We start from the raw sequence: 72,089 nt of genomic DNA, 5'->3' as shown, positions 1-72,089 counted from the left end.
GCATCTCTACGATCGTCTCCATGGGAGAATAGCAGCCTGCATTGCTGCGAAAGGTGGATATACACTGTACTAGTGCCGACATTGTGCATGCTCTGTTGCCTGTGTCTATGTGCCTGTGGTTCTGTCAGTGTGATCATGTGATGTATCTGACCCCAGGAATGTGTCAATAAAGTTTCCCCTTCCTGGGACAATGAATTCACGGTGTTCTTATTTCAATTTCCAGGAGTGTATGTTGCCAGGTCGGACGAGTCTTGTTTCTAATTGTATCGAGGGGATGGACGTAGACATATATGCAGACAACCACATGAATCCATGGAACCTGCATGTCAGCAACCGACTGTTTAAACTGGTGGAAGCTCTGTGATGGTGTGGGGCGTGGGCAGTTGGAGTGATATGGGACGATACGTCTAGATACGACTCTGACAGGTGACAAGGACGTACGTATCCTGTCTGGTTAGCTGCAATGATTCATGCCCATGTGCACTCCGACGCACGTGTTCAATTCCAGCAAGACAATGCGACACCCCACACGTCCAGAATTGAAACAGGGCGGCTCTAGAAACACTCTTCTGAGTTTAAATACTTACGCTGGCTACCAGACAGCCCGGACAAGAACATTATCGAAAATATCTGGGATGCTTGGCCCTATTGAGAAAAGATCTCCATCTCCTTGTAGTCTTACGGATTTATGGTCAGCTATGCTGGATGCAAGATGTCCGTTCCCTCCAGCAGTATTTCAGACGTTATTCGAGTTCATGCCACATCGTGTTGCGGCACTTCAGCCAGCTCGCGGGGGCCCTACACGGTATTAGATGTACCAGTTTCTTTGGCTCTTCTGTGTATATATGCCCTAAGATGCCAGGACATAATAATCACTTTCAATCATACAATGTGGCAGTCAGAGTCACAGTACAATTAACTTCAAGCTCTGGTACGCAGTTCTCACTAATGACACAAGCTCACTGCTGGATTTGAGCTGTGATGATTATAGTGATACTGTTATACTACTGAGTGGAAGGAGCCACTCTGTCGTGTAAACACAGTTCCAGCTGGTCAGCAACTGGAAGCAGTTAATACCATAAATTATCTGGGAGTACGCATTAGGAGTGATTTAAAATGGAATGATCATATAATGTTGATTGTCGGTAAAGCAGATGCCAGACTGAGATTCATTGGAAGAATCCTAAGGAAATGCAATCCGAAAACAAAGGAAGTAGGTTACAGTACGCTTGTTCGCCCACTGCTTGAATACTGCTCAGCATTGTGGGATCCGTACCAGATGGGGTTGATGGAGGATATAGAGAAGGTCCAACGGAGAGCAGCGCGCTTCGTTACAGGATCATTTAGTAATAGCGAAAGCGTTACGGAGATGATAGATAAACTCCAGTGGAAGACTCTGCAGGAGAGACGCTCATTAGCTCGGTACGGGCTTTTGTCAAAGTTTCGAGAACATACCTTCACCGAAGAGTCAAGCAGTACATTGCTCCCTTCTACGTATATCTCGCGAAGAGACCACGAGGATAAAATCAGAGAGATTAGAGCCCACACAGAGGCATACCGACAATCCTTCTTTCCACGAACAATACGAGACTGGAATAGAAGGGAGAACCGATAGAGATACTCAAGGTACCCTCCGCCACACACCGTCAGGTGGCTTGCGGAGTATGGATGTAGATGTAGATGTAGATGTAGATGTACCGAACCTCATGAGGTCGTGACCTCGTCGACGTTGCTGCGTCTGGAAGCGACTGTTCTTAGCTTATGGTTCCTTACGGTGGTATCAACTTGGGAACTCACTCTTCGGACTCTCGCCTGTTGCAAGATGTAATGGTCATGTTAATACGGTCGTATGATTTTTCAGTTTCTGGCATCAGTAAGCTTTTATGCAAATAAAAATCGTTCTGTGGGTAGAGCTGCCAGGCGTGGAAAAGCGGTTTTAAGCGCACGCCGGGCCAATCTTTGGGAACTTGTGGCCTGGGCGACAGAGGGTGGAGTTCGCCGTGTAGCGAGAGCCGGACGCATGGTAGCTGTGCTCAGCAAGCGCGGCAAGTGCTACGGAGCCGTCTGACCGCTGGGTCAGAGGCCCAGAGGTTGCTGCGTAGTCTGCGGGTGGCGAGGAGAACATTACACGGTGATTAGCACCTCGCGCTCCTTCCGAATTTGGTGAGCGTCGGCATTCAGTCTGGAATTTGAATCGAGTCATTTGCCTTGGTTGAAAGAGTATTCATCCGTGATCGGCTACGGTCGCGTGCAGGTTATAAAGTCTCGGGAGGATTTTTCCTATTTCTTCTGGGACACATCACATTGGATGTAACACCGAAGAACGGGTTGGGCGTGTCACTATGGTTCAAATGGCTCTGAGCACTATGGGACTTAACTGCTGTGGTTATAAGTCCCCTAGAACTTAGAACTACTTAAACCAAACTAACCTAAGGACAGCACACAACACCCAGCCATCACGAGGCAGAGAAAATCCCTGACCCCGCCGGGAATCGAACCCGGGAACCCGGGCGTGGGAAGCGAGAACGCTACCGCACGACCACGAGATGCGGGCGTATCACTATGGTTTCACTAAATTCTACCCTGGTAGTGTTCAGCAAATTTGCATGTTATGGGTGGCTGATCGTGTGTCTTTCTGTTGTAGACTTTCCAGGCTGTTCAAATCATGTTGGTCTATATGAAGAGTATTCTAGAGATGTGATGTCATTTTCACGGCGCTTCGTAAACGTTCTGAGGTTCCAGTAGCAGAAATTTGCGTGTAAGGAGGGGTTAATTAATTTCTGTGATTACCAACCTACATTTAACTGTATTGTTCCAAATCGACTCATGTTCAAGAGGCAGTTGGTTAAGACTGGTAGCAGTAATTTGTCGTTTGCAGTGTTTTATTCTTAGCTTGGGACTGTAGTAAAGTGAGCCATGTGCCAATGTATCTGATCGTGATGAAAGGTTGAGTTGTGTGCGGCTGCATTAGCGCTTGTTATGCTTCTGCAAATAGTAATTAAATTTTGTTATAGGTTTTTCAGATAAGTATCCTAATAATGGGTTTCTGACAACCATTGATTCTGAACTTAAGCTTAATTGTTTTAGAAAGAATACGTTGGATTACTTTAATTGATATTGTTACTGGATTTAATGTTTAAGAAAGAAGGAAATTTTGCAAATATAGAATTTCAGTAATTACAGTTAAATATTTTGAATGACCTTTAATTCTTTTTCTAAATGTTACTCTTTCTCAAGTTTGGAAAAGGGGAATAATGGTTCAAATGGCTCTGAGCGCTATGCGACTTAACTTCTGAGGTCATCAGTCGCCTAGAACTTACAACTAATTAAACCTAACTAACCTAAGAACATCACACACATCCATGCCGGAGGCAGGATTCGAACCTGCGACCGTAGGGGTCGCTCGACTCCAGACTGCAGCGCCTAGAACCGCACGGCCACAACGGCCGGTTGAGAACTCCAGTCAACATTCTAAAATATTTGCCTTATTACATTGTTTTAAGGATTATTTGTTTTAATGTTTCAGAAAAGGGAAGTACGGATTTTCTGTACAACTGTGTATTTATGTGTAAGCTAAGAAAACCCATAAATGTTATGCCATTGTGTTCAGCAACTTATTTCACCAGAACCGTTGTGTTCTAGCTTTACCAGCCCCAAAGGCTGCCTTACCCTTTCGAATCCTTAAGAGAAGGTCAGAAGTTCCCACATGTGTAGTTGTAGTGGGCCGTGGTCATCCTCCTGATTTTCGGGTGGCAGTGTCCGTGGTTCGACGTAAAACAATGCTGTGACTTCTTAATTGCACAAGTCACATTTCGATTATCTTCCAGTTAACAGATGATTCTTCACCTCGTGAAATCATCCATATGCTCCCACTATTCCGTGTTTTAACTAAGAACACTACCAAAGGGCATTGTCACTGCTCGCTGATTGACATACATTGTCTCTTCAGTTCACATTAAACAATGCCTAATCCAAGTAATTAATAAGCAAAGTCTTTTATTAAGATTTGAGAAGAGCTAAGATTACAATAAATCTTAAAGTTTACTTAGCTTGTTATTTTGAGGTGACTCTAGTTCTTCTTGTCTAGGGGTCTGATTCTTGAAGCTGAAAGTCTAACATCAGGTCCTCACGGTTGCTTTGAACTAAATAAATTGGAAAATTGTTGTTGCAAAATTTTTTTCGTTAGTATATTTTCCAATGATTTTCTCAAATTTTAGTATACATACAGTATTGTGATTTTTCCCATTAACGACACCGAAATTACACTGTTCGCACCTATTACACAAAAATACGTCCGATCACATCAGATGCGAGGTTACGACTCTCACAATCTGCGGAAATAACATTTTTTTTAACAAATGAATTCCTACTAGTTTTCGTTATATTACTAATTTTGACTATTATTCCATAAATGAATCCAGAAATAAACATAGTAAACAGTACAGGACTGCGTAATTAACAATATAAATTTTAAGTGTGCAAATAATTCGTAAATTCAAATGTTATTATAAAATAATTTTAACTGTACATTAAGAATAGTGCTTATCGATTATAGCATCGAAACTACAATATTTTATACAGTGATTCCTTTTCATAAATTTTAGCTTGTAATATAATATACTGTGTATAAAATTATATGAAAGTTTTCAGGAAAGTAACTTAGATAAATATATAACTGTCGAAAATAAAATAATAGTGTATCGACAAGTACTGTTGAGAAAAAGTAATGCTAGCGGAGGCTGCCTCTTTTGCAGTGGTAACCACTGGTTTTCCTTAGTACCGTTATTCTGCGCTAGAAAACTATTGATAACGACTCTACATTCTTGAAATTCACCTCTTCCTGTATTTATGTCCCTCCCAGCATCGGCTTGTGTTCCGCCACATCAGTTATGCCAGTGGCTTTAAACATTTACTCACAGCTTAAATTATGACGTTCTTCCACCATTAAATCTACCCTTAACTGTTATTAAATCAAACAATGGAAAATCCAGGATGAAATGTAGGAATACCAGAGAAGGAAATTTGTTACAATATAGCGGAGATGCTGAGTCGCGATAGGCACAATAAAAAGATTATCACAATTATAGCTTTCGCCCACTAAGGCTTTTGTCAGCAGTAGACACACACAAACACGCACTCACACACTCACGCAAATGCAACTTGCACACACGTGTGCCGTCTCAGAGAACTGAAACCACGCTGTTGTTAAACATTTATAACGATTAGGCATAGGTCCATTCTTAAAAACGCAGTTTCGTAAATCTTTCCAATGTAACAGTACAAAACCGTAACATTGACTACTATGGTAACATAGTAGAATTACATGTAACTAGTACTTTACTACTCACTTAAAACAAGTTTAGTAGCTTGCTCATTTTTTCCTAAACTTTTCTAATTATCTGGTTGTTCCTTTAACAGTTTTCATATGTTTATACAATAGCACTAAATGTCCACCTCCGCACAGTAGCTATGTGGTCATGCTGCTGGCTGCCATGCAAGATATCCGGGTTTCGTTCCCGGTACTGTAAGGGATTTTTTTCTTGGTGAGGGTGCTGGTACAGAGTGCATGCAGCCTCACGAGGACAACTGGGGAGGAACTAGAACGGTTAATAGCGGTTTCAAGGTCAAGAAATCCGGCAAAGGTCGTGAGAGCGGTGTACTGACAACGTGCCACTCCATATCGCAGCCGATGACGACACTGACAGAGGGTGATAGGACGGTCGTTCGGGGCCGTTTACCCCGTCTAGGGCTATGAGGCGGAACTTTGTACTTTTACTTTTACGATAATATATGATAATAATACTAATCCATACGTATTCTAAAAATGGACGGATGTGTGTGTTGATATATTCCGCATTTCCTCCGAAACCACTCGACTGATTTCAACCAAACTTCCTATACGCTAAAATCATTCAACAGCTTACATCGCATAAAATATTTGTTTTTGTTTAAGACAACCGGTTTCAACAGACTTTGCTGTCATCTTCAGGTCTTAAATACCGTTTCGTCGTGAAACGTGATCATTTTAAGTTGAACTTCACGCCAAGTTTGGATATCCAATTTGGTGTTAGGTCCAGCGTAAAACGAACACGTTTGACAACAAACAGGTGTTAAAGACCTGAAGATGGCAGCAAAGTCTGTTGAAACCGGCCTTTATGCGATCTAGGCTGGTTAAAATGGCTGTGAGCACTATGGGACTTAACATCTATGATCATCAGTCCCATAGAACTTAGAACTACTTAAACCTAACTAACCTAAGGACATCACACAACACCCAGTCATCACGAGGCAGAGAAAATCCCTGACCCCGCCGGGAATCGAACCCGGGAACCCGGGCGAGGGAAGCGAGAACGCTGCCGCACGACCACGAGCTGCGGAGTGGGATCTAGGCTGTTGAATGTTTTCAGCAAGTAAAACAGACCGCTCCCTCAGTATTTTCAAAATTAGAGTGCAATCAGTCTTCACATTCATTTATTTTACTGTTCGGCGATTATCGCTATGCCGTAGGGTGATTAGAACTAACTACCCATCAAAGTGATGGGGCGGGGGTTTGTAGGAAGCATAGAATTTGAGAACGCCGTCACTTAGCGACTTACAATGATCTTTGTACGTAATTTCAAACGCTTACGAAATTTTATCTCACCGACAGCCAACAGAGCATGATGAAAGGTAGAAATTTAGCCGTTTCCAATTTTCAACTGTTCATGCAGTTATAGTTCCGTTTGAGACATGACACATTTTACTGATAGACTGCACATATATCGCTAAATGTAAATGTGAAACTACGTACTTTCACGACACATAGTTCAGAAGATATCACATCGTAAACAATGAGATGAGTCGAAAACTGCCGTATCAGGCATGGCGTTTAAATTCATTACTCCTTTGCTACTAACTCTGCTCACAATAAATTTCACAAAATGTACCCACATATGCTACTGAGTGTACCTACAATATTATATCACTGAACGACCCACAGTTCAGTATGTATGATGTCATAACACGTGGGAGGCGTGGAAAGCTGCCGCACCTTGCCTCACGTTTGAATTTATTACTTCCTTGCTACTAACTAGCTGTAATACCGGTTCCCGTCAGATCACCGGTGTTAAGCGCTGTCGGGCTGTACTACCACGTGGATGGGTGACCATCCGGTCCGCGGAGCGCTGTTGTCAAGCAAGGTGCACTCAGCTCTTGTGAAGTAAATAGAAGAGCTACTTGACGGAGAAGTAGCGGCTCCGGACTCATAAACAGACATGTGGCAGGGAGAGTGGCGTGCTGACCACACGCCCCTCCATACGCGCATCCTGTGGAACCTGTGTGCTGAGGATGACACGGCGGCCGGTCAGTACCTCTGGGTCTTCATGGCCTGTTTGCGCGGAGTTTAGTTTAGTTTTTGCTACCAACAAAATATGCAACACGTTTCGCAGACAGTATTCACATATGCCGCTGAATATACCTACTAAATTACATCATTGTATGACACATTGTTCTGGTGATATGACGTCATTAGCATTAAGGGGCTCCGGAACGCCCTATACTTGCAATGTTAAAATAACGCTTATAAATTACATATTTCCTCACAAAGTATTTGAGGTAGGAAGTTGAACTTTTTACAGATTATTTATTGGAATATGGGCTACAACTTAACACAGGGATTTTACAAAATTTTAGTTCAGTTATTAAAGATGATTTTTTTTTCAATTGTAATGAAAATTCACAACATTTTTTTTGCAATTTTTTATTTATATATTCAAAAATATACATTTTTTTTTGGAAAAAGGCTGTGTTAAATTATGCAGAAGGTACTGTGTAACATTTACTGAAAGTTTGAAACAAATATGTTTGAAAGATCCTTAGAAAACATGTAATTAGTATGAGAAAATAAAAGTTTTGGAAATCGAGCGACAAAGATTGGATTAACTTTTTAGTGCATTCCAGGTCCATAGGATGGATTATCTTCATCCTCTGCAAACTCCTCCTCCAGTTTCCTCTTGTTCCTCCTCCTGTTTACTCTTGCTTGTATTTCTAGACTCTTTACAGCCCTGTCTGCAGCCCGAAGGCGTTCCTTGTCTAAAGCAAGCATCGCTCGTACCATGTTAGAACCTATCTTCATTCCCATATTTCTAAATACCTTGCACCTTACAATGTTGCCATCATTGAAAGTCGCAACAGCATCATACACACCAAAGTGAAGTGTTTCTATTCCAACAAATACAGTCTTGGGGATTCTGGACTATATAACACCGTTTACACTTTCATTGGGGTTTTGAGTTTTTCCGTGAATACACTTTTTCAACAGTTCAGGTGCTGCTAAGTCTCTGAAAATAGGTTAGCCACAACACATACTTTATCTCACATCACTAAAATTTACCTGATGAACACGGACGTTAATAATAGCACCATTTGACAGCAGTTTAACAGCGCCACAGTGGGTCACGCCCATGTAGAACACATTTCAAAAAAAAAATTTAAAAATAGTTGTAGTCTTTGGAATTGAATAAATTATATATCTATTAAAAGGTAATAGTCTGCAGATTCAGAAAACGCAAAAAATTAAAAATTGAACTTTTCATGATTTTGAGCCTTTCCGGAGCCCCTTAAGTTTACGGAGGTTGACACACAGCTATAAATAAATACCTTTGCAATCTGGGTTTCTCCGCTAGTAGTAAATAATTACAGACGAAGAAGAGGTTTAAAGTGATTGAGAGGATGGAAAAGTGGGTCATGACATTCAGATGTAGACCACAGGTATCCTCGTAAGTGGTGAAAAAAAATATAGTTTTAAAGCCCGCCCTTTGTTTTTCCTCTCTAACGATGTGAACGTAAAATTAAACGGTAATTTTCTGTGGGCGAGAATCCCTTACAGCGCAAAACGCAGCAGTAACGCGCATGCCAGTTGTTATTGAATGTTCTGCAATCGTCCAATAAGCACTTACCGCGAACATGGCTGCCGAGTGAATTAACGCACGTGTAGATACTTTCGCGTCGTTGGGCGGAAAGCAAATGGGATCCCCTATACACCACGGTCCGGCGGTGCCGAATTTGCAAACAGTTTATAGCGGGAAACCTGTTTGGCGTATAAACGCGGACGTTTTACAATTACTGTAATGCATATTAAAGCGTGTGTTATTCAGTGCTCTAGTAGAACACACAGACCTTTACATTATTTCCTACACGTAAAACACATTCCGTAAATGGAAGGACTATTTTGTGATCGACCGAACCATACTTCTGCTGCTCGGGCGCTCATGGAAACGCCTGGAATTACATCCAAGAAGTAGTTTTGAATGTGAGGCAGTAGTAACATTTGCGAAGTCAGCGAAGTGCAAGAATTAAGTTACCTGGTTATGAAACTATAAAATTTCTTATTTCCAATGTTATTTCCAATCTTCTGTACGCCCAAACGTTTCTCACTTTCTGCTTTGCCTCCAAGTGCCTATGCGTTTAGTTTATCATTGATTAAGTACTCTCTTATGTACGGTATTGAATATCGTGAGGTTATAGCTTCATAAGAGGCAGAGACCTTTCTCGTAAAAAGCAATAAGTAATTAGTCCACACATACTGTGTGCAATTTACTTTGTTTTCTACACTGCTGTTGGTAGTCAGTATAATAACTGAGTCGTGAAATAAATAAATAATTCAGCTCGATGTGTATTAACTAGGAGGTCATTTATGTATGTGACAATCTTACTGGGAAGGATTGAACCTTGCGGATATCTAAAACTATGGCACCCCAAGCAGATAAATAACCCGGTGGAGTTATAACCCACAACTTTATGCGTTCTTTTTATTGAGTACAATTCGGGGCTTAGTTTCCACTGTTCCTTTAATTCTACAAATCGGTATAGTTTGACCGCCGTAGTAACTCTGACCACACAGACACTAAAAATTTTACAGGTCACTTCTGGCTCTCAGTTGAGTGTTTAGTATATACTGTTTGGTGGTAAAGCTCCATCATTATATGGTAAATGGCGCCATGTAGTGCCGAGTTTCTTGCACTACTTTTGGTGAACCAGCTGTGATATATGGTTGTACACGAAGAAGTGTGTTAAAATCTTGTTGTGCAAGTCCCACCGATATTATTTAACTCCAAAGCGATCGGTGTTTTCGCTCTATCGCGCATGATAATCCATTAATTCTCAAAACAGATTAATTATTCGTTTTTTGTTCCACATGTACAGGGTGTTTCAAAAACGACCGGTATATTTGAAACGGCAATAAAAACTAAACGAGCAGCGATAGAAATACACCGTTTGTTGCAATATACTTGGGACAACAGTACATTTTCAGGCGGACAAACTTTCGAAATTACAGTAGTTACAATTTTCAACAACAGATGGCGCTACAAGTGATGTGAAAGACATAGAAGACAACGCAGTCTGTGGGTGCGCCATTCTGTACGTCGTCTTTCTGCTGTAAGCGTGTGCTGTTCACAACGTGCAAGTGTGCTGTAGACAACATGGTTTATTCCTTAGAACAGAGGATTTTTCTGGTGTTGGAATTCCACCGCCTAGAACACAGTGTTGTTGCAACAAGACGAAGTTTTCAACGGAGGTTTAATGTAACCAAAGGACCGAAAAGCGATACAATAAAGGATCTGTTATGTTTGAAAAATTTCAACGGACTGGGAACGTGACGGATGAACGTGCTGGAAAGGTAGGGCGACCGCGTACGGCAACCACAGAGGGCAACGCGCAGCTAGTGCAGCAGGTGATCCAACAGCGGCCTCGGGTTTCCGTTCGCCGTGTTGCAGCTGCGGTCCAAATGACGCCAACGTCCACGTATCGTCTCAAGCGCCAGAGTTTACACCTCTATCCATACAAAATTCAAACGCGGCAACCCCTCGGCGCCGCTACCATTGCTGCACGAGAGACATTCGCTAACGATATAGTGCACAGGATTGATGACGGCGATATGCATGTGGGCAGCATTTGGTTCACTGACGAAGCTTATTTTTACCTGGACGGCTTCGTCAATAAACAGAACTGGCGCATATGGGGAATCGAAAAGCCCCATGTTGCAGTCCCATTGTCCCTGCATCCTCAAAAAGTACTGGTCTGGGCCGCCATTTCTTCCAAAGGAATCATTGGCCCATTTTTCAGATCCGAAACGATTACTGCATCACGCTATCTGGACATTCTTCGTGAATTTGTGGCGGTACAAACTGCCTTAGACGACACTGCGAACACCTCGTGGTTTATGCAAGATGGTGCCCGGCCACATCGCACGGCCGACGTCTTTAATTTCCTGAATGAATATTTCGATGATCGTGTGATTGCTTTGGGCTATCCGAAACATACAGGAGGCGGCGTGGATTGGCCTCCCTATTCGCCAGACATGAACCCCTGTGACTTCTTTCTGTGGGGACACTTGAAAGACCAGGTGTACCGCCAGAATCCAGAAACAATTGAACAGCTGAAGCAGTATATCTCATCTGCATGTGAAGCCATTCCGCCAGACACGTTGTCAAAGGTTTCGGGTAATTTCATTCAGAGACTACGCCATATTATTGCTACGCATGGTGGATATGTGGAAAATATCTTACTATAGAGTTTCCCAGACCGCAGCGCCATCTGTTGTTGAAAATTGTAACTACTGTAATTTCGAAAGTTTGTCTGCCTGAAAATGTACTGTTGTCCCAAGCATATTGCAACAAACGGTGTATTTCTATCGCTGCTCGTTTAGTTTTTATTGCCGTTTGAAATATACCGGTCATTTTTGAAACTCACTGTATATACTACGGTTTCTGAGGCCATGTGCATGTGTTTCGGGGGACGTGTATGTGTTTTGAGGCTACCCCGACCACTAGTGGTTGTCACCCTGGGATTATCGATATAAAATTTGTTAAACAGTGTTGATCCTAATGACAGCGTGGAACTAAGGAACACACACATTAACCATCGACATGTAGACAGAGGCTCATCTGTGATTGTTAATGTGACTACAAACCATAAAAACTGATGCCAGTCCTATACTGCTCAAATTTCGCGCTGTCATGGTTCAGACAGTGATTAAAGTACAACATAAAACGCCAAATATCTCCGGAAACAAGGAATGAAATTTCTGGCCACAATTGCCAAATACAAAGGAAGAACAGATAAACTTAATCCTCACTGCAGTGGATGCTTTGAAACGAGGATTTAGGCCTAAGACAGATGAAGTCGAAGGTATACGCCCAGCTACAATTGGAGCTATGTGTGTGGTACTCCATCCTAGTATCTTGGAGCAATGTATGCGGTGATATATCCTGCTACTTCCCTTTATGTTCATAATTTTGATGATGGCTCACACTGCTGGCTTTATGTATTGCACTACACTTTTTTTCTTTGATAGGACTTAATGAAACACATACGAAAACTTTAGATCAGTTAATTAATTACTGTGTCGTCAAAGTTTTTTTGGAGTGTTGGCACAGATGGAATAGTAGCTAACTTTGACCACCGACATTTTGTCCATTACTTATGTACTTCAGAAGATGTATTGTATTAATTAGTATGTAATCCTTTCATAAAAGTTCCTATGTTCACAAACATAAACATCACAGAGCCGCGCGGAGTAGCCGCGTGGTTTGAGGTGCCATGCAACGGACTGCGCGACCCCTCCCGCCGGAGGTCCGAGTCCTCCCTCGGGCATGGGTGTGTGTGTTATTCTCTTTAAGTTAGTTTAAGTAAGTCCAGGGACAGATGACCTAAGCAGTTTGGCCCCTTAGGAATTCACACACATTTGAACATTTCAAAATAAAAATCACAGATTTAATACAAAACAGTCATGATAATCACATTTAAATCTGAAAATCTGTCTAACTCCATCCTGTTTACGGAATTTCTAACAAAATGTTTTAGAAAGTCAGATGCTTTCAATAGGCCACAAAAAAATAGCACCTACTGATGTTTTCTGTTATTGACATCTTATTCCAAGCTGTGTCAGACTAGCTATTATTTTCGCATTCACTCAGCTCGTGAAAAGACCATCACTGCAATATAAGCGAAATTAGAAATCATTCGCTGGATTCACGGTTATTTGGGGGCAGCGTCTACGACTATTAATCAAAACGCCATGGATCCCAGGTTGTAACACTGCCACTGCATACATTATAATTAAAAATCATGTTGTCAAAATATTCTGGCATAAGGAGTAAGACTTCTTCTGCCTACTGCCATGGCAAAGAAGGCTGAGGAATGGTAGGAGGTCTGTGGCACTCTCTTGTCCGTGAGATGGGAAAATGTCCGTAAAATGCGGAATAACCAGCAATGTGTTAGATTACGATCAGTTTGGCATTAGGTTCAAATGGTTCAAAATGGCTCTGAGCACTATGGGACTCAACATCTTAGGTCATAAGTCCCCTAACCTAAGGACATCACACACACCCATGCCCGAGGCAGGATTCGAACCTGCGACCGTAGCAGTCCCGCGGTTCCGAACCGCAGCGCCAGAACCGCACGGACACCGCGGCCGGCTTGGCATTAGGGAAGGTAGAGAAGGAACCAGGAAGGCAATTCTGACGGTTCGGTTGATAATGGAAGGATAACTACAGAAAAATCAAGAAACTTTTAGAGAATTGGTCGACCTGGAAAAAACGTTCGATATTGTAAAATAGTGCAAGGTATTAGAAATTCTGATAAAGTAGGGGTAAGCTTTAGGGAGTCTCGGGTAGTATGCAATATGTACAAGAGCCTAGAGAGAAATAAGGAGAGTGCTCGGATTACAAAGGGTGTGAGACAGGGATGTAGTCTATTGCCCTACTCTTCAGTCCGTACATCGAAGGACCAATTATGTAAATAAAAGGAAGACACAGGAGTGGGATTAACAGTCAGGGTGGAAGGATATCAACGATATGATTCGCTAATTACGTTGCTATCCCGAGTGAAAGTGAAGAACAGATATACTGAGTGGAATGGACAGTCTGAAACGTCCCCTTAGAAAAATTTACACACGACTGTGCTTAACCTGACACACAATATTATTTAGCGCAACGCAATCTGACTATCGAAGATCCCTGCTAAAGAATGGCCCTGAGTAACATTAAACTATACCTTTCACAAATCACTTACCTCACAAGAATCTTCGTTACTGGAACTACTGCAATACAGCGAGCGCCACTACTGCCAGCTAAATAAAAGATTCAAACTACTGAAGGCACTAACTACTGATAGGGATAGTTAGCAAATGAAAGATATTAATAGAGAACAAACAATGTATTTACCTTAATAGTCATAATATATATAGCAGTTCATGACAAATTACAAAACTCCGCCATCTCTCTCCTCACATCCACCACTGCTGGCGGCTCACCTCCAACTGCGCAACGCTACGCGCTGTTCACATCCAGCTGCCGCTGCCCAACACTACAATGGCAGACAACAATGCAAACTAGGCACAGACTGCACACAGCACAGCTAGTGATTTTCATATAGAGCGCTACGTGACGTTGCCAATAAGAAAACATAAACAGCCTACTTACAAGTCTAATGAGTAAAGTATACGTATTGAGAGTAATCTGAAGAAAGACGAAAGTAATGAGAAGTAACAGAAATGAGAACAGGAGAAACTTTACATCGGGGTTGATGGTCACGAAGTAGATGAAGTTAAGGAATTCTGCTATCTAGGCAGCAAAACAACCAATGTTGGACGGAGCAAGGAGGACATCGAAAGCAGACTAGCACTGCCAGAAAGGACATTCCTGGCCAAGACACTGGTGGACTGATAACGTGAGAAATGAGGACAAAAGGAATATGTGTAAAACACGCACAAGAAGAAGGGACAGGAGGACAGGACATCTGTTAAGACATCAGGGAATGACTTCCATGGTAATAGAGGTAGCTGTATAGGGGGAAGACAGAGATTGGAATACATCCAACAAATAACGTAGATTCCAAGGGCTACTCTGCCATGAAGAGGTTGGCACGGGAGTGGAATTGGCGGAGGGTCGCTTCAAACCAGTCCGAGAGAGAAGCTATAAAATCTGAAAATGAAAATGCTAAGGTACAATCTAGATACAGGAAATCAGTGAAGTGTAATGGATAAAATATACTGATTTCTGCTGTGAGGATACGTCGTATGACTCTATAGCTGAGTTATCCACGTGCTCATTTTCATGGGGGGGTGGGAGGGGGGAGGGGGCGGTGGAGTTTGGGGGGGGGGGGAGGACAAGGAGGTTGTGTTCGACATCCAGTACTGGAAAAGATTTTCCTGGTAGGACTGCAACGGTGTCCGCTAACGGTCGTTATTGCAACTAAGGAGCTACTTCAAAGTGTAGTTGCACCAGGTCAGCTAATCTGATAGCGGCCGGGAGAGCAGTGTGCTGAGTTTATCACCCCTCCAAACAGCATCAAGATGGCGCAACTGCTTGACGATGACATCACCGTCGCTGGTGCCCGATTGGTCCGTTAAAGACTTTAACGGCGGTACTTCTCCTTTCTTCAAAGGGGTTGGGCAACTCCCGTGGCACCGCAGCGCGGTGAGCTCTGAACAAGAAGATAGGCCAAAGAGTGAGTTACCGTGAGCAGTTCAGCGATTCGTGATAAATGAAACACCTACAGCCGTCCTTACGATGTCATCTGTTACATGGCTACCAGTTTCGGTGCTTCAGTGTACCATCTTCAGGCATTAGCTAACGCCGTCGGGGTTAACTCCATCTGCATACACAATCCATCAGTGACAAACATGTATAACCGTTTATCGCAGACGTCCTACGGCAGCGTTGTTCTTGGTTAACTACCTCAGCGTCAGCCAATGCCTGAATACAGTGCACTGAAGTACCGAAACTGGTAGCCATATAATAAATGATATCGTAAGGACGGCTGTAGTTGTTCAGTTTTATAGTACAAGTGAACGGCCACAGACCCTCAGATCTTCAGTCACGAGGATGGACAGACACACACACACACACACAAAAAAAAAAACCTCTGCGATATGGGTGTTCTCATCAGAATCGACAACAAACTAGCGGCAGTGACAATAGATAATGAGCAGACGACGTCAAAAGCAGAAGATGAAGAGATAGGGAGAGTATATGAGGATATTGAATGGATAATTATGTACAGTGAGATGATCAATAGATCAAACTCTAATAGTCATTGGGGGATGGAAGCCGGTAGTAGGGGAAGAAATGGAAGACAGCGGTACCGCAGACTACTTAACAATAATAAGAGCGATGAAGCACTGCGTTCTGCAATAAATTTTAGCTAATGCACCGTAAAAAAGGACATTAGAGGATTAGATAAACTTGGAAGAGGCTTGTTTTAGGGGTAAGCCCAATATTCCGAAACCAGTTATTATATTGTAAGACTCATCCAGGTGGAGATATAGACTCAGATTAAAATTTAGTTATGGTAAAGCGTAGACTGAAGTTTAAGAGAATCGTCTGTAAAATCCGATGTGGAAGGATGTGGTGTACTGAAATACTGAGGAATGACGAAACTGCGCTTGAAGTTCGCTAAGGATGTGATAAGGACCACAGCAGTTCAGTTGAAGAAGAATAGACATGTCTAAAAAGGCCTGTCTTAGGTTGTGCACTGACAAACATAAGAACAAGAAAGATAGCTACGAAGAAATCGTAAGTAACAGAAGACATACTTCAACCGATCGACGAAAGGCGGAAGTACAAAAGTGTTCAGGGGAAGACAGGAACACAGAATCATAAATCCCTTGGGAATAAATAGAAAAGGAAATGCAGGGAAGCCAGAGCGAAACGCCTGCAGGAAAATAGTGAGAACTCGAAAATGAAATGTTCGTTTGGTTATTCAAATTTTTTCAGCCTTCGTTTTCCAACTTGTTCCAAAAATCATCACCGTATCAATAACGGATGTAATGCAGATCGGATAGTCCTTAGTATATATACGTTATGTGATCAAAAGTATCTGGACACCTCCAAAAACATACCTTTTTCGTATTAGGTGCATTGGGCTGCCATGTGAACTGTACTGCCACCTATTGCCCGGTACTCCATATCAGCGACCTCAGTAGTCATTAGAGTGACGGCCGCTGTGACCGAGCGGTTCTAAGCGCTTCATTCCGGAACCACGCGGCTGCAACAGTCGCAGGTTCGAATCCTGCCTCCGGCATGGATGTGTGTGACGTCCTTACGTTAGTTAGGTTTCAGTAGTTCTAAGTGCAGGGGATTGATGACCTCAGACGTTAAGTCCCACAGTGCTTAGAGCCGCTTTGAGTCATTAGACATTGTGAGAGAACAGAATAGCGCTCCGCGGAACTCACGGACATCGTACGTGCGGGTGATTGGGTGTTACTTGTATCATATGTCTGTAAGCAAGATTTCCACACTTCTAAACATCCCTAGGTGCACTGTTTCCGATATAATAGTGAAGTGGTAACGTGAAGGGACACTTACAGAACAAAGGCGTCCAGGCCAACCTTGTCTGTTGACTGACACAGGCCGCCGACAGTTGAAGAGGGGTGTAATAGGTAGACATCTGTCCAGACCATCAAACAGGAATTCCAAATTGCATCAGGATCCACTGCAAGTACTAAGACAGTTAGTGAGGAGGTGAGAAATCTTGGATTTCACGGTCGAGCGGCTGCTCATAAGCCACACTTCACGCCGGTAAATGCCAAACGACGCCTTTCTTGGTGTTAAGGGGCTCCGGAAAGGCTCAAAAGCATGAAAAGTTCAATTTTTACTTTTTTGCCTTTTCTGAATCTGCAGACTGTTACCTTTTAATAGATATATAATTTATTCAATTCCGAAGACTACAACTATTTTTAAATTTTTTTTGAGATGTGTTCTACATGAGCGTGACCCACTGTGGCGCTGTTAAACTGCTGTCAAATGGTGTTATTATTAACGTCCGTGTTCATCAGGTACATTTTAGTGATGTGAGATAAAGTATGTGTTGTGGCTAACCTGTGATGGTTCAATATGTATCGCTGGTGTGATTGTCGATTGTTTCATGTTTATTTACTCTGTCGTTATCTCGAAAATATTCGTAATTAATTCTGTTTCTTGAGTCTCTGTTTTGTTGAAGTATAATAACGAGTAAAAGTGAAGTTGCTGGCCGGCCGCGGTGCTCAAGAGGTTCTCGGCGCTCAGTCCGGAACCGCGCGACTGCTACGGTCGCAGGTTCGAATCCTGCCTCGGGCATGGATGTGTGTGATGTCCTTAGGTTAGTTAGGTTTAAGTAGTTCTAAGTTCTAGGGGACTGATGACCACAGATGTTAAGTCCCATAGTGCTCAGAGCCATTTGAACCATTTTTTAAATGGCAACATTAAATGGCAACATTGTGAGGTGCAAGGTATTTAGAAATATGGGAATGAAGATAGGTTCTAACATGGTACGAGCGATGCTTGCTTTAGACAAGGAACGCCTTCGGACTGCAGAAAGGGCTGTAAAGAGTCAAGAAATACAAGCAAGAGTAAACAGGAGGGGGAACAAGAGGAAGCTGGAGGAGGAGTTTGCAGAGGATGAAGATAATCCATCCTATGGACCTGGAATGCACTAAAAAGTTAATCCAATCTTTGTCGCTCAATTCCCAAAACTTTTATTTTCTCATACTAATTACATGTTTTCTAAGGATCTTCCAAACATATTTATTTCAAACTTTCAGTAAATGTTACACAGTACCTTCTGCATAATTTAACACAGCCTTTTTCCAAAAAAACTGCATATTTTTGAATATATTAATAAAAACTTGCAAAAAATGTTGTGAATTTTCATTACAATTGAAAAAAATCATCTTTAATAACTGAACGAAAATTTTGTAAAATCCCTGCGTTAAGTTGTAGCCCATATTCCAATAAATAATCTGTAAAAAGTTCAACTTCCTACCTCAAATACTTTGTGAGGAAAGATGTAATTTATAAGCGTTATTTTAACATTGCAAGTATAGGGCGTTCCGGAGCCCCTTAAGGAGCGTAAACGTACGACGGCTGAACAGAGGAAAAATGTTGTGTGGAGTGACAAATGACGGTACACAATGTGGCGATCCGAAGGCAGGGTGTAGGTACGGTGAATGCCCGGTGAACGTCATCGACGAACGTGTGTAGTCCCAAGAGTAATATTCGGAGGCAGTGGTGTTATGATGTGGTCGTGTTTTCCATGGAGGGTGCTTGCACCCCTTGTTGTTTTGCGTGACACTATCACAGCACAGGCCTAAATTGTTGTTTTAAGCACCTTCATGCTTCCCCCTGTTGAAGATGTCGATTGGGGATGTCGGTTGCATCTTTCAACATGATCAGGCACCTGTTCATAACGCACGGTCACCGGGCGGAGTGGTTACACGACAATAACATCCCTGTAATGTACTGACCTGCTCATAATCCTGACTTGAACCCTGTAGAATAACTTTGTGATGTTTTGAGACGCTCATCAGCGCAGATCTCCTTGAAGTATGGGCTGCCATTCCACAAGGAAACTTCCCGCACCTGACTGAAAGTATGCCTGCGAGAGTGGAAGGCTAAGGGTGGGCCAACTCCGTGTTGAAGTCAAGCATTACCAGTGGAGGCCGACACGAACTTGTACGCCATTTTCAGCCAGGTGTCTGGATACTTTTGATCACATAGTGTATGTGAATATACTGAGGTGACAAAAGTCATGAGACAGCGATACGCACGTTTCCAGTGGCGGTAGTATTGCGTGCACGTGGTATTAAAGGACAGTGCATTGGTAGAGCTGTCATTTATATTTACGTGATTCATGTAAAACCGTTTCAGACTTGATTGTGGCTGCACTACGGGAATTAACAGACTCTGACCGTGGAATGGTAGTAGGACCTAGACGCACAGGACATTCCAATTCCGAAATCGCTGGGGAATTCAGTATCCGAGATCTACAGCGTCAAGAGTTTGCCTAGAATACCAAATAGGATGCATTATATCTCATCACGGACGTCGCAATGTCCGACAGCTTTCACTTAACGACCGAGGGCAGCGGCGTTTGCGTTGAGTTGTCAGTGCTGACAGACAAGCAACGCTGCTTGAAATAACAGCAGAAATCAGTGAGGACGTACGACGAACATATTACGTTAGGGCAGTGCGGTGAAATTTTACGTTAACGGGCTGTGACCGAAGACAACCGAACCTAACAGCTCGACAACACCCGCCCCTTCTGGGCTCGTGACTATATCGGTTGGACGCTAGACTACTGGAAAACCGTGGCCCACTCAAGTGAGTCCCGGTTTCAGTTTGTAAGAAATGATGGTAGGGTTTGAGTGTGGCACAGACCCGAAGAGGCCATGGACCCAATTTGTCAACAGGGCATCATGTAACCTGGTGGTGGCTCCAAAATTGTGTGGACTGTGTTTGCATGGAGTGAACAGCGTTTTTCAGTCCAACTGAACCGGCCATTGACAGAAAATTGTTATTTTCAGCTACTTGGAGACCATCTGCAGCCATCCAGGGCACCATGTCACCAAACAACGATGGTATTGGCAGCGGACCTTAATTGTTCGAAATTGGTCTGAAGAACATTCTGGAAATTTCTAGCGCTTGATGTGGCCACCTAGATCGCCCGACTTCTATCCTACTGAATATTTATTGGACATAATCGAGAGGTCAGTTCCTGGACGGACAACACTTCCGCAGTTATGGACTGATATAGTAAAATGATTCAGTATTTCTGCAGAGGACTTCCAACGACATTTTGAGTACATTCCATGCCGAGTTACTGCCCTACGCGAAGCTAACTGTGGTCTGACATGACTTAGGAAGTATCCCATTACTTTATATATATATATATATATATATATATATATATATATATATATATATATATATATATATATATATTCTCTCCAATGGCTATAATGCGGCCACTTGTAAAAACCCTAAAAACCGATGGAGCGAGGTGGCGCTGTGGTTAGCACACTGGACTCGGATTCGGTAGGACGACGGTTCTATCCCGCGTCCGGCTATCCTGATTTAGGTTTTCCGAGATTTCCCTAAATCGCTCCAGGGAAATGTCAGGATGGTCCCTTCGAAATGGCACGGACGACTTCCTTCCCCGTCGTTCCCAAAATCTGATGAGACCGATGACCTGGCAGTCTGGTCGCCTCCTCGGCATCAACCAAACCCCCAGCCCCTAAAAACGACATTCTATAACGCGGACCGCTGAGAGGCTGAGAGACGAGTAGTAAGATACTGTGATTTGAAGCCATGCTGACTCCAATGTTATGGTCAGCTGCGCTAAGTTTCTCGGTATCATGGCGCGAACAGCCCGAGCGACGTTGTCCCACTGATTCTTTATTGGGCTTAAATCCAGTGAGTTTCGCTCCAAGTAGAGTACGATAAATTCGTCATGGTGCTTTTCGAATCACGCACATACATAGCGAGCTTTGTGGTAATTTGCAGTGTCCCGCTGCTAGATGTCATCATGCCGACAAAAACAAAGTGCATTTATGGGTGGACATGGTCCCCAAGGATACACGCATACTCTGTTGGCGTATTGTGGCATCGAGAATGACGGACTAAGGTAATGCGGCGAAGGCATCAGACTGCAATACAGCTCTGGATAATTGTGATCAAATACGGCGCAAAGCATAGATAACATTACCGTGGAATATCTGAAAATAATTGCTGAAAATTGAAATTAGATCACTACTTAAGCCGGCCGGGGTGACCGAGAGGTTCTATGCGCTTCAGTCTGGTTCGAATCCTGCCTCGGGCATGGATGTGTGTGATCTCCTTAGGTTAGTTAGGTTTAAGTAGTTCTAAGTTCTAGGGGACTGATGACCTCAGATGTTAAGTCCCATAGTCCTCAGAGCCATCTGAACCATTAACTGCTTAAATCGGCTCTTTCAATCTATGTCTCGAAGCACAGGCTGTCGTAAAATATTACCAACACATTCCAAAAACAGGAAGGTATTATTAAAGTGCAAGAACTACCGAAAAATCTGTTTACCGCCTAATTCATCCAAGTTGCTGATAGAAATAGCACACAAAAGTATGAGAAAGAAAACTGAGGATGCATTAGATGACACTCAGTTAGGCTTTATGAATGGAAAGGAACAGAAGAGGTGATTCTGCCGTTGCTCTTGGAAATGAATACAGGACTTGCGGTAACTGAAGATGCTTTTTACGTCTGTCGTCGTAAAGGAAGCGCTGTACAATGTAGAACCGTCCTATACCTTCTAACCTCTGAGAAAAATAATAGTATGTTATAGACAAATATGGGTTGTAGACAATATGTATAAAAACCAAGGAGAGACAATAAGAATGAGCGGTAAAGAAGTGTTCGTATTGGAAAGGGTGTAAGAGAGGTATGAAATCTCTCTCCCTTATTCTTCTGTCTGTACAGCACAGAAGCAGCGACGGAAATAAAAGGAAGTTTCCGAATTGGGATTTACGTTATAGATGAGAGGATAAAGACACTTCATTCCTCAGTTAAAGCGAGGAAGAAGCACATTACGTAATGAATGGTTCAAATGGCTCTGAGCACTATGGTACTTAACATCTGAGGTCAACAGTCCCCTAGAACTTAGCACTACGTAAACCTAACTAACCTAAGGACATCACACACATCCATGCCCGAGGCATAATTCGAACCTGCGACCGTAGCGGTCGCGCGGTTCCAGACAGAAGGGCCTAGAACCGCTCGGCCATAGTGGCCGGTCGTAATGAATGGAGCAGAGACTGCGGCGCGCACAAGTTTCGCCTTGGTGGTTCACAGCAGAAGACCGGTATATGTTCCCATGTTGATCGAACCACGTAGTCAGTTACAATTGTACAGGGCACGGGTTCATCGAGCTCTGACCACGGAACACTGGAAGCTTGCTGCCTGGTCGGATGAATCGCGGTTCTTGTTACATTATTTTGACGGTCGTGTCCTGATACTTGCCATGGAGGCATACAGCTCGTAGTGTCCCACATATGGATTTTTTTAAGAGTTTGGGAAACACACTACTTAATATACTGTTGTAACAGGTTTACTTGTTCTGACTACGATGGTGAAATCCCCGGTCTGTAACGTAAGAGCTGAGTGCTGTTTCGGGAAATAAGCTCGTTATAAGCGTTTAACATATAGGTTTATTCGAAAATGTTACAGTGCCAAGACTGGCTGTCCTGTTAATGTATCCCCACGGAATGGTCAAAACGACACAGAGGCGGTAACAGTGACCGGTCCGTCTGCTCTAACGTTAACCTTTCAATAGCACCCACACGACAAAATACAGAGTCACACAGCTGTCTGAGATCCAGTCGGGTCCGGCTGATACACCTCCAGCGACCTCTAACTATTCCACTTCAGATTAAGACGGATAACGCGCCAGTGATTTCTCTCTGCCTGCGGCTGAATTGGAGTGTCTTGCTTCCGAGTTTTGTCCGTCTTTCAAGTTCGACCCCGCCGGCCCCTGACATGACGTTAAGTCGAAGGTCTCTCGTAATCTCATTGGATCTTGTTATACGTTGTCCTTCAGCAGTCCTTCAGGCGTTGGTGGGAGTGACATAGGTGCCTTCCTCCATATGGTCGCACAATGCGTCTAAGCCCTTCAGTGGCTTCTTATGACGTAGCATCGTTCTCACCGATAGGCTTCCTCATTTTCTTGCTCTCATCTCTGTCTCTCCAGAATTGCTGGCCTCCTATTATTGTTAATTACGTTGCTTATGGGCTCCCCCTGTCCCTCCCCATAAACCATGGACCTTGCCGTTGGTGGGGAGGCTTGCGTGCCTCAGCGATACAGATGGCCGTACCGTAGGTGCAACCACAACGGAGGGGTATCTGTTGAGAGGCCAGACAAACGTGTGGTTTCTGAAGAGGAGCAGCAGACATTTCAATATTTGCAGGGGCAACAAGCTGGATAATTGTCTGATCAGGCCTTGTGACATTAACCAAAACGGCCTTGCTGTGCTGGTACTGTGAACAGCTAAAAGCAAGGGGAAGGTACAGCTTTAATTTTTCCCAAGCGCATGCAGCTTTACTGTATGGCTAAATGATGATGACGGCGTCTTGCGTAAAATGTTCTAGAGCTAGAATAGTTCCCCATTCGAATCCCCGGACGAGGACAACTCAGGAGGACGTCATTACCAGGAGAAACAAAACTGGTTTTCTCCAGATCGGAGAGTGGAATGTAAGGTCCTTTAATCCGGCAGGTAGATTAGAAAGTTTATAAACGGAAATGGGTAGGTTAAAGACAAATATAGTGGGAATTAGTGAAGTTCGGTGGCAGGAGGAACAAGACTTCTGGTCAGGTGAATACAGGGTTATAAATACAAAATCAAGGAGGGTAATGCAGTAGTAGATTTAATAAAGAACAAAAAAAATAGGAGCACGGGTGAGCTACTACGAACAGTATAGTGAACGCGTTATTGTAGCCAAGACAGACACAAAGCCCACGCCTACCACAGTAGTACGTTTATATGCCAAATAGTTCCTCAAACGATGAAGAGACTGAAGAAATGTATGATGAGATAAAAGAAATTATTCAGATATTAAAAGGAGACGAAAATTTAATAGTCATGGGGGACTGGTATTCGGTAGCCGGAAAAGGAAGAGAAGGAAAAGTAGTAGGTGAATATGGAAAAGGGGTAAGGAATGAAAGAGGAAGCCGCCTGGTAGAATTTTGCACAGAGCATAACTTAACCATAGCTAACACTTGGTTTAAGAATCATAAAAGAAGGCTGTATACGTGGAGGAGTCCTGTAGACACTGGAAGGTTTCAGATAGATTATGTAACGATAGGACAGAGATTTGTGAACCATGTTTTCAATTTAAGACATTTCCAGGGACAGATGTGGACTCTGACCACAATCTATTGCCTATGAACTGTACAATAAAGCTGAAGAAATTTGGGAATTTAAGGAGATGGGACCTGGATAAACTGAAAGAACCAGAGGTTGTAGAGAACTTCAGAGAAAGCATTAGGGAATGATGGACAAGAACAGGGGAAATAAATACTTTACAAGAAGAATGGGTAGCTTTGAGAGATGAGATAGTGAAGGCAGCGGAGGATCTAGTAGATAAAAAGACGAGTGCTAGTAGAAATCCTTGTCAAAGAGGAGAGATATTCAATTTAATAGATGGGAGGAGAAAATATAAACATGAGGTAAATGAAACAGTAAAAAAGGATTACAAATGTCTCAAAAATGAAATCGTCAGGAAGTGCAAAATGGCTAAGTAGGGATGGCTAGAGGACAAAGGTAAGGATGCAGATGCATATATCACTAGTGGTAAGAAAGATGCTGTCCACAGGAAAACTAAAGAGACTTTTGGAGAAAAGAGTACCACTTGTATGAATATGAAGAGCTTAGATGGAAAACCATTTCTAGGCAAAGAAAGGAAGCAGAATGGTGGACGGAGTATATATAGGGCCTATACAAAGGCGATGTACTTGACGCCAATATTATTGAATTGGAAGAGGATACAGAGATGTTGAAAGGTGTGAAAATTACCGAACTATCACTTTAATAAGTCACAGCTGCAAAATACTGGCACGAATTCTTTACAGACGAATGGAAAAACAGATAGAAGCCGACCTTGGAAAGATCAGTTTGGATTCCGTAGAAATGATAGGGCACGTGATGCATTACTGACCCTACGACTTATCTTAGATTAAGGAAAGGCAAACCTAAATTTCTAGCATTTGTACACTTAGAGAAAGCTTTTGACAATGTTGACTGGAATACCCTCTTTCAAAGTCTTAAGGTGGCAGGGGTCAAATACAGGGGGGAAAGGCTATTAATTTGTACAGAAACCAGATGGCAGTTATAAGAGTCGAGGGGCATGAAAGGGAAGCAGTGGTTGGGAAGCGAGTGAGACAGGGTTGTATCCTGTCCCCAATGTTATTCAATCTACACATTGAGCAAGCAGTAAAGGAAACAAAAGGAAAATTCGGAGTAGGAATTAAAATGCATGGACAAGAAATAAAAACTTTGAGGTTTGCCGATAACATTGTAATTCTGTTAGAGACAGCAAAGGACCTGGAATAGCAGCTGAACGGAATGGACAGGAGGATATACGACGAACATCAACAAAATCAAAACAAGGATAATGGAACGTGGTCGAATTAAATCCCGTGATGCTGATGGAATTAGATTAGGAAATAAGACAATACAGGAGTTTTGTTGCTTGGGGAGAAACTAATTGAATATTGTCGAAGTAGGGAGGATAAAAATGTAAACTGGCAATGTCAAGGAAAGCGTTTCTGAAAAAGAGAAATTTGTTAATATCGAGTATAGATTTAATTGTCCGGGAGTCTTTTTTGAAAGTATTTGTACGGAGTGTAGCTTTGTATGTATGTGAAACGTGGACGATAAATAGTTTAGAAAATAAGGGAATAGATGCTTTCGAAATGTGGTGCTAGAGAAGAATGCTGTAGGTTAGATGGGTAGATTACGTAAGTAATAGGTAGGTACTGAATAGAATTGGTGAGAAGAAGAATTTGTGGCACAAGTTGACTAGAAGATGGGATCGCTTGGTATCACACATTATGAGGCATAATGCAGTATTGGAGGGCGGCGTGGAGGGTAAAATCGTAGAGGGAGACCAAGAGATGAATACACTAAACAGATTCGGAAGGATATAGGGTGCAGTAGTTCCTGGGAGATGAAGAACCTTGCACAGGATGGAGTAGCATGGAGAGCTGCGTCAAACCAGTCTCTGGAGTGAAGACTACAACAGAAACAACAACAACAACATAATGGTCCCTAAGTGCGTACATGCATTTTACGAGAGGCGTTCGATAAGTGATGCAATAAAGTCTTTTCCTCGGCTGGTTTTGGTCGAAAAAAGTGCGGCATATGTTGTGGGAAGTCGTAGATCATTCCGCTTTACCCCTAAGCTTTCATGAAGGACCGACTGGTGGCGGCGTTATTTTTGGCCTTCCAAATGGCATCTGTAACGGCGGTGCGTTCCCAGCAGAGGGTTGTGGTAGAGTCTACGGGAATCTGGCAGTGAAGGAAAACACAGTGGCTCATTGGAGAAGTGCCTGTCGTCAACGCAACAAGTTAGTGTTAATTTATCCGGTCTCCTGCCTTTGTGGCTCACACAGCTGCCAGTCTGTAATGTTGGAACGTGCGGACACTCTCATTCGAGGTGATTGATGGATCCCAATCAAACACCTCGCCGGTCAAGCGGACGTCTCTGTTGGTAGTGTTGACACACTCATCCACGTGTTGAGGTACTCAAAGGTGTGTGCCAGCTGGATTCCTCGCCGCCTAAAAAAAGACCATGAGGCTGAGGGTGACAAATTCTAACATTGTCATCGATCCGACCTTTGTATCTGCACAATGAGTGTACTAATGTGTGCAAACTTAGCTTACCACTTAGTGCACAAATGGACAAAACACTGAAGTGGCTTCTCTAGCCCAGGGTGTCAAACAGACATTCTATATAAATATGAACCTTACCCGGTAAGGCAGCTAATATTATGTGCAGATCATAACAAAAATCATTAGCAATGCTGCTGTCATGTTAATAGAATGCATTATGAAATTTGTGGTAAGTTGTGTGGAACCAAAATGCTGAGGTCATCGGTCCCTAGGCTTACACACTACTTAATCTAACTCGAACTAACTTACACTAAGGACAACTCACACACACACACACACACACACACACACACACACACACACACACACATACATACATACATGCAAACACGCCCAAGGGAGGACTCGAACCTCTGATGGAGGGAGTGGTGTGAACCATGGCATAGTGCCTTAAACCTCACAGCTATCTAATACGGCAACTAGAATGCATTAACTAATAAAAGTGAAGGGGTCGGATCTATTCTAGAAAGACATAACAGCTATTCGCTTTTATTATTCTACATATAATTATCAACTGCGCTTTCAGGGGTCAAGTGATACACAACGATCATGTCCAATTACATTTGACAATAACAAAATATTTAACTTTAGGACATATTGAAATGACAATTATTAACATCAAAATGATTAATGGAAAATCTCATATAATGATGTGAAACAAATGCTAACAAAAATATAGAGTGGCTAGCCAGTACTTAGCTCAGTACAGCCGATAGATACAAAAACAGAACAGAAAATTTTTATCCTAGCTTTCGGAACTTTGTTCCTTCGTCAGGGAGGTGAGAGGGGGAAAAAAGGGAAGAAGGGAAACTTGATTCAGTTACTCTCAACCCAGGTTATGAAGCAACAGGGGAAAGGTAAACAGGAAGGGTAGCAAAGATGGTGGCATGGGTGTCAGAGAGAAGCCAAAGATATGCTACTGTAAGTACGGTGCCAGCTTCAAACCAAATAGGAGGCATACAGAAGTAAAGAGGTATAAAGTATAAAGACAAACACCACTATGTAAGGTGAAAAGATGCGTGAATGGCTAAAGAGGAAAGGGAAAGAGAAGAAGACTAAAGAGTAAATGAGAGTGAGGTTGGTTAACGTAGGTTCAGCATGAGTAAATACCGGCCACGGTGGCCGAGCGGTTCTAGGCGCTTCAGTCCGGAACCGCGCGACTGCTGCGGTCGCTGGTTCGAATCGTGCCTCGGGCATGGATGTGTGTGATGTCCTTAGGTTAGTTAGATTTAAGTAGTTCTAGGAGACTGATGATCTCAGATGTTAAGTCCAATAGTGCTCAGAGCCATTTGAACCATAAGTAAATGCGGACAACTTACAACAGTGTCGCAGCCGATGAAACGTGCGTCCATCACTTCGAACTGGAAACAAAATGGCAATACAAGGAGTGGCGGAATACCGCCCCTCAGAAGAAAAAGTTCAAAGGCGTACCCTCAGCGGCTAAAGTCATAGCGATTGTCTTCTGTGATCCAGCTCTGTTTGATGTCCTCCCTCAGATGGTGCAAAGAAGTGTACTGCACTACCCTCAGAAAATTGCAGAAACGACTTCAGAGTGGCCGTCACCACTAAAATGCAAACTAACTTGCTCCTCTACAACAACTCAAGACCTCACACTAGTCCGCGCACCCGAGAGGAGCTCTCAAAACTTCATTGTACTGTTCTTCCTCATCCACCCTACAGCCTAGGTTACACATACTTCCGATTTACATCCAATGAAGGATGCACACTGTGGGAAGCAGTGGTGGCTCCGGCGTCGACCAGTAGTGTGGTTCCACACGGGCATAAAGTCACTCCAGATAAGGTGACTGAAAGATGTCGCATTGAACGAAGATTTTGTTAAAGAATAGTGTTTTGTAGCTAAAAGAGTTGGGAATATGATCGTGTATTGGAAAACTGAATAAAACCACTGCTTTCACAAATAGAATGCGTTGCATTATTTATGGAAAGCCCGTCGCAGTTTTCAGGCTTTCACAGGCACATCTAGAACGAGTTGGTAGCTGCTAAGGTAGATGAAATACCTTTGGCAGACGTCTTAGTAGACATGAAATGTAAACAAAGGTAAAAGTGAGGTTACAGTGTAGGGGACGGTAATACTCACATACAATAAGAGTTATAGCAGTGTAAAGATAGATAATGAACTAAGAGCATACCTACCATACAACAGTCGAAAAAAAGTGTAAATAAAATTGTAACATTATTAATGTCAAATAGAAACGTGTTCTAGGTAATGTGTATTCCGAAGCTCAAGAATGAACTAATAGCACATAAATACTTTAACAACCTCTCTTCCTTGTTTCTTGTTAACCTTTTTACGTGTTTGTACTTCTAGCTTGTACTCTGCTTTAGTTTAGGCAAACCGGAAGATATTTAGATTCAAATAAAAACAGCTGAAGGTTGAAATGCGTTTTTTTTCAGTTTTGTTAACTGCTGCTACTTCACTCATATCTCAAAACATTTTTATTCCCACTGGAAAAGCTAGGAATGAAAAGCAATTTTCTATACATCCGCGCAGGCCAGCCATCGTAAGTTAGTGGGAAGCTGAAGTGACAAAGCCAGTCGAGCGCACACACAATTCGCACAGCTGCCGATGAATTTAACCCCACTGCAATTGCGCGCTACCTCACATACACAACAGCAGCACTTACTGTGATTTGGTAGCTCGTATTACGTGTCCAGCTGGTACTGAGAACCGCACACCAACACAATAGGTATTTCGGTCCAGAATCTTTCTGGCTCTCTCCGCAGGTCGCTCATGAGAGGCTGCTAAATTACGCGAACAATCGAGCCAAGTGAAGCAATGCCCAAACACAGAAAATGGCTCAAATGATTCTAAGCACTATGGGACTTAACATCTGAGGTCATCAGTCCCCTAGAACTTAGAACTACTTAAACCTAACTAACCTAAAGACATCAGACACATCCATGCCCGAGGCAGGATTCGAACCTGCGACCGTAGCAGCAGCGCGCTTCCGGATTGAAGCGCCTAGAACCGCTCGGCCACAGTGGACGGCTGCCTAAACTTAAGACCAACATTCCCTCCTGGAAACGCCACTAGAAATACCGAAAGCCATTCCCTCCGAATCTGACACTACTGTGAAAAACACTATTTTATTAAAAGCATCCGGACACCCCAATGTAATGAGGTATCGACCACTAGATGTCGCAATAGGCGGACTCACCACAATGAAAGGAAGCGGGTAGGACTTCCTTCTGAGTAGGTAGTATTACCGGAATGAATAGCTGGGGAGACCTTAGTAACTTCGAAGGCGGACTGGTCATTGGACGTCTGCTGAGTTACAAATTCATAAGGGCCATTTAACTCAGTCGACGGTTTATGAGATCCTTGCGATGTGTAAACGCCGCTAAACACAGGGCTCGCCGATCATTGTGGGGCAGCTGTGCAAACCCTCATGAAAGGGAGTCGAATGTAATGTGGTACAGTGGTCGAGCAGATGCACATAAGCCACAAATTCTTGTAGTCATTGCTAAGCGACGCTTGATGCGGTGTAAAGAGAGGAGCCACTGGACAGTAGCTGACGGGGAAATAATGACTGCGGGTGATGAAGGAAGCTACACCCCATCGAAACGAGATGGAAGAGTTTGGATTTGTCGAATGCCTGGAGATCTTACATCATGTGTAGTGTCAACAGCGAAGTACTGCATAGGTGGTGGTATCGTATCGGGATGCTTCTCGTGGTTAGAGGATGGTTCCCTTATTCCGCTAAACGGAACGCGAAATGCAAAAGGATACGAACACATTTTAAAGCAGTGTTTACTGCGTAGAGTAGAGTAACTGTCCACAAACAATGATTGTATCGGCATGACATCAAACACTGCAATAAAGCTGAATCTGTGGGGCAGTGGGTGGTGGATAAGATAATTCCTGCAGTGGATCGATCCCCAAGAGTCCAGACCTGAAACAAAATGATATATTTGTTGTGAATTACAATATCGATTTCGCTCCAGACCCCAGATTAATATATCACGAGTTCTCTGATTTCAGTTACTCAACAAGAGTGGGCTTTCCTACATACACACTATGTGAACAAAAGTATCCGGATGCCCCCAGAAAGATGCATTACTTATATTAGGTGCATTTTGCTGCCACCTACTGCCAGGTACTCCGTATCAGCGGCCTCGGCAGTCATTAGACATAGTGAGAGAGCAGAATGGGGCGCTCCGCGCAAGTCACGAACTTGCAATGTGGTCAGGTGTTTGGGTGTCACTTGTGTCATACGTCTGTACGCGAGATTTCCACACTCCTAAGCATCCATAGGTCCTCAGTTTCTGATATGGTAGTGAAGTGGAAAAGTGTAGGGACACGTACAGCACAAAAACGTACAGACCGACCTCGTTGTTGACTGTCAGAGACCGCCGACAGTTGAAGAAGGTCGTAACATATAATAGGCAGACATCTATCCAGACCATCACACAGGAATTCCAAACTGCATCAGGATCCAATGCAAGTACTGTGACAGTTAGGCGGGAGCTGAAATACACTCCTGGAAATGGAAAAAAGAACACATTGACACCGGTGTGTCAGACCCACCATACTTGCTCCGGACACTGCGAGAGGGCTGTAAAAGCAATGATCACACTCACGGCACAGCGGACACACCAGGAACCGCGGTGTTGGCCGTCGAATGGCGCTAGCTGCGCAGCATTTGCGCACCGCCGCCGTCAGTGTCAGCCAGTTTGCCGTGGCATACGGAGCTCCATCGCAGTCTTTAACACTGGTAGCATGCCGCGACAGCGTGGACGTGAACCGTATGTGCAATTGACGGACTTTGAGCGAGGGCGTATAGTGGGCATGCGGGAGGCCAGGTGGACGTACCGCCGAATTGCTCAACACGTGGGGCGTGAGGTCTCCACAGTACATCGATGTTGTCGCCAGTGGTCGGCGGAAGGTGCACGTGCCCGTCGACCTGGGACCGCACCGCAGCGACGCACGGATGCACGCCAAGACCGTAGGATCCTACGCAGTGCCGTAGGGGACCGCACCGCCACTTCCCAGCAAATAAGGGACACTGTTGCTCCTGGGGTATCGGCGAGGACCATTCGCAACTGTCTCCATGAAGCTGGGCTACGGTCCCGCACACCGTTAGGCCGTCTTCCGCTCACGCCCCAACATCGTGCAGCCCGCCTCCAGTGGTGTCGCGACAGGCGTGAATGGAGGGACGAATGGAGACGTGTCGTCTTCAGCGATGAGAGTCGCTTCTGCCTTGGTGCCAATGATGGTCGTATGCGTGTTTGGCGCCGTGCAGGTGAGCGCCACAATCAGGACTGCATACGACCGAGGCACACAGGGCCAACACCCGGCATCATGGTGTGGGGAGCGATCTCCTACACTGGCCGTACACCACTGGTGATCGTCGAGGGGACACTGAATAGTGCACGGTACATCCAAACCGTCATCGAACCCATCGTTCTACCATTCCTAGACCGGCAAGGGACATTGCTGTTCCAACAGGACAATGCACGTCCGCATGTATCCCGTGCCACCCAACGTGCTCTAGAAGGTGTAAGTCAACTACCCTGGCCAGCAAGATCTCCGGATCTGTCCCCCATTGAGCATGTTTGGGACTGGATGAAGCGTCGTCTCACGCGGTCTGCACGTCCAGCACGAACGCTGGTCCAACTGAGGCGCCAGGTGGAAATGGCATGGCAAGCCGTTCCACAGGACTACATCCAGCATCTCTACGATCGTCTCCATGGGAGAATAGCAGCATGCATTGCTGCGAAAGGTGGATATACACTGTACTAGTGCCGACATTGTGCATGCTCTGTTGCCTGTGTCTATGTGCCTGTGGTTCTGTCAGTGTGATCATGTGATGTATCTGACCCCAGGAATGTGTCAATAAAGTTTCCCCTTCCTGGGACAATGAATTCACAGTGTTCTTATTTCAATTTCCAGGAGTGTAACTTGGATTTGATGTTCGAGCGGCTCCTCATAAGCCACACATTAGGTCGGTAAATGCCAAACGACGCCTGGCTTGGTGTAAGGAGCGTAAACATTGGACGATTGAACAGTGGATCACTTTACACAATGTGGCGATCCGATGGCAATTTGAGCGTATGGCGAATGTCATCTCTCAGTGTGTGTAGTGCCAACAGTAAAATTAGAAGGTGGTGGTGTTATGGTGTGGTCGGGTTTTTCATGGAGGGGGCTTGAACACCTTGTTTTGCGTGGCACTATAACACTACAGACCGACATTGAAGTTTGAAGCACATTCTTGCTTCCCACTGTTGAAGAAAAATTCTGGGATGGCGACTGCGTCTTTCAACACGATCGAGCACCTGTTCATAATGCACGGCCTGTGGCGGAGTGGTTACACGACAATTACATGCCTGTAATGGACTGGCCTGCACAGAGTCCTGACCTGAATCCTATAGAACTCCTCTGGAATGTTTCAGAACACCTGGAATCACCGAGTGATATCGTTTCTTCTGTCCAGCACTCCGTGAAGAATGAGCTGCCATTCCATAAGAAACCTTCCAGTACCTCATTGAATGTATGCCTGCGAGAGTGGAATCTGCCATCAAGGCTAACGGTGGGCCAACATCATATTGAATCCCAGCATTACCAATGGAAAGCTCCACAAACTTGTATGGCATTTTCAGCCAGGTGTCCGGATGCTTTTGATCACTTACTATACATTCACACACGTGAGTGAAACTGTCCCAGCGAATTTCAAGCCATCGTAAGCGTAGTTGCTGGGTAAAATCGTTGTCAGGTCTACCCCCGCATCAAACTTTTTATAACGGAGCCAAGGTAGCCCCTAATGGCCGGCAACCCATATTACGCTACTGAGGACGTGGTTATCTATGCCCAAGGCGAACCAAAAGCACCATGGCGAACAGAGGCTATGCACAAACAAGATAATGGAAACAGACATTATGAGCACTACTTCCTGCAGGGGGAGCTCGAGCCACGGCCTGCAGGAAGTATCACTACGCCAAAACCTGATTGGATGGAGACAGATATTTAGGGGCTAGAACCAGCCGCGAAGTTCAGTTCACGCCAGATGCCCACCGCGTGTACTGCGATCGTTGAAGATTACGTCTTCGTCTCTGAATTGGACTGTTACTATTGTGTGAGTGTGCTACCACGAACCTTTGTGGAAAATAAGAAGTGAACTTCTGTTTGCCTAAATTAGAAGACTTATACTGGCACCGTTGTTCTTACCTTTCGTTTGTTTGTTCAGTCATCAAAAATATATCAGTACAAGTTGTGTTTCTTAAAAACAAGCGAATTGTCAGTCACAACAAATATGTCTTCTGCGTACTATATTTCCGGGTACACGTGACCACCACCATCAGGTGAGAAAAGCTGCCGGCCCGAGTGGCCGAGCGGTTCTAGGCGCTACAGTCTGGAACCGCGTGACCGCTACGGTCGCAGGTTCGAATTCTCCCTCGGGCATGGATGTGTGTGATGTCCTTAGGTTAGTTAGGTTTAAGTAGTTCTAAGTTCTAAGGGACTGATGACCTCACCAGTTAAGTCCCATAGTGCTCAGAGCCATTTGAACCATTTTTGAGAAAAGCTGAGCTGCTCTCGCCGTTAACTGATTCAAACCGTGAACTACGGAAGCTTTATAAGCAGGAAAAATACAAACTCGCATGCGCAAAGGTAATGTGCAAGCGCTCAGTTGTTTCTGGTGCCTCCTGGCGCAGCACCTCCAGTGGTGAATACTGACGAGAAACGATATAATTGATTTCCAAGTTTTGCTTAGCTGGTATCAATTGTCACTGTTAATAGTTGTATCTGTTAGTCTGATTCCGTTAAAACACAACTCCAGTAACGCTTGTGTCTCACTGTACAGCATCCTATGGAGTGACAATTATTGAAGTATAGAAGTAAAATCGTCATAACTTCTGGACGGTTTACGTTAGGACGTTCAAACTACACGGTTGTTGTCGGGGCATAATGGAAATTAGAATGCGCTTGGCACCCGCAGGAGAAGCCCTTTTTCATTTGGATAGGTTCGTCAGTAAGCAAAATTGGCCCATTGGGGGACGGAGAACACGCTTTTCGCAATCGAGAAGTCTCTTCACCCTCAACGGGTGACTGTGTGGCGTGCAGTGTCCACTTACGGAAAAATCGATGCGACATTCCTTGATGGCACGACGACTACCGAATGGTGCGTGAAGGTTTCGGAAAATGGGTTCATCCCCTTAATCCAAAGTTACCCTGATTTCGACCAGATGTGGTTTATGGAAGACGGAGCTCGACACTATAGAAGCAGCACAGTGTTTGGTGTACTGGGGGAGCACTCTGAAGAGCGCATTGTGGCTCTGATACTCAGAAACCACTGGCATGAACCTCGACTGGCTGCCACATTTTCCGGGACTGAACACATACTATGCCGTTTTTGGGGGGGGTTTTATTAATGAAAAGTGTTATATCCTAGCCAGTAATGCCAACCGAGCCCGCTGCCAAAAGGTTGGCAGCATCAAAGTCCGGACGCCGTCCGCATAAGCAGCGCCAGCGATACAGGAAATCGCCGCAAGTCTGCGCGCGCCACCGCTGGCTTCGGGCTTCTTAAGCGCTGGAGTCGCGAGCGCTAGGACAGTTCTGTATTCGCCGCTCAGTTGTATATTCGCCACCGATTTGTGTACTTGCTAGTCAGTTGTGTGTTCATCGCAGCAGAGTTGTTGTTTGTCGTCAGCCGACGCTGACCTAGCCGCTCCGACTCGAACTAGACAGATTTCTGTAGACACGGAGTTCACTACTGTGTTTCTGTATCTTCGTTAATAAAGACAAGTACCGACTTTTATTTAATCAGAGTGTTTGGGTTTTCATCTTTCTGTTCACTGTTCCAGCGGACCGGTCGGCCCGCTATTAAAAGTGTGGCGGTGACTTCGTAAGCCGTTTCTACAGCGAAGTGTTTGTCGCTACGAACGCCGCCACAAAAAAAAAGATATACAGCAATAACCCCAAAACCATTTCTGTGATGAAAAGGCCGGCCGGGATGGCCGAGCGGTTCTAGGCACTACAGTCTGGAACCGCGAGACCGCTACGTTCGCAGGTTCGAATCCTGCCTCGGGCTTGGATGTGTGTGGTGTCCTTAGATTAGTTAGGTTTAAGTAGTTCTAAGTTCTAGGGGACTGATGACCTCAGAAGTTAAGTCCCATAGTGCTCAGAGCCATTTGAACCATTTTGTGATGAAAAGAGCCAATCAGGTCACCGGCAGCATCGATATTCCGACACGTCAGCGGGTCATGTCGAATTTCGCTTTTCGTCTGCCCCACATCATCATCAATGATAGCAGGTATATGGAACATGGCATAACCTAAATCAGAATATCTGTAGTGCCGTTTCCATGTTGAATAAAGTGTGTGCACGCTGTAGTTTGTCAGGCTGTAATATTCGCGTATGGCGATGATGTTCGATACACCTATCATTGACGGCACGAATAGTTGGGCCAATGTTCATTGTACAGCCCTAAAATGGTATTTTAAAATCGCCAGTATTCCGCAGACTTACATCGCCCTTAATAGAGCAAAGAAGTGCGCTAATCTTAGTCGGAATACACAAATGATTTTATGTTTCCTCAAAACCCGGTGTTTTCAGACACACTCCCAGCGTATGGAAGGAAAGCTACAGAACTAAAAGTGGCTTCAGTTGGTTTAGGTAGGGGTTCAAACTCAAAAGGGCCTCGAATCTCTCTGTCCGTATAGCCGTTGTGATTAAACATGCCCTTAAGATGTTGCAGGTCTTACCGTATGTGTCCGTTTCCTGTGAACTCTGTGTCCAGAGATCCGTCATCTTTTTTATACAGCAGTATATCCAAAACGGATGACTTCCCATTATTTATAGTCTCCATGTTATACCAGGTGGCAGCAGCACCGATTGAGCACTTGCGCATTAATTTAGCGCATGCTTTTTCGTACTTCCGCTGCATATAATGATTGCATCGTTCACGGTTTGAATAACTTATCGGAGAGAGCGGCTTAGCTTTTGTCGACTGATGGTGGCACACAGGTGGACAGCGGAAATACTGCGTGCAGATTACAGTCTCATCCGACTGAAGACCCGGCAAGAATTTGATCTGTTATTGCACCGGGGAAGGCTACTTAGTGCTGGGTACATACACTGGATGATACAAAAGTGAAGAGCCCGAGGAACTTACCTCATGTACAAAACATTAGCGGATTTTTCTGTGGTTACATTTGATACTCTCTGTATACGGCAAAACGACCACCAGAGTGCGTTAGTCTTGCTCGTGTTTAGTGCTGTTATCAGATGTTATAGAGTACGGTAGAGTATACAAGGAGCGCGATAGCAGCAGTCGTTGTGTGATCACTGCGAACGACTGGGAAACGCCTTGTAGTCGTGTGAGACAGCATTATCAGCACCTGACAGATTTCAAAAGGAGCTTCGTTGTTTGCCTCCATTTCAAAGGCTGGTGAGAACGTGCAGTGTTCTATATTTGTGGTCCATTCGGATGGAAGACCGCAAGGCAGGGAAAATCGTCCTCAAGGATATGGTAGACCACGTCTGATCACCAGAAGGAAGTATAGCCATACTGTGCCCAAGCATATAATAACCATTTAACGACCGAGCCTGCCATCCGACAATACGTAATGGACTCCCTGATACGCCGTGTCACATTGCACCATTAGTCAAAAACTAGCATCAGCATTACCGCCCTACGTGTAGACATCCTTTAAAATCACGACAGAAACAGCTGGTTCTGAAGTGACGTAACCAAGAAGCGAGGACTACTGATGAACGACATTGCACTGTGTTCAGCGCTGAACAGCGGTTCTGCGCTGCTCTGGCCGTCCCCGGCGAGATTGGCGGTGACGTGCTTAGAGAGAAAATTCTAACAATGTGTTGGAGATGCACAGTGGTTTTATTCCTGGCCTTGTAATGTGGAAGAGTTCGCAGATGACTTCATATCATGACTGGCTCTGAGTGAAGGAACTCTCAAGGCAGAAGGTTAAATCAAGCACATATTGCGTCCGCGTGTGTTATTTCTCATGCCTCACTCTCGTGGTGCCATTTTCGAAGACAACAATGTTGGGGTGCTCTTACGGTGAACAAGATCTTCTGATGTGTCCCGCATAGAACAAGGGTGGGACGAGTTCTGTGGGCAACTTTTTCCCAACGCCAGTATCCAGAACATTATCGATTGCAGTTGGATCATGTTGATTGCATGCCACAATCTTTCAGCTGGCAACTGTTCAGCTACATTCAGGTAACTGTCCACCACCGGTGGCTGCCAGTTCACGGCAGATTTGTAGCAAAAATTGGCGAGGAGACGTATGCTCTTTGGCGGCCGTCACAGGGGCGTCCTCTATCGAAATCCGTGCCCTCTGCAAATGATGCTCCATCTGTGGCACGTAGGCTGACGCGTGAAGGTGAAACCTCATGTCCGACCTCCGTCAGAACGCGTTCTAGCGGAGCTTAAAACGAACAACGTCAGATGTCTCCAGACGTGTCATTATGAATAAAATCTTTTCTCTCAGGAGAAAAAAACATCACCTAGTACGAAGTCTTGTCCAGTTGAAAGCCGCCGACATTTAGTTCCACTTTCACGAATGCCCCTGCGCGCCACAGAAGGAACAGTAATTTCAGATGGGATGGATTTCATATAATCCATTATGGAGTCGAGGTAGCAGTTGTCGTTATACTGGTTGTCACTGTTAGCATTCAACCGCGATTCTTATACATATATTTTAACAACGAGTTTCAAGAGACAATGCTCCCATCATCAGGTTGTAAAATCTATGTCATGAAATTAAACGGACTAAAAAGACAAAATACCATCACATATAATTGGCAAGTCCATAGAGTAAAACAGAATTAAAAGTATATTGGACTGTGGGTCCTCGTCTTACATCGAAGTTGTTGACACCAGTCGATGGCCGTCCCACAGCTACCAAATATGCTGTCGCACTGTGCCGGCTCGGGAGCTGTTGTGGACTGACGTGCCTAGGTGTTGCGGCGTGGTTACAGCCGTGTGCTTGACGGTAACGCTATGCTATTGGGCGCCTGATTTCCTTATTGCATTGGTCTGCTATTGTTAGCCTCTCGCCATTCCGTCAGTGACATGCTACAAGTTTAAAGTCGCATACCAACCCTAAAATAATTCTAAAAACCCGCTAAAAATCTCATTTCTTTAAAATTATCTTGTGCATTTAGAATATTGCTTTGTTTCTTTTCATGGATAGCTATCTCGAATTCCTCTAGTAAATCAAGTTTCCTCCCTTTCTTTTCTACATGCAATATTTCTACGTTGTCTTCTACGCTCTTAAGGGGATGGCCTGTATGGTTCGCAACAGTTGATTTGTCATAATTTCCTAACCTGAGTGCATCTTTATGTTCTTTATGCGAGTATAGGGAAATGTTTTTCCTACTCATCTGGACCAAATTCTGAAAAAGACTTAGGTGTATAAAAATAACTATTCGGTGCGTTGTAGTATGACCATGATAGGTGAAATTAAAGATACGCCAGTCACTGACACTTCCCGTTTGGTTTCGTTGGATGTTAAGAACTTATACTCCAGTGTTGCGATTAACGAAACTATAGAAATCACTAAGAGAAATTTCCTTAAATACGGTAAAATTTCAACGCAAGAGACAATTGAATTTATTGAACTCCTGCAGCTCATTACAAGTTTTAATTATTTTACGTTTAATAACAAATCTTATATTCAGGACGATGGGTTAGCCATGGGGTCCAGTATTTCAGGAACTACGGCGAACATTTTTATCAATGACATTGAAGATAAAGTTCTAAATTCTGACGATAACATTATGGATAAAATTGTTTATTACAAACGTTATGTAGACGACACTCTGCTATTCGTCGATGGTTCCCGCGAGGACATTGAGGAAATAGTAAAAAAATTCAACGACGCACATAATAAAATAGAATTTACCGTGGAGTATGAAACTGACAATTGTTTACAGTTCCTGGACCTGAATATAAAAAAGCAGGGCAACAAACGTGCGTTCTCAGTTTATAGAAAACAAACTACTACTGATGCCGTGATCCCGAATGATTCATACCATCCGCAGGCTTACAAAGAAGCTGCTTTCCGTAGTCTCGTGCATCCTATGAGCGAAAAAGATAGGGAGACTGAAATTAATACCGGTAAGAGAATAGCGATGAATAACGGTTACAGAATAGATATGGTTAAAAAACTGTTACGGAAAAGTAATAAGCGCAAAAAGAATAAACCTGATGGAGAGAAAGTGAAAATTATCACGATGCCATAGTACGGAACAGTCTCACAAAAGATAGCAAATTTATTAAGCCGTACGATATTAAAATAGCTTTTCAGACTAAAAACGATATTGGCGAGAAGAGAAATAAGTTTGAAAGATCGGGAGTTTATAAGATTCAGTGCAGAACTTGTGATGCAAAATATATGGGGCAGACAGGAAGATCATCCGCGATCCGGTATAAAGAACATAAAGATGCGCTCAGGTTAGGAAATTATGACAAATCAGCTGTTGCGAACCATATATATGAAACAGGCCATCCCCTTAAGAGCATAGGAGACAACGTAGAAATATTGCATGTAGAAAAGAAAGGGAGGAAACTTCATTTACTAGAGGAATTCGAGATAGCTATCCATGAAAAGAAACAAAGCAATATTCTAAATGCACAAGATAATTTTAAAGAAATGAGATTTTTTAGCGGGTTTTTAGAATTATTTTAGGGCAGGTATACGACTTTAAACTTGTAGCATGTCACAGACGGAGTTGCGAGAGGCTAACGATGGCAGACCAATGCATAGCGTTACCGTCAAGCACACGGCTGTAACCACGCCATAACACCTAGGCACGTCAGTCCACAACAGCTCCCGAGCCGGCACGAGGACCCACAGTCCAACATACTTTTAATTCCGTTTCATTCTATGGACTTCCCAACTATTTGTGATGGTATTTTGTCCTTTTAGTCCGTTTAATTTCATGACATAGATTTTACAACCTGTTGATGGGAACATTGTCTCTTGAAACGCGTTGTTAAAATATGTGTATAAGAATCGCGGTTGAATGCTAACAGTGATAACCAGTAACCGGGATGGATTTCGCTAGAGGACGCACCTGTGACGACCGTCAATGGGCATACGACTCTGCTCCAATTTTTGCTATAAAGTCGACACCGTGAACTTGAAGATGGATTAACTGTTTCAGCCAGTCAACATGGTCCGGCTGCAACCCCGAAACCTCATAGAATATTCAGCACACGGAGAAAACTTCAAGAATCGCGTTAAGAACTACTTACGGTTGTGGGACAACGGCCTCAGGATAGGATGCAACAGCTTTGTGGCACCGTTCCCGACGGAAACGGTTCATGCATCGACTCCATAGGGGGTCCAACATAACGCTGACCAGTGGCCACATGCTGCTAAATCCTTGGTGAACTGGATTCGATTTTATAATTACTGAAATAAGATCAATAAGCCCTGTCGTTTCCTGAAGTTCCATTTTGTTCCCTTCTCCCGTTCTGGATGTTACGTAATGACAAAAAAGTGAACCACCTAGAAGGGGCAGAGGAAACACAATGATACTTCGCCGATTGACAGGGTAATGTGATGTGAATTTTAAAATTTTTCCGGTGAGCTGCATATTCAAACAGACATCGGGCATGCAGCCGGGCGCTGTTTAATACAGCCCATGATATATCAATTGGGAACCTGCCAGTCATCTTCAGATGAGCCATAGAAGACTACGACTTGCTGCGTCCCTCCATGTATACCGAGCTGTGAGTATTCCACGAATACGCCAAAATACAGCTTGACGTCATTACTGCTCTCTCGTGCATTTTATGTCACTGCTCCACTGGTACTACTGTACATACCGTTTGTACTGTGTTTGTTATTTTGGGTGTTTCTTCTACTTTAATTACGTCTGTCTGTATGCTACATTTCTCATACTGTTATACGTTGTTACATAGTTTAGCAAGAGCGGATTTGTTTATCTGCAAAAGGCAAGTGTAACGTTGATTCTCAGTGCAGCGTTCTCTACCAATGCTACCTCCAATATGCCACCACCTTCCTTTCCCTCGCCCCCACCCTTCAACGCCCGCAACGCCTTCTCCAATCCCATCTTGACCTATTCACCGCTTGGTGCCACCAGTGGCTGCTCAAGGTCAATCCTTCCAAAACCCAGGCAGTCATTGTAGGCAACACCATCCCTTTCATCCGTCTCCGGGATTTCTACCTTACAATCTTCGGCCGCCCCATTAACCTCACCCCCACCCTCAAGTACCGCTATGTAAGTCGTATCAAACTGAGAAGATATTTTGTTAAATCCAGCCTTACGCAATAACTATTCGTCCTCCACTGATCCCGAAAGTCTACAGTCATAGACGGCGGACGAATAACTTTCTCCTGAAATTTACCGAAGATTCTCGCTATTTTAATCGAAATGTTGCCCACAAGAGGAAGAAAAGCTAAATATCAGGGTGTGCTTCTCATTATCCACTTTCTTACTGTTGTTTTAACTGACGATTCCCTCTTAATCTTCCGGACGAAATATTCATTTTCTTCTGAACACTGTCCTTAGGTGGGCGAGCTCTTTAGGCAAACTATCTGCATCCATAACAGTGTGAGGTCTGTGTACGAGTGTATCAAGCACGCTCATGACTTCAGTATAGTGCGCGCTGAATCAAAGCAGTGTTGCCCGCCTAAAACATATAGCCAATTAGTGCCAAAGAATATGAGAGAGGGATTTTGTAGACAGTGATACCGCGTTAAAACTACATAAACGCTCGGAACTGCTTGGGCGGCAAACCACCAGTCTGTTGATAAAGTCAACTGAGTTACGGATATGATGTAAGCACTTGTCCACCAACGCTCTCAGCAAGGAAGTGAGATGGTTGTCTAAATCGTGTGTTGGAGCTCCACCTTTGCTCACAACTGAACGTAATGGAACACATTCCTTATGTACGGAGGTACGAGCTTAAATAGTGGCAACTATTTATTCACAACCGATACAAAAGAGTTTTCACCTGTTACTGTCCTTCAAAGTACTCACCAGCGTTGTGTAGAACCCGTTGCCAGCCCTTTGGCCCTGTTCTTCCTGTCACAGACAGCCTGCCGCGGATGTTGCGTACTAACAGAAGCAACTAACAAGAGAACATTGATACAAGTGAAAAAAATTGAAACAAGTGACAAAAAATTGGACCTGTGCGAGTACAATTCGCACACAGAAGTTTCCGTAGAAACATATATATAGAGTCGTGCTTGGATAGCTCAGCTGGTAGAGCACTTGTCCGTGAGAGACGATGGTCTCGGGTTCGAGTTTCGGTCAGACACACAGTTTTTATGTGCCAAGAAGTTTCATGTGTATAGACTGTTCATCCTTTCCTGGTACCGAGGACAATGCCAATTTTTGCCTATTATCGACATTGATGCTAACAAGATATCGGTCCCAGTGATTTCAAGATTTACGAGAATGTTTTAACATTAAGTTTGAATTCGGATAACAAATGGTAAAAGAAATATTTCTTCGTGTGCAGTAATTAGAAATTAACAATTTCGGATTTCCCCTTTTCTGTGTTCTGTAAAATCTTACTTCCTGCCAAATTTCATGATTGTAAATGAGTGTGTGTGCTCCCTGCCGCCGTTCGATAAGCAGCTGCAGGCAGCAAGTCGTATACTCTTAGCTCACTTATTTGTTTAATTCTTAATTTCTTTGCGTGTTTTTGGGTACTTGCACTGTTTAATTCATAAATTTCGTGTGTATTATAGTATTTGAGAGTTGTAGCATTGCGTTTTAGTACCTGAATAGTGTAAAATCGCGAAGTCTCCTTCCGCCACCGAGCAGTGTGTCAGCAGTGCGCAAGTAGCAGCATTACTGCATTTACTAGGCTACCTTGTATTTTAATAACCGTTTAAATTTTGTGTCGAATTGTTTGTGCTCTATGTAGATTCGTTCAGACGTTCTTTGCACGAGTTTTCAGCATGGATAGGCACTGTAACGGCTGTGTTCGGATGCGGGATGAGTTGCCATCCCTTCGCTCCCAGCTTCGGGCAGTGTTGGCTTCGGTCACACAGCTTGAGGCTGTAGCCAATGAGCATCACTGTGGGGGTCCGGACGGGGATTTGTCGGGGACGGCCACCTCGTCCCACGCATCCCCCGATCGGACTACGGCTGTGGCTTCCCGGAATACTGCCCACATTGAGGCTGACCCCTCACTCGTGGTAGAGTGGGAGGTCGCCTCGAGGTGTGGCAGGGGTCGAAAGACATTCCGGAGGGCTGAACGGAAGGCCTCTCCAGTTAGTCTGACGAACCGGTTTTAGGCTCTGTCTCCGGCTGATACTGATCTTCGGCCGGACATGGCTGCTTGTTCTGTTCCAGAGGTTGCCCCTCAGTCTGCAAGATCCGGGCGGTCGCAGAGGGTGGGCTTACTGGTAGTTGGGAGATCCAACGTCAGGCGCGTAATGGGGCCCCTTAGGGATACGGCAGCAAGAGAGGGGAAGAAAACCAATGTGCACTCCGTGTGCATACCGGGGGGAGTCATTCCAGATGTGGAAAGCGTCCTTCCGGATGCCATGAAGGGTACATGTTGCACCCATCTGCAGTTGGTCGCTCATGTCGGCACCAATGATGTGTGTCGCTATGGATCGGAGTAAATCCTCTCTGGCTTAGGGCGGCTATCTGATTTGGTGAAGACTGCCAGTCTCGCCAGCGGGATGAAAGCAGAGCTCACCATCTGCAGCATCGTCGACAGGACTGACTGCGGACCTTTGGTACAGAGCCGAGTGGAGGGTCTGAATCAGAGGCTGAGACAGTTCTGCGACCGTGTAGGCTGCAGATTCCTCAACTTGCGCCATAGGGTGGTGGGGTTTCGGGTTCCTCTGGATAGGTCAGGAGTCCACCACACGCAGCAGGCTGCTACACGGGTAGCAGGGGTTGTGTGGCATGGACTTGGCGGTTCTTTAAGTTAGATGGCCTCGGGCAAGTACAGAAAGGGCAACAGCCTCAAAGGGTGCGGGGCAAAGTCAGGACATGCGGGGACCAAGCAGCAATAGGTATTGTAATTGTAAACTGTCGAAGCTGCATTGGTAAAGTATCGGAACTTCAAGCGCTGATAGAAAGGACCAAAGCTGAAATCGTTATAGGTACGGAAAGCTGGCTGAAGCCAGTGATATATTCTGCCGACATTTTTACAAAGGCACAGACGGTGTTTAGAAAGGATAGATTGCGTGCAACCGGTGGTGGCGTTTTTGTCACTGTTAGTAGTAGTTTATCCTGTACTGAAGTAGAAGTGGATAGTTCCTGTGAATTATTATGGATGGAGGTTACACTCAACAATCGAGCTAGGTTAATAATTGACTACTTTTACCGACCTCCCGACTCAGCAGCATTAGTGGCAGAACAACTGAGAGAAAATCTGGAGTACATTTCACATAAATGTTCTCAGCATTTTACAGTCTTACGTGGAGATTTCAATTTACCAGATATAGATTGGGACACTCAGATGTTTAGGACGGGTGGTAGGGACAGAGCATCGAGTGACATTATACTGAGTGCACTATCCGAAAATCACCTCGAGCAATTAAACAGAGAACCGACTCGTAGAGATAACGTCTTGGACCTACTGATAACAAACAGACCCGAACTTTTCGAAAACCAGGGAATCAGGGATCGTAAGGCCGTTGCAACATCCCTGAATATGGAAGTAAATAGGAATATAAAAAAGGGAGGAAGGTTTATCTGTTTAGCAAGAGTAATAGAAGGCAGATTTCAGTCTACCTAACAGATCAAAACGAAAATTCCTGTTCCGACACTGACAGTGTTGAGTGTTTATGGAAAAAGTTCACGGCAATCGTAAAATGCGTTTTAGACTGGTACGTGCCGAGTAAAACTGTGAGGGACGGGAAAAACCCACCGTGTTTCAACAACAAAGTTCGGAAACTACTGCGAAAGCAAAGAGAGCTTCACTGCAAGTTTAAACGTAGCCAAAACCTCTCAGACAAACAGAAGCTAAACGATGTCAAAGTTAGCGTAAGGAGGGCTATGCGTGAAGCGTTCAGTGAATTCGAAAGTAAAATTCTATGTACCGACTTGACAGAAAATCCTAGGAAGTTCTGGACTTACGTTAAATCTCAAAACAGCATATCCAGACACTCCGAGATGATGATGGCATTGAAACAGAGGATGAAACGAGTAAAGCTGAAATACTAAACACCTTTTTCCAAATCTGTTTCACAGAGGAAGACCGCACTGCAGATCCTTCTCTAAATCCTCGCACAAACGCAAAAATGGCTGACATCGAAATAAGTGTCCAAGGAATAGAAAAGCAACTGGAATCACTCAACAGAGGAAAGTCCACTGGACCTGACGGGATACCAGTTCTATTCTACACAGAGTATGCGAAAGAACTTGCCCCCCTTCTAACAGCCGTGTACCGCATGCCTCTAGAGGAACGGAAGGTTCCAAATGATTGGAAAAGAGCTCAGGTAGTCCCAGTCTTCAAGAAGGGTCGTCGAGCAGATGCGCAAAACTATAGACCTGTATCTCTGACGTCGATCTGTTGCAGAATTTTAGAACATGTTTTATGATCGCGTATCATTTCGTTTCTGGAAACCCAGAATCTACTCTGTAGGAATCAACATGGATTCCGGAAACAGCGATCGTGTGAGACCGAACTCGCTTTATTTGTTCATGAGACCCAGAAAATATTAGATACAGGCTCCCAGGTAGATGCTATTTTCCTTGAATTCCGAAAGGCGTTCGATACAGTTCCGCACTGTCGCCTGATAAACAAAGTAAGAGCCTACGGAATATCAGTCCAGCTGTGTGGCTGGATTGAAGAGTTTTTAGCAAACAGAACACGGCATGTTGTTATCAATGGAGAGACGTCTACAGACGTTAATGTAACCTCTGGCGTGCCACAGGAGAGTGTTATGGGACCATTAATTTTCACAATATATATTAATGACCTAGTAGATAGAGTCGGAAGTCCATGCGGCTTTCCGCGGATGATGCTGTAGTATAAAGAGACGTTGCAGCATTAGAAAATTGTAGCGAAATGCAGGAAGATCTGCAGCGGATAGGCACTTGGTGCAGGGAGTTGCAACTGACCCTTAACACAGACAAATGTAATGTATTGCGAATACATAGAAAGAAGGATCCTTTATTGTATGATTACATGATAGCGGAACAAACACTGGTAGCAGTTACTTCTGTAAAGTATCCGGGAGTATACGTGCGGAACGATTTGAAGTGGAATGGTCGTGTAAAATTAATTGTTGGTAAGGTGGGTACCATGTTAAGATTCATAGGGAGAGTCCTTAGAAAATCTAGTCCATCAACAAAGGAGGTGCCTTAAAAAACACTCGTCCGACCTATACTTGAGTATTGCTCATCAGTATGGGATCCGTACCAGATCGGGTTGACGGAGGAGATAGAGGAGATCCAAAGAAGAGCGGCGCGTTTCGTCATAGGGTTATTTGGTAAGCGTGATAGCGTTACTGAGATGTTTAGCAAACTCAAGTGGCAGACTCTGAAAGAGAGGCGCTCTGCATCGCGGTGTAGCTTGCTGTCCAGGTTTGGAGAGGGTGCGGTTCTGGATGAGGTATCGAATATATTGCTTCCCCACACTTATACCTCCCGAGGAGATCACGAATGTAAAATTAGAGAGATTCGAGCGCGACCGGAGGCTTTCCGGCAGTCGTTCTCCCCGCGATCCATACGAGACTGGAACAGAAAAGGGAGGTAATGACAGTGGCACGTAAAGTGCCCTCCGCCACACACCGTTGGGTGGCATGCGGAGTATAAATGTAGATGTAGATGTAGATGTAGATGTAGACAAGTACCCAGTAGCTTATCATGAATGAGTTTTCGAATATCAAAATACGTGACATAAAGCCGCATCTCTTGACTGAGTTGACTTAGAAGCTTAAAATGTTTCAATCGCCAAGGAACCATAGACCTTATATATGACATGAATTTGATCGTCATACGTCTACTAGTTCCTGTGAAAAAGGGTTCATAACAATCGGACTGACAAACAGTCAGAGAGGCAACAAAGCGATAGTATAAGGGTTCCGTTTTTAGACTGAGGCATAGAACCCTATCTACCTTCTAATCATGAAGATAAATATTACGTCAGCTGTGTTACGATTCAGGGGCTAACACTTTTCGAGTGCTTTCCTCGTAATAAAGCATTACTGTTTGTTGCTCAATAAAATATTACTGTCTTTCCAGTGTACGTCATACAGGCTAAGAAGGCCAAAGAATTCATTGTGACGCATCATCCTGTGAAGTGGAAAGCCGAAAGAATAACCAGTGCTAAACCAAGACCAAGTAGACCACATGTACTCAGACACAGGGACAGTCGTGTATTGTGCGGGTACTTGTATAAAACCGACTGAAATCAGCGAAAGCAATCACCCGTGAGCTCCAAACTGGTACCACCGCTCAGCTACTGAGCTCAGGGAGTTACAAACAATGGGGTACAGTGGTCACGCAGCTCCTCATATCCCCCAATATTTCTACAGTGAATGCTACGCGACGCTTGAGGTGGTGTAAAGAACGAGGTAAGTGATCAGTAGCTGGCTGGGTATGGTTGATTTGGAGGGATAACTTCCGCTGTGGCAACCCGAAGGAAGGGTTTGGGTTTGGAGCATGCCTGCAAATCGCTATCTGCCATCATGTGTAGCGCCAGCAGTAAAGTATGGAGGGGGCGGGGTTGCGGTATGTGGGTGTTTTACGCGTTACACCTACGAGAAGCTGAATGAAAAAGGATATAGGCAAATTTCGCAACACTGTGTTCTGACTACAGCAGAGGCATAGTTAGGAAACCATAATTGTTTGTATCAGTATGAGAATGCACCTCTAAGCCAGTGGTTTCCACTTGTGAGCCAATGATTTATGGACAATGAACTGGTCTGACCAGGGTCACGGTGTGAATCGAATCCTCCTCCGAGATGAGTTAGAAGCTGGATTTCAGTCCTGGCTGCAGAGGCCAATATCTCTACCGTCAATGGTTCTGGCTTTTGAGTTAAAATGGGCTGGCTGCACAGATATTCAGGCTCATCACTGAGTCACCGGCAGAATTAACGTCGCTAAGAGGTGTCTGGATACTTTGATCAGACAACGTTTGTTCCAGCGTGCTTTCTTTACCGTAGGCACATTCGGAATTGTGTTATCTCCAAATTCCATGACCGGTCAAAAAGTGTGTCACGTCTCATGAGAGATTCGGTCTCTAATGCTCCTTGGGCAAAGCCCGTTGTTTCCGTCGCGTGAGGACGGTCTTGGAGTGAATTTTCTGCTTGCTTTTAGCCCATATTCCTGCACTTCATCATCATCTTTTTCTTCAACCCAAGATGCTATAATATAATAAAATAATGGAATAGACGATAATAAAACGCGTGGCTTTTTAAAATTATTGAACTAACGAGATTAATTTTTCGGCATGAATGACAAGCACAATAAGCTGAGCTATGCCTGGAAATAAGTTCATATTAGTTCATATTATTTTGCAGGGCGAAGTAGTTTCTTTCTCCGCTGTAGATTTGTGCTTACCATTCTTTATAATGCTACGTTTGGTCGCCGTGTTCGCCTTTGAAGTCTTGACCGTGTTCCCATTAAGCTTATCGGATCTTCGTAATTTTCCAAAGTACACAGGTGGGCTTCGGTGCTTGCAATTATTGTACTATTTGAAACAACTCACACGACGTTTCTGTTAATAAAACAATACTGTATTTTTCTAAACGGTGCACATATGAAATACATACTCCTCATTTATTCATAGCGACCCCAAAATGGGGGTCTACAATTACTCGCTAAAAATGGCGTGCTTCTCACTCGTTCACTAGCTGAGCGTGAAACCTCCCTTCCTCCTACTGGTGGCCGGCCGAAGTGGCCGTGCGGTTAAAGGCGCTGCAGTCTGGAACCGCAAGACCGCTACGGTCGCAGGTTCGAATCCTGCCTCGGGCATGGATGTTTGTGATGTTCTTAGGTTAGTTAGGTTTAACTAGTTCTAAGTTCTAGGGGACTAATGACCTCAGCAGTTGAGTCCCATAGTGCTCAGAGCCATTTGAACCTCCTACTGGTACCAGAAAAAAAATCCTCTGTTTTTTAACAACTGAAAGTAAAAAAAAATACATGACGGTAGGCATAGGCTCTATGATGGGCTACCGCTTCATCTTCTCTCTTTGCCTTTAAAGAAGACGAAAACATAGAGGAAATGCAAAAGGTTATCACAATGCCTATTCAAACTTTTCATTTTTAAGACCATATTACTCTCGATCTTTTATAGTCTCTTTTTCCTCATGGCTTGTACCTGTTAACAGTGACTGGAATTTCGTCCTCATCGACACGTTTAAAATGTTTTCTCCAGTTCTCCCTATATTCCTCAACTCTGTTGTTGATGTTAAACGTTTCTAATTCTTCTTTTATATTCTAATTTCTTATAAGATCGCTCCTGCATCCCGTTTCATGTGTTTATCTGCTACTCTTGTTTTCCTTTTTGTCGATCCAGGATTCGCTGCCATACAGCAAGACAGGTAAGTCCATTGTTTTTGCAGTTTTTAATCGTCTGTCTTTCGTCTTCTTCGTTGGGGTTCTGTTTACAGTTCTCCATATGTGCTGAAACTGACTGATTTCATACTGCACATCAGTATCGTTATTCCAACTGCTATCCCACCCTAAATACATCAGACTGAGATGATACTTGGTTCGGTTCCTTGTCTTGAACAGCAATTTGTCTAGGAGTTATCCAACTGAGCTGGTGGATATTCTCGAATAGTAGCACAGTCTTCACGGTTCATATAATCTATACACCAAATCTGTAAGATTACTTCATCATTTTGTATCAAGAGTACGTCATCTGCTTACAGCATAGAGTTGAGATGGTGTTCAGTTCTTTAGATGATCTTTTCAGTTTCGTGCTTCCATGTATTTTATTCATTAAGTTTCTTATGGGATCATCAACATAGTTCTTAAGGGGTGTCTGTGGTAAGAAACATCCCATCCCGACGCCTTGATTCATTATTGTTACTTCCCTTGTCATCGGCTTGTGTTTGTGACTGTACTATAATTCCAGGATAAATTTTTTTCAAATGGTTCAAATGGCTCTGAGCACTATGGGACTTAACATCTATGGTCATCAGTCCCCTAGAACTTAGAACTACTTAAACCTAACTAACCTAAGGACAACACACAACACCCAGCCATCACGAGGCAGAGAAAATCCCTGACCCCGCCGGGAATCGAACCCGGGAACCCGGGCGTGGGAAGCGAGAACGGTACCGCACGACCACGAGATGCGGGCGATAAATTTATTCTTTTTTTTTATTGTCTGCTTGGGATATACTTCTACTTCTTGTTCAAAGACTGTTCCTAATAACCACGTGAAAAGCTTTCTCGTAGTGATTAAAAGCAATATTTGTTTCTAAATCTTCATTTCGCGGTTTTACTGGAGTTCCTTTAATGCTGAAAATACTATCGTTTGGATAAGTCGTTTCCCTCATACCATTTTCAAAAATTGAAATTAACTATGCGGTCTTTCAATCAGAAGAGCTCGTATAACCTTTGTTAGTATGTACAGAATGAACATAGAAGCTTTTGTAGTAACCCTCACTATTTAGGCGTAGATTTGTGTAATTTCTATATCTCTTTTATAAAGACCACAATACCCGTCAAAGGCGGTGTTGGAACTTTCTAGTGCGAATTTGTCTTGTCCGCAGCTCGTGGTCTTGCGGTAGCGTTCTCGCTTCCCGCGCCCGGGTTCCCGGGTTCGATTTCCGGCGGGGTCAGGGATTTTCTCTGCCTCGTGATGACTGGGTGTTGTGTGATGTCCTTAGGTTAGGTAGGTTTACGTAGTTCTAAGTTCTAGGGGACTGATGACCATAGATGTTAAGTCCCATAGTGCTCAGAACCATTAGAACCATTTGAATTTGCCTTCCGGCGTTTGTTTTATACGATTCGTTTTTATCTCTCTTCCTTTCTGCGCTCTTGGCTGAGTGCACTAGCGAGCAGCGTGCAACTTGTGCACACACAACAATGCATATACGCATTGTTGGTTCGACTGGCAATTCAAGGATCGAGTCTTACACCTATTGCACGACGATCAACGACATTTAATAAATTAACTCATATTTTATCGTTACTTACATATGGTGTAGCGTAGATTACTCAGTGTTACTGCTGTAATTCTCAGTTAGACCCTTGCATTGCAGAAAAATTACTGATTTTCTCGCTGCAGTTTTCCCTCTGAGCACAGCAGCGCCCGCGCACGGAGGTAAGATAGGGCCGAGTGTGTAAAAGCTGCGTTGCAGTTCGTGACCTCAGATGAAACAGTGAACATCTTAGAGTACGATTAAAGAGTTACACAACTGTCAGGTGAAAATATACTTTTGTAAATGTTGAACATCGTACTTCAATTGAATGGTTTATTAATTAGTGGATCTATTGGCGCTTCTATAGCCAATGGCAGTTGTAATATATGAGACACTCCTGTGTCAAGAAGTGGTATCAAGTTAAGTAAATCTTTTTATCATTCATGTAATTAAATCAACTAATACCTCGTATGCTGTATCCAATGAGCAGTCAAACAACCCACAGTTATGGCAGGACGATTCTCGTTTCGCCTGGTCCCAAAAGTTGTGGCGTCTCACATTACTTGTAAGTAACGCTAGAGAGGTATTGTTTAGTCTTACGAGCATCCAAACTAGACTAGCCAAAATAAGGACCGCAGGTTTCAATATCACCTTTATCTCAAATAATGGAACTTCTGAATATATTACTACAACCCAAATAATAATTATATTGACACCATGCCGGTGACCAACAATACGAATACAATCTAAAATAAAATATTATCTATAGTCTTTCATCGGACGCCGCACCTTAATTCAGACAGTGTCCGTCCATTCAAAAATTCATCTGTTGTGGACGCTTCACAGCTTTTTAGTCTTTTTAAAAAGTGTAGAAGTTCGTCGAATGTAACTGACTAAACTCTCTCATTGTATTTGTGTGGCACATATTTCCTTTTCTTTGTAGGAGTTTCACAATAGCAAAATTTACATTGTCTTATCGATTGTTCTTCATTGATTACATGCGCTTCATGACGCTGTTGTTTACGACACTGCAGTGCCTGTGTTATTCCAAATGGCGATGCAATGTTTACATGTTTACATAATAAAGCTACGAGCATAGGTTGCAGACATATTGTTGACGAAGTTCGGAAGTTTATGTCTGCCAGGGTAGCATAATGCTAAAGCAACCGCTCGCGATAAGCGGGTCATCAAGGTTCGACTCCCGGTTATTGTCATTCCATTATACAGCTGCTGGTTGCCGACTTTCGCAACTGCAAATATACACTACTGGCCATTAAAATATCTACACCGCGAAGATGACGTCCTACAGACGCGAAATTTAACCGACTGGAAGAAGATGCTGTGATATGTAAATGATAAGCTTTTCAGAGCATTCACACAAGGTTGGCGCCGGAGGCGACACCTACAACGTGCTGACATGAGGAAACTTTCCTACCGATTTCTCATACACAAACAGCAGTTGACCGGCGTTACAAGGTGAAACGTTGTTGTGATGCCTCGTGTAAGAAGGAGAAATGCATACCATCACGTTTCCGACTTTGATAAAGGACGGATTGTAGCCTATCACGATTGCGGTTTATCGTATCGCGACATTGCTGCTCGCGCTGTTCGAGATCCAATGACTATTAGCAGAATATGGAATCGGTGGGTTCAGGAGGGTAATACGGTACGCCGTGCTGGATACCAACTGCCTCGTATCACTACCAGTCGAGATGACAGGCATCTTAACGGCATGATTGTAATGGATCGTGCAGCAACGTCTCGATCCCTCAGACAACAGATGGGGACGTTTGGAAGAAAACAACCATCTGCACGAACAGTTCGACTGCTGCCCTGGCCAGCGCATTCTCCAGATCTCTCACCAATTGAAAACGTCTGGTCAATGGTGGCCGAGCTACTGGCTCGTCACAATACGCCAGTCACTACTCTTGATGAACTGTGGTATCGTGTTGAAGGTGCATGGGCAGCTGTACCTGTACACGCCTTCCAAGCTCTGTTTGACTCAATACCCAGGGGTATCAAGGCCGTTATGACGGCCAGAGGTGGTTGTTCTGGGTACTGATCTCTCAGGATCTATGCACACAAATTGCGTGAAAATGTAATCACATATCAGTTCTAGTATAATATATTGTCCAATGAATACCCGTTTATCACCTGTATTTCTTGTTGGTGTAGCCATTTAATGGCCAGTAGTGTATTTCGTGTATGCTGATATTTCTTCCTTGAACAGGTCGCCGCTTCTTTGTCCGTATGCGTATATCTGCCTGACTGGAACATGACCTACTGTTCGCACGCAGTGGCGCCGCCATCGCGCCGCGGCAGCCGCGGGAAGCTCCGTCCGACGCCGGCGCCGGCGCGCTGTCCGACGCTGCCCCTCCTGTCCTCCCCCCCCCTTCCCCCACCGGCGCCCCCTACGGCGGCCGGCGTCGCGACGCTAGCCGCCAGTCGCCGGCGCGCAACCTGCCTCAGCGGTCCAATCTTCCGCGTCCCGACGCCCACGTCAGCCGACGTCTCTCACGCCGTCGTATTCCGTACGCGCGTCGCGTCGCTCACCCCCTCCGGCGGTCAGCGCTCGACTCCGTCGCGAACACACCCCTAAACCTCCCACTTGGAAAATGATGCCCAGCTTCCCAGATCGCGTAAACCCCCTGCCCAACGCGTAAACACTACCGTGGTTTTTCGCGGCAAAATTCAACCCGTCCTAAAGCTGACATTACGAACCAGAGCCACCGATTTGCACCGCTATTCATCAGCAACTTCCCAACTTCCATTCTCGGGTTCAGTGACTGAATTCTTTTTACTAATACCAGCATATCAATTAGAATCTCCTTCATCATGTATACATTTCTCTCCCACCTGTAGCTGCCTGTGGTTATGATAAGTGTGTGTCAATAATTCCGCTAAACGAACCAGATACGGGAGAAACACACTGTGCGGAAAAATAACAGTACCGTCTGCGACATGTGTCTAAATTACTTTTAACATTTCACCTCTGCCTATGAATCTTCAGTTTGCTTCTCGCCTGTATCTTAAGCAGTCATAACGTACATGATCTGTTGTGGATGACATTTTCTACGAATATCTACTTTTCATTTAGATTCATTTCAGCAAAATTTGTGCGAAACGAAATAAAACTTCTGCCAACATACAGCCACGTGTGGCGTTCTATAATGACAGGTGGAAAGTGTTGGGAATTAAGTTTCCTGCTTAAACTTCAACAGTTCGCGCACTTTCGGTGCATCTTCTTCAAATAAGTGATTAACATTTAGCAGCACTGCTTTATTGAGATTTAATGGACGATAAAAGTGCGGTACGCCACGAGACTGCAATATCATAATCTATTGCACAATGGCACTTGCTGTTACGGCACTGACGGGAGTTTTCTACGAGTTCTTGAACAGTAAAAATTTCTAACCTCTGGTATGTGTGTCGAAATGTTTACAAACCCAAGTCTAGAAGTCACGATGAAATAAACGTAGGCACAGTACCCCCGGAACATTGTATGATTCGCCTCGTGAAATACATTCTCATAAAATTACGCCTTGGCAGTGAAATTTATTTAATATAAACTAACGAATAGTTCCTGTTAGAAAACGTACCCATGCCTAAGCACAACAAACATTTCTGAATTGTTTAGTGACGAGTGACTGTGATATTAACTGCATTAGCGAAAAAGAGGTCCTTTTTACTTAGTGCTATCATCAAGAACAACTATATAATTAAAGCCTCGGGAAGATTATAAATATTATGATTTCCTTTCTGCACTTGTTTTGATAATTCCCTACATCATCGGTGACACAGACATATGAATGTATGGGGAATGACCTCCTTTCAACAGATAGTTCACAAGTGGATAACTGAAGCTGCAAAAGCTTCGCTTGCAAGACAAACTCTAGCCCCGACTGCACAATTCTAAAACACGAGTGTTGTGTGATCTCAAGGTCCGCACCCCCCCCCCCCCCCCACCCGCCCCAACCTATATATTAGTTTAAACTGAAGTGCCATAAAGGTGACTGAACAGATTAACAAAAAGTTATTCTTTTCCGCTCTAACACGAAAGTTGCGCGCTGTCACGAAGGATCTTGCAAGACAAATGCTGTTTGCATGTATATCAAAACTGTGTATCAAACCGTTTCGAGAGAAAGCAACAGGTTTACTATAAATCAATGCGTCTGGTTGGTCAGCACATTAAAAAAGTGGTCTGTCGCTCCTACTAACATCCATCAAGCATAGTATCTATGTACGGATGCTGTCGATTTACGCTGATGCGAAAACTTTCTGGGATGGAGGAGAATTAAAGAACTCATACCTTCTCTTTTCTCCACACCACGGACACGCCTGTGCCACGTGACATCGAGAAGTAATACGTCAACGCTAGACGGAGCTGCTCAGCTCCTTCACAAATAGTGTCCAGGTTTGTAGAATAAGAGTTTCATGCAGTGATGCCGGCAGCTAGATGTTGAATGCAGTGTTTCACGATGTAGACAGAGCTGAAATTAATTACCAGAAATGTGTTACATCGCCACTGAAGACGTGGAAATCCGTTTGTTTTCGTGGTAGGTAAAAAAAAGGGTAAAAGGAAAACAGGTTAGACTGGTCTTTTGTAAAAATGTGTAGAAAAAGCAGTCGGATTTAGAGTTCAAAATGTTGAAGTATTTATAGAGAACGCACTTACAAAGCTGTCAGTTGTGTAACAGTTAAGGCATAACTGCTGTGGAAGAAAATTTGCAATCCGAAGAGTTGCGTTAAAACTTCGAGATGTTTAAAGTAATTGTCTGTAGAAAATATTGCATTTTTACACCAGTACCGCACAGTTTACCATAAATAGTTATGATCCGTCAGGGGTTATGATGTGGTGATAGTATCAGAAGTGTCATTAAAATTTTTGCTGCGGAAGGTAGTCCAGCTCAAGATGTCGTCCATAGATTAGTATGGTTCTACGGATTACAATATCTTTTATACAGTTGTTGTAAAATGGATGTGGTTACAAGTGAATAAAGGAAATAGTCCTCTATAATGTGCTACCATTTGACGAATTAACCGTATTGCTGTATCCATTAGGATGAACGGACAAACAGTGCACCAATTGCGGACTTTATTGGAATGTATGAGGCAGTTTTATGTCATCACATGTTTGGAAATGTACTAAAAATAAGTGGAACACATAGAATTCCTCGTACAATTACGTAGATAAATATTCACCCGCGAGGAGAGTCAAGCGCTTGATTTCCGCCAAAACCCTCAATTTGAATGAGACTTTAAACTTCCTCACAGTGTGCGCGAAAAGTGTTGCCCCTTCACAGCAAGTCTTCACGAATTCCATTAATCCATTAGTGCGATAATTGATAAACAGTGGTCTCTTTTTCACTTACCTAATGCAGATCCCACCCACGAATTCACAAAAGTGCTAGCGAACACAGTCCATACAAGTGAAAATTAGAAACGTTCGTAGAGTGTGTACGCAGAATATCCCAGGCAGTGGGAATTAAGGGTCCACAGAATCTAATCAGCTGAATGTTCACTAAATACCTAGTACATGCTCATTGTACGATGGCGTAAAAATCTTATTTGTTGAAGATATACGTAGGAGAAGCAAACGAGAAAAATAACGTGGCATATGTGTGGTTTATGCGAAATTGGGTTTATTATGACATTGGTGAGTAGTTCCGCCCCTTCAATCAAGTTTTAAATACACAGGTTGAGTGTCACAGAGTTCCACGAAGTTCTAGCTGAAACCGTATAAAATCTCGGTAGTGACGTTGTCGTGATGGAAACTGAAGTTGGCTAAATTTCTATTGCTGAATAGCATGTATTTTTTTATATTAGAGAGAAAAGTGAGCAGAACAATTTTTGAGACCTTCGATGAGTAACTGAAATGTTGGTAGGTTTGGCTGTGTGTAGACTAAGAGGAAAATATTGCTGTACTTTTCACTATAGCTGAAGTACATGAGTACGTTGAGGGTGATGTACTAGCACTGGAACTGGAAGCCAGTTTTATTGTGAATGTAGCACCCTTCACATTCCATTAAAGGGCAAGGCTTCAACAGTGTTTCTGCTGAATACTTTTCCAGTTCCTAATTTGCTCGGCAGAAAAGAAAGTGCTACGGGGTATATAACACTTCTGGTTGTGCAGGTATTTCTCCCCTAAGTTGAGTGAACAAAAAAGTATATAGTCGATGAGGCGCATTAGACGCAAAAAAGAGGTAATGCTAGGAGTGAGTGTAGGGTGAAATGAGCGTTGTAACCATTGAGGTACTGTGTTGTGAAACAGGAACTACAAAGAGCGCCTCTTGCGGAGGTATATCTGTGTGAATGGTGGCTCAGGGACAGGAGAGTGAGGGATGAGACGGTGGTGCAAGTGGACGTTGCTGGACATTGGGGGACGTAGCACTGAGACCAGGTGGAATCTCCTGGAGCTGGAACTGAGCGAGCAGTCGTGATGGCCAACTACACGGCGGGGGCGAACACGACGGCGGCCCTCTACTCCGGCCTGTACTCGCTCACCTTTTCCTCCTACCTGAACGCCACCACGGCGCTGTCGTCGTCCTCGTCCACCTCCACAGAGACCTCCACCTGGCTGACCGAAGCCTACCGCAACGCGACGGCCGGCGGCCTGCTGCTGCTGGACTGGTCGGGGGTGGACCTGGAGGCGGAGAGCCTCCAGTTCTTCAATGGCACCGCCGACGCCTCGGACGCCTCGCCACTGATCGCTAACTGCTCCACTGCCGCCGCACCGGCCGGAGCGGCGGCGTCGCCGGCGCCGTGTTGGGGACAGGGGGCCGGAGGCGGCACGGACGCAGCCCAGCACGCGGACGACGGGGGCGGGGGGCGGCGCTACTGGAGCCTGGTGCTGGTGCTGTTTCCCCTGCTCACGCTCTTCGGCAACGTGCTGGTCATCCTGGCCGTCTTCCGTGAGAAGTCGCTGCAGACCGTCACCAACTGCTTCATCGTCAGCCTGGCGCTCGCCGACCTGCTGGTTGCCGTCCTCGTCATGCCCTTCGCCGTCTACGTCCTGGTGAGTAGCGTTGTCCCACTTGTCTGTTGTTTTTACTTCTATGGTTTTAAAGAATGACACTATTTGGAATAAGTGCAGTCGTTGGGATAAGGTGGAATGAAGAGAAAACATATTTAAAACTGAACCTAATTATGTGAAACGATAATCATGATGGTAAATACTTGTATATATATTTCCGTGCACATAATGTTGAATAAAATCCGTTACACAGTAGGAAACAATATTTGATGTAAGAACGTAATCTTCGTGCAACGTTTTTTCGTTTCGGAAGATATATTCTCTATAAATGTCAACTGGTATGACGAACAGAGATAATGGACTACCGCAATGGCGATGGTTATTATAAATGACAGTGCAGTATCCAAATTATCCACCGAATTACTTTAAAGAAAAGAAATTGGTGTTTGTAATAAGATAATAGGAAAAGGGAGCTTTTGTTCGTGAATAATAACGTACTTCACGGTAAATGATAACAGCCAAACAGTTACCGGATAAAGATTTATTAAAATCCTTCAGCACGGTTTCGGTACATCTAATTATACCTTCATCATAAGTAAAACACACTAAAATCGCATCCTGCAGTGGAGATACATAAAACAATTGTGCCAAAGGCGTCCTCAGTAGCATGGCATCATTACTTCGCTAGTTCACAGGCGAAGTGATGATGCTATGCTGTGTTCGCATCGACCCTCTGTCCATAATTATGTGGTATAAATGGAGATGATGTTTTAACTATTGACGACGCCTTTGGCACAATTGTTTATGTGTGATTTTAGTGTATTTTACTTCTGATGATGGTATATTTAGATATACCGAAATCGTGGTCAAGGATTACAATAAATCTTTATCCTTCAATTGTTTGGCTGTTATCATTTACCGTGAAGAACTTCAACAGTTGCTGTTTCAGCCATGTTTACAATCTTGAAATAATAACATAGCTTCGTAAACTGTAGGTATGAAGCTGGGCATCCCTAAGGCCCTCCTTTTGGAAATGCAAATTAAAACAAGTGCTTGATTTGTAAAAAAAAAAAAGAGGTTTCGGTACTGTAGCCTCCCGGGAGGTATTCTTTCCGAAATTTAGAGTCTTCTAACGTTATTTTTAAGCTTACTTTCGTCAGCAGTATTGGTACGGCGTACCGGCGCCACCGTCTCACATCAAGCACCGTCTAAAAGTCTCTTTTATGTTAAAACTTTTCGTCAGATTTTAAGTTTCAGAACTAAATTGGTACGGAATATCATAACCCGGTTAAAAAACCTTTCTAGCAATATCCCATTCATCTCTCCACGATTAAGATGTGCTGAGGAAGAGTAATGTCGACTTGAGAAGAAAATATATATGTTGATAGTGATGTCTTAGTCAGGAATGAAAATTGATATTAATGTTGGATAACCAAGCTCGTATTTTTCTATGTCACTTTTGAGTAAGAGCTCAATTAATCTGCGATTTCCTAAAAATACATCATAGAGAACTGCTTGCAATGAACAAGTCAACCAATGTGTGTAGCACTACGGAAGATACCTAAATAAACTCGAGTACTTCGTACAAGGACCGAAACTACATGCGAAAAGAGCTAACATTCGTATTTACATCATATCTGTTCACTACTGGCAATATTACAAGCATTACCACGAACTACCTCCTGATGTGTGCTGTAGGTGCATAGAAAATGAGCTGTATATGTTCACAGTGGCAGTTCTTGTCTACCTTTAATGCACCTTAAGAACTAATACATTTTAAACATGACATTCAAATTTCGCACCTTAAGCAGAAAGAAGTGGTCCTGAGCAAAAGCGTAAGAATATTTTTAACCAGCAAATGGACTCAGCTTGTGTGATAAGCATTGTACAAGGAGAACTAGGTGTAAAAAATTTGGTGAATAAGCACCATGAACCTCGCGCGTATGATGCAGTAGTTGCGAAGAAGAACACAAATCTGACGGCGTTATTTGTATAGCCGAGTGAAATGTAGAAAATAGGGATGCAATCAGTACAAATTCCTCTCCCCAAATTCATATAATAAACGTTACGCAGTCTTGGTCGTCACAGCGCACAACAATTTTCATTTTATATCGTGCCGCTTCTGTCTCTTGTGTTAGCGGAATATACAGATTGATATTTCATCACGTGTTTCAGAGCTTTACGAGACAAGGAAACAAGGAAATAACGATATCTGAAATTACTGTAACCAGTGATGGATTGTTGGACAAGATAATAATGAAATTTACAGTGTGCGTAGGTGTATAAAACTAGCACACCGTGTTAATGCGCAATAAATGAACATAGGAAAGTAATATGTCTACGCTGTCATAGCATTATATGCGAGTATTATGAAATCAGTTGCCGATCGGTCAGCGTCGTGCGAATTGACTCAATTTTTTTTTTAATATGATTCTGAGTCCCTACCCTAGAGTAAATTTCTAATAAAACTATGCAACCTAAACATAAATTCGTCATGCATCGGTCCTGTTCCCAATATTCCGCAAGTGGCCACTGGTTATGTCTTAACGAATACTTACACTTCTAATTCCGAAGTACTAAAATAGTTGCTATCGTCCTGCATCGCTCGTATTTTATGGCAATAGTCATAACGTCGTTGAAGTATACAAATAGTTGTCAGTGATGTTTATCGTCCCAAGACTAGACGTCAACGAAAAAAAAATATGTAAAGAAGAGTGTCCAAAGGTTAGTGGTTTTTCAGTTTACTATTGTTGGAAGGTCTGTATAACAGCCTCAGGATTCATGTCCAGATTAAAAAAAAAAAAAAAAAAACTTCTGCATTTGTCCCCGTCCCTTTGCGCCTACTGCAATACAAGTTCTATATTTTTAATTTTGTTCGTAGCTGTTAATTTCTCAGCAGCTGCATGTATTTCAGAAAAAAATCAGTCGTCAGTGGCACAATAAGAAAATTTATTTCGCTTTACAGATTAACAAATTAAACTGTCATCTTCTGAAGCCTACAAAATTTAGGTTATTATAAGTCATTAGCAATTGGCCGTACTTACATGTAAACTGCAAGAAGTGTATTACAAAACATTACTTAATATTTGTTAGCAGATACCAATATTATTTTCTGATGAAGTATAATACCACGACATGTCGAAAAATGTACTCATTGTATGTGATAATTATAAATACTGGTTGATAATTTACGGTATATACATAGCCAAGCTGTTGTGGTAGTGAAAGGAACATACATAAAACACATAGAAAGGCAGCTATGTATATGTAATGCATATGAAACGTAGAGAAGCTAGTTCCATATAAGCTATTGCTGACAATGATATCTGAATGAAACGCGCTAATATTGAATATTTTGTAAAAGATTCTATACAGTCAAAATAGCATATGTTTCACAATGCAAGCTGATCGTCAAACAAATCTTTGGAATTCAGTTAGGAATTTCCTGTATGAGCAATTAATGACGGAATATTGTTCTGCAATATGTAAATTATTATTAATTATTATTAATACATGTGTCCCATTAAAGATGTATAGGAATATCTACATCTTTATATTGTGTTATGTTTATTGCAGAAGATTTAGAGATCCCTATTTCTTTGTTTTTATGCGGTTAACAAACACAAAAACCATATGAATGATATAAGTCGTCTACGACATGTCACTGAAAAGGTTTTCTTTCACTGTCAGTTCAGTAAATGATTTTCCCTTTTGAATGACAAAGTAGTTAAAATGGTTTCCAGAAAAAGAGTATTTGTGCGTCACGACAGGAATCATTCGGAGGAATTTCTGTTAAATATATGGGAAAATCGTGATTAACGTTCCTAGTAGATTAAACAGTTTGTGCCATCTTCCAAGCCGCCTTGTCAGTCCGAAAGTAAAAATCTTACGTTTTCAAAAAGTTGTTTGTCCGTGAGCCCGTCTGTGATCGGGAGGTACTGCCGCTGATTTCAGGAAATTAGGGCTGATAATTCTAACGAAAGCTACTTCTCAGGGTCTCGGATTATATAAATAACGAGATCGACAACTTTAGAGGGCAGACAAATTTAAGTTTTATTTTTAATAAGGCTAAACGAACTCGTTACATACCGCAAAGTCCGTACAGGAAGATGAATTTCTCAATAATCAAACATCTGAAGTCTTACTTCGTCGCGTGACAGAAGAACGTAGGCGCTTCGCAGAGATAAATATTTCCAAAGACGCTGCTTTATTAGCGTTTACGGCCTGCAAAAGATCTTGCGATCAATTGCGCTGTCATATACGAAAATAGTACTTGAAGCAAGATGTAGACGAAATGAAAGATGTTTTATTGAAACGCATTTCTGTAAAATACGTATTAACGTTGTGACTAACGATCTTGGTAGGTTAAGACCGTGGGCCAGATGGTGCATAGTGAAAATTCATTTGGTTAAATCGTCACTGGTCTCCATTAAACTTGTTAAAGTTTGATCCTAAAAATGTAATGACAAATTTCATGTTTCTTCAAGACGTTCATCACAGTTCCTTCCGTAACATGCCCTGCTATTTCGTTTCGTTTGTCAGACGATTCTCCGCTATAAAGTAAGGCAGCACTGTGTAACAATAAATTTTGTGAAATAACGACGCCATTTTCTTCAGTTAATCTCTTTGCTTTCACTGAATACAATGAGATGCGGATACTTAAAAGTAATAACAATTTGTAAGAGCTCTACGTTCTGCAGTAAAAAGATTTTCCGGCTCTCAATTAAACTAATAAGCATTTCGACTTCACAATAGAATTAATAGCTTGTTTAAGTATTCTTGAACCAGATATAATGAATTCGCCATGAATCTTGAAAACCGCTAAGTTTTTGTGAAATGTTTTTAAGTATCGAAACTAATGGCCCAACAAATTATAGTAGGCAAAGGGACTTATAATTAGTCTTATAGATAACATTTGTATTATTACTATTATTACTTTTTTTAATGGAGGGATAAACTTTCATTCCAGCGACATTACGAATCTGTTGGAAAGACAAAAACTCTGATGCAGCGTCCGCTATGATCTACAGTGAAATTTTTCGTACCGATTTGTAAATGCACTAACCAAGGCGAGCCATCAGTGTCGCTGAACAGAGCTCGGTTTAGTGACGGGAACTTTCGGAAGGGAAGCAGTATCTTGCCTTCTTCCTTGCCACTTTCTTTTACAGAAATGTATAGCCGTGTTTCGGGAAACTTCTTGTATACCTTAAAAGGTGACATGTCACTGAATACTTCCATCGAACGTGGATCGAACACAGTTGAAAACAAATTTTTTTTAAGTAATCAAAAATACATAGTTACCTCATTACCTCATTAGATGAAGAAGATACTCTTGTTATCAGTACAGCAAATTATGCCTGTAGGCGCTGTATAATTTTTGGTATACTTTATTTCAGTACCTGAAACTGTTATCGTAGGTAACCATGGTATGATTTATAGTTGGATATATTTGCCAGAAAATGTCTGATAATATTCGTTATCAGCATCTTCTTCATCACTATCATTTGGAGGAATTACAACCTCTGAATTTCATGGTATCTGACAACGTAACCGTTTTCTATGTCAGCTAACACTCATTTGACTACCTGGCTTATACTGGCAAAACTTCATCGTGTCTGTTACTTCTCAACTTGTTGAAATGTTCCCTCCGATCTTTCCTAATTATTATTACTGGTGATGAATATAGGCAGCTTGTGGCATTGCCCGATTTAACAACTGCTTAATGGGAGGTTTACTATCTTTTGGTTCAATAAATCGATTTGTTTAAATTGCATTTTTGTATCCATAAAAGTGTTTGGAATCCACCACAGAAACGGTTTTTCCGAATATGGAACGGAAATGTTTGTTATTCGCGGGTCAACAAAAAAATACACGTGCCTGAAATCGGCCTTTTTCACGTACCCGTATTTTCTTTCGGAGGACGAGTTATTGTACCGGTGCTTGGGAGGAAACACGTAAAATTCCAATGAAAGTTAGAACTCGTGTGTTTTGAAATCAGCCCCCAGGCATTTGCATTAAGGTGCGAAGACTGTGGAGATTGCGATTTTCCTGGCAGTGTGCAGCTTCAACAGCAACTCTGTAGATCACGATAACGATGGACGTCACCCTGGGACTCTATTCAACGCAGTTCGCCAAGCATTCGGACGACCACCGGATTCAAGCGGCCGAAAACCGCTTGTCACCGGCCGTAGGAGCGGCTCTGGAGCAGCGCAGGATGGCCCAGATCGAGCAGAACGCCCTCTATGAGGAAGAGGAAGGACTAGTTTATGGACCAGGAATATCAGATTGAGAGTACGTTGCATAATATTGCATTTATATGTAGTCGAAATTTCAAATGCGTTTTTCTCGAAATGACTTTTTTTTTAATCGCGCGGTATGGTAACTTCAAATCTACTAAACCGATTGGCATGTTTTCTGACAAAGATAACTAAATTGTTTGGAGTTGTAGAACTTTTATTCCGATCCATCAACTACAGATATTTTTACTTGGCCGATGAAGTCGAAAAATCGATGAAAAAAAACCTAATTGTTTTCAAATGGCTGCCATTTTGTTTCGTATGGTCCTAATAACTTTAGCGAGGTGAAACCCCTAAAGAATCTTACATACTTCGCTAACGTCGACTCAGTTTTGATTTCAGACGAGCCGGCTGACCTGTGACATACCGCGCGTGGAGGTCTACATCGAAATTTTGTTTCGTTCCGACGGCGCTTCCGCCTTTGCTCTTTGACATTTCCGGTCGAAAAAATTACAGTTTGTAGAGGAAATGTCAATAAACGTTTTGACCAAATTTGATATTGATATCTATGGCACATTCCGAGAAAAAATTTTCAAACAACATGCTTTTTTCGGGCCATTGATAGTAAACCTCCTCTTAAGGGGCTCCGGAAAGGCACAAAATCATGAAAAGTTCAATTTTTACTTTTTTGCGTTTTCTGAATCTGCAGACTATTACCTTTTAATAGATATATAATTTATTCAATTCCGAAGACTACAACTATTTTTAAATTTTTTTGAAATGTGTTCTACATGGGCGTGACCCACTGTGGCGCTGTTAAACTGCTGTCAAATGGTGTTATTATTAACGTCCGTGTTCATCAGGTACATTTTAGTGATGTGAGATAAAGTATGTGTTGTGGCTAACCTGTGATGGTTCAATATATATCGCTGGTGTGATTGTCGATTGTTTCATGTTTATTTACTCTGTCGTTATCTGGAAAATATTCGTAATTAATTCTGTTTCTTGAGTCTCTGTTTTGTTGAAGTATAATAATGAGTAAAAGTAAAGTTGCTGTTGCGACTTTCAATGATGGCAACATTGTAAGGTGCAAGGTATTTAGAAATATGGGAATGAAGATAGGTTCTAACATGGTACGAGCGATGCTTGCTTTAGACAAGGAACGCCTTCGGGCTGCAGACAGGGCTGTAAAGAGTCTAGAAATACAAGCAAGAGTAAACAGGACGAGGAACAAGAGGAAGCTGGAGGAGGAGTTTGCAGAGGATGAAGATAATCCATCCTATGGACCTGCAATGCACTAAAAAGTTAATCCAATCTTTGTCGCTCGATTCCCAAAACTTTTGTTTTCTCATACTAATTACATGTTTTCTAAGGATCTTCCAAACATATTTGTTTCAAACTTTCAGTAAATGTTACACAGTACCTTCTGCATAATTTAACACAGCCTTTTTCCAAAAAACTGTATGTTTTTGAATATATAAATAAAAAATTGCAAAAAAATGTTGTGAATTTTCATTACAATTGAAAAGAAATCAAGAACTGAACTAAAATTTTGTAAAATCCCTGTGTTAAGTTGTAGCCCATATTCCAATAAATAATCTGTAAAAAGTTCAACTTCCTACCTCAAATACTTTGTGAGGAAAGATGTAATTTATAAGCGTTATTTTAACATTGCAAGTATAGGGCGTTCCGGAGCCCCTTAAGCTACTTCCTCCTATCCAAGCCCGACTGCCGTTCACTTCTATTTTCCGCTAACGTGCGTCCAGCGGCCGGCAATAACTCGTCCAGAACAGCAGAAATAGCTACCTCTCCAACTCCTGTTATGATGCCTACAGCAACCTTTTCGTATACCGTGAAGGTGCACTGTAGTTCGCTGACCGAGCTTTTGGTCCGGAGAGCAGCTCTCTACCACAGCCGCGCGGTGTCTTGTCACGGTTCACGCCCCCCACACCCCCCCCCCCCCAACCCGTCGGAGGTTCGATTCCTCCCTCGGCCATGGGTGTGTGTGTTGACCTTATCGTAAGATGTGTTAAGTAAGTTTTATTAGTGTGTAAGCCCAGCAGTTTGGTCCCTTAGTCCTTACCACAAATTTTTCTCTACCACATTCCGTTGCAGTTACTATAGGTGTCGACATCGCGAGGTTCGTCGTGCAGCAATTATCGCCATTTGTGGCAAGCGTTGTCTTCCACTACCTTTTGAGCGGCCTTGTGCTAGCTATCTGCGAGTTGCACGTGATGCCTACAATTGCGAAGCGCACTGCAACTAAGATGGCTGCGTCAGAGCTGTCATTAATTCTTACACCGCGAGTTGCCGGCCCTGCAAATCGACATGCAGCCTAGTAGGCCCGTATTCCTGACCAGTGGATAGCTTCATTATTATAGTGATTTATATTAACTGGTCTTGCGCTCTCTCTAGGGACTGGTCTCTAGTCTGTTAACATTACTGCTCGTGTGACCACTCTGTCTCTTGGCTTGTCCTACTGCAGGTCCATTGCTCGTCTAACGACTTCTTCATTGTGAGTGATATATTAGAAAACCCGTGGTGGCACTTAATCTCCTTTGTGTCCATTTCTGAATAGATACACTGCCAGACAATACTCAGTTTCACTGGTTTGTAGCGTCTCCGTTGTCCCTTTAATCAGGTCTTCACTAGGAGACGAAATACCTGCTGCAAGAAACGAACAGCGACGTCGGTTACAGAAAATCGGCTGTTCATTGATCTGCTAGGGTACAATGATACTTGCAGCAAGTAATTCAGACTCTTAAGAGGAAATCTGACCGAGGCTCCAGCCACATCCACATCTTTTCACCCAATCAACCAATACGCACAGGCTACAACTTGAATTCCGATTTCTGTTCGCATTTGGCAGTTTCTCTAACTGATCTACAACTATTTTCGGATATCATTAGTTTCATTTGTTTAGCCTCGTAGTCGCGACGACTGAGATTACTCCGAAAACTGTTCATTCATTATGAAAATCGATTGAATTTTTATTTTTAATCGAGATGGAGCTTATCCTGGGAATGCACTTACTTTTAATTTTTTGTTCTAGCAGCGAAATGTCTTTGGTTTTACTTGTGAACTATAGATCAGAACTTTTCTCCTGCGTGTACCAGAATGTAAACTCTTCATCGGACTTTTAACGGTTACTGTACTCCATATATATCTCCATTTTGTACATGTTCTGCGTACGAATTGTGTTCCATTCTTCTCTGTGAATCAATCCAAATAAACGGTAAAACTTTTAAGAGATGTTATGGTATTGTCAGACACCTCTGTCAGAATTAATCTATTCACCAGTGTACCCTGTCAGTTAAGTTGGTAATCTGCCGTCGTTATGCAGTCCTGCAGTGCTGTTAATACAGTTTTTCTCTGGGGCTTTGAGTTCAGTTAAACAAACTAAAATGTATAATATTTACATGAGCTTCTGACTGAATTATTCATAGTTTGTAATCAGCTATATCGTAGGGAGCATTTAGAATTATTGTACGCGACTGAATACGAGTTGTATCCTCTTATGCCTCACTAGATACGACTTCTTTACTTTATCCTGAACTCACACAAATTATAGGTGTAAGGTGAAACAGTATCAGAAGATGAAGCAGTGAAAAAAATGGTTATCATAGTTTCATTCCCTGTTCTTAGTGCTAAATAGTTCTATTAATTGCTAAAGATGGCCATATATTCTTCACAGCTGTAATCTAGGGATCTCCAAATGAATAGGCCCTGAGGGCAACAAATGATGCTTTGAATCTCCATGGGACCTGAATAACAAATTTTTTCATAAATTAAAAAGGGGAAAATATAACGAGATTCACTTCGCTTAATGCAAACACAGTATTCTGTGGAAATATCAGGTACACATTATTACTGTTTAGTACACTTAATGATAGATATGAAATTTGTCTTTCGAAGAAAAATTTTTTTACAGGTAAGACACTAACGAAGTCTGTACGAATAAAATGCCGTGGAAATGTTCGTACCACAGGTTACTTCTTTATTTAGATTTTGTTAATTTCAACACATAAAAACTGTGCTTACTCCATCAGCTAGTAGGCCTACCACATGCAAAGTCTTCAATCATCGGATAGCTTTCGTCTGAAAGAAATTTGTGAACAAGTTTGCCGGCCGGAGTGGCCGTGCGGTTCTAGGCGCTACAGTCTGGAACCCAGCGACCGCTACGGCCGCAGGTTCGAATCCTGCCTCGGGCATGGATGTGTGTGATGTCCTTAGGTTAGTTAGGTTTAATTAGTTCTACGTTCTAGGCGACTGATGACCACAGAAGTTAAATCGCATAGTGCTCAGAGCCATTTGAACAAGTTTTCCTTCTTTAAATCTGTCTCTCGTGGTGTCATCAGCGTGCTGATCAATGATCTCCACTTATAGCTCTGACTGAACATCTTCCACTTCACAAGGAAAGCGGTTCTGTAAAATCTGAGTATCCTTGGGATGAGAAACTACATCTGAACACCTGGAACAGAACTCTTTCTTCGGATCCTGAACTAATTACCCTACAACAAGAATGGAAAGCTTGAAACGTACGCAAACCTCAACAACTGGCAACTGGGGAAGTGTGAGAAAATGTTGTGCCTCACGTTGTGTTCTAAAGGTATCAATTTCTGTATGAAAATTTTGACATGTGTGTAAAGGTCACAAATAATACTGTCCCTCCCTTGAAGTTGTATTATTCATTTCATTTGAGTGGAGAGTAGACAGTAAAACTATCTCATAGCCGTTCTCTGTTCAACGGGACTGTTTTCATCATTCAGAAAGATTTCAGTCTATGTCCTCAAAGAAAATGAATTTGAGGAATACTAACCGTCTCACTTCCATACAGTATGGCAGAGCATTTGGCAAACATTCTAGCTCTTGTAGGAAAGACTTAACTTAAGGCTGTTTGATCCACTGCGCTAAATGAAATTCATAAAATAAATTACAGACTTGTCCACTCAGGACGTATTCACTGATTTTGCACCAAGTATTTCCTGATGAACAACGCTAAGTATTGTTAAGTATTCGGTAACAGAACTGATTTCCCATTCGTAGTTTAGATTTCCAACGAAATCTACGTATTTACCGCGCATCTAACACCCCCCCCCCCCCCCCTCCCTGATCTGTTGTTACAAATTTCAGTCGCGAAAGAGGAAGGTTGTGTTTTCCAGTTAAGGTAACTATACTCCTTGAACGATATCTTCACCGGATGGTGTACTACGCAAAGAGGTGATTTCCGCAAGTACTTCAGTAACTTTGAAGTCGGTGGTAATATCTCAAAAATAAAATAATATTAATAATAATTGAGTATTAATGGAGATGTTTGCAGATTCGCCTAGAGCTACTGAGTATCAAGCAAACTTACATCCCTTCCGATGTAACTACTTTGATAAATTACAAGTTGTATGATGAACACGGGCAACGGCCTTGGCGCAGTGGATACACCTGTTCACGTCAGATCACCGAAGTTAAGCGCTGACGGGCGCGGCCGGCACTTGGATGGGTGTCCATTTTTCGGAGTGCAGTCAGCCTCGTGATGCCAATTGAGGAGCTACTCGACCGAATAGTAGCGTCTCCAGTCAAATAAAGCCATCATAACGACCTGTGGAGCGGTGTGCTGACCACACGCCCCTCCAATTCCCATCCTCCACTGAGGATGATACGGCGGTCGGATGGTCCAATGGGCCATTTGTGGCCTGAAGACGTTCAACACTACATGCCACTATACTTAATGAAAGAGAAACTGCTTCATATTGTTCGGTTTTCTCCGAAACAGTCCTTCACCTGTAATTAAAATGCACTTCTTTGTGTAATCAACGTCGGTGAATGGGATCCATTCATGGCAGATGAAATTGGCAGTTAGTAAAATTTCTTTCGCAGTGACTTCAATTTAATGAACATGTTTCATAAAAACGATGTTTAGGAAACTAAGTCCAGATTTCATGTATCTTGTCCATGAATTTATCAAACTCTCCACCATGAGATTTTCATAGTGGCGACAATATTGTATTCCCCAAGAACAGGAGTAACTTAGGTGCAAATAACACATTTAGGTTTCTTGTCTCTCTTTCTGCAATAAAATCTTTCACGGCCAACCTTGTAACGAAGATACGTCACTGACTACCAAATTTTATTTTTTGGTTTAATCTTGCATACTACACATGTATTCAGAAGATACACAACTCGGAATAGCAGCGCAGTAAACGCAATAAGGAATTCACAGTCAGCTGCAGGCATCTCTGTCATTTGCGAACAAGCGAGGGGAATGCTAGCGTGAAGGATCGCGCGATGTTTTAAAAAGCTAAGTATCAGTCAACCGCAGTGAATGCCTTTGATTGGCCGGAGATTACCCGCAAGCCGACCTTTGGAGACCCCTGCTTTGATAGAGTAGACTTGTATTTAAATTTCACTGGCAGTGTCGTCAGCCTACCTCGTAACATTAAAGGTCTGCAGAGGTTCCTCCCATTTGGGAGAGAAGCCTGATAGAGTTTGTTTAGAATACGCCGGAAATTAATTTCCTTCCTGGCTTATACACTCCTGAAAATTGAAATAAGAACACCGTGAATTCATTGTCCCAGGAAGGGGAAACTTTATTGACACATTCCTGGGGTCAGATACATCACATGATCACACTGACAG

This window comes from Schistocerca cancellata, chromosome 10 (assembly GCF_023864275.1).
Source record: "Schistocerca cancellata isolate TAMUIC-IGC-003103 chromosome 10, iqSchCanc2.1, whole genome shotgun sequence".
Taxonomy (NCBI): domain Eukaryota; kingdom Metazoa; phylum Arthropoda; class Insecta; order Orthoptera; family Acrididae; genus Schistocerca; species Schistocerca cancellata.
The sequence above is the reverse complement of the archived record's forward strand: the minus strand, read 5'-3'. Positions refer to the sequence as shown.